A 72,089-nucleotide genomic window follows, 5' to 3' on the forward strand; every position below is an offset into this window, starting at 1 on the left:
AGAGATCTTGATGACATTCTGCTTTCCTATTACAAGTTCTCCTTTTAGCTTGACATTCTCGCTTTCACATGCTTTGAGCTTGAGAGTGAGTCTGTCATTGATTTTGGACAAATTCAGAGATTTCTTGTAAAGCTTTTTGTAAGCTTGTTGTAGATCATCACCATTAATCTCATCATTGTCTTTTTATGTTTCATCATCTTCTTTTTGCTCCTCATTCTCCTTGACCTCATTTGGTCGAGCAACTAAGGCAGGAAAGGTGATAGATTGTAGTGAATATGATTGTCCACTTTCATGAAATTGGCTTAGAATGTCCCATGCATCTGTAACAACCCTCACCTTATCTTAGTCATGCTTGCATGCATTGCATGAACCTTGTCTTGATTAAGCTTGCCTATTTACAGACTTTGATTTGTTTTATCTAAGTGTTGTTTACATGCTTTGTTCTTTGCTTGTGTGTGTCAAGCTGAGGTCATCTTAAACCTAGGTCGCACCTTTGAACCTCTTACACCTAGGACCATCTTGGAACCACTTTGGTTGATCTCCACCTTCGCCCTAACATAATGGCCGAGATGTCATCATCTAGGCATCCGACATCCTGGAACCTTGCACCTAGTGACCTTGTGCCGGGACTGGTATGACCTAGACCGAGGTGGGGCACATCTAGGCCGAGGTGTGGCACAGCTAGGCCAAGTGTTAACCTTCCTAGCCGAGATCATTGAGACCTTACTTGCCGAAGCCTTGTCCTAATCCGAGGTCCTTACCTGTCGGAGTGCCCATGTCACCTTACTTGTTGAACACCCTTTGTCATGCTCTTGTCATTCAGTCACCTTTTTGAGGAAACCCAATCCGTTAGTGCCACGTGCCCCAACAGAAGGTTAAGTCAGCCGTTAGTGGGAGAAAACATGTCATTGTGTGTCACATTTTGCATGGTAGAGAGAGAAGCTCTAGGAAGAAGAGGAAGAAGTTCTTAGAGTGAGAATAGATTTCCAAGCTTGATCCTTAGAGTTTGAACCGTTGGATTCATGTTTTGAGGTTAGATTCTTGTTTTTCTCTTGCTGTTCTTTATGTTCATCTAACTACATTGTATGATCTAGCATGATTCATGAGCCATGCATTGCTTTGAAATTCGGTTTTAGAAAGAGAAAATGATGTTCTTGTGTTCTTGAAAGAAAACCATGTTTTGATCCGAAAGTTTGTATCAAGATCCATGTTTTTGTGTTTTGTTCTCATAGATCTTCAAGTATGGGTGCCCAGGTCCATGTTTTTGAACTCGTCTCATGAAATCTCAGATTTTGAATAAAGAAGTTATGATTTTAGCATTTATGTTCTTCATGTTCTTGTCTTTCATGTTCTTGAAAGGGAAACCCAGGTTTTCCCGACTTCATTTCCTCGAATGTTACCCAGCATGTTTTCCCCGAGATAAAAAAAAAAAAAAAAAAAAAAAACAATGTTTTGACCTCCAGCATGTTTTGCTTTGACTTAACCTAGTTTTGAATGAAATGCCGAGATCCTTTCCTGTCATGTAAAGCTTGTTCTAAGGGTGCATTTCACATTCATCTTTGAGCATCTCTTCTTGTCTTCTTGAAATGCATTCAATGGAATTTATTATGTGCTTGTAGGCCTTGGATCCTTGCCTTAATCCCTACACCCGAAGAGCTATGTGAGTGGTATTTTTAATAAAGTTATGTTATAAAGTTTTGATAAAGCTTTATTTGGTTTTAGAAAAGTATTTGATCCAACATGAATGATTGTCCCTAGTTTTGTATCTAGTATTATATTGTTTTGATGACATTTTGGGAAGTCCTTAGTGCCAGGGGACTATAATGCAACTGCACCCTTGTTTTGGAAGTCCTTAGTGCCAGGGGACTATAATACAACTGCACCCTTGTTTTGAAAGTCCTTAGTGCCAGGGGACTATAATGCAACTACACCCTTGTTTTGAAAGTCCTTAGTGCCAGGGGACTATAATGCGACTGCACCCTTGTTTGCCACTGACGATTTTCAGCGTGGGTTTGTTTGTCCGGAATGTTATCCCTTGTAATATATTGATGCTAGTAAGCATCCCTTGAAGCTTTGAAAGATTTGATAGATGAACTTGGTTCATCCCTTGACTTTGTACAAGTTATGATATGTATTGTTTTGATAAAATCTCGGATATCATTCATTGTAAACCTTTATTTCTAATATCATTCACTGAGTATCCAAGCTCACCCTCTCCTTATATATATGTAGGTGACGAGCAAGAAGGTGGTGACGCCTAGATGTGTTTTGCATGATGTTTTGGATTCATACTTTTGCTAGCATCTTGAAGATTATGCTTCTTGGCTTTGTATTTCACCTCTCTTGTATATGTCAGCTTGAGAAGCCTTTTGATCAAGATGTAATATGTACCTTATCTTATTTGTATTCAAGTTGTAAACCATGTTAAAGTGTATGGCATTTCATTTGATCTATGTACCGTTCTTACGGACTATTTAGATTTAAATTTATTGCTTCTGCACATATAAGCCCCATATGTATACTCTGATTGTGTGTGAATTTGGTAAGTTGGCCTTTGGTAATCTCGGATTACTGGCCATCATGGCACCATTCTACTAAGGGCGGAATGGGGTCATGACAGCATCTTTAGCCTTTGTGCAGTGAGTAACCCGTTACTGTTCTTCATCAGAAATTGCTCCACGAACAGTAATCAAGACTCTCTGATTGTTCGGATTGTCAGCACTTTCAACATCCTCTTCAATGGCTTGCCAGCCTTCTGGGTCAAAAGCTCTCAGAAACGCCCTCATTCTGATCTTCCAATACAAGTAATTACCCCCATCAAAGGTGGGAGCATGATGCAGATTCTGACCACGAGCAAATTCCACTAGCTTCAGAAGAGGTTGTGTGAAAGTGGACCAATATGCCATGAAAGCACTATCCTCGTCTTCACCAGACTCAGTTTCTTCAAGTTCTTGCTCCGACCCGCTTTCATCATCCCAAGTTATTGTGTAGACTTTCTTCCGATTTTTTTTGGAAGGACATTCAAGGGCAATATGACCAAACCATTGACATTCATAACACTTGACCCCTTGCCCCTTTACAATCTTCTTTTTAGTTTTTGGAGCAAGTTTTGGTGGAAAAGTTTTGGGTTTATCATTACTCTTGTCTTTTGAGTTAGGGTCTCTAAAATTAGGCTTCTTTTTCTTTCAAAATTTTTTGAACTGTTTAGTAAACATCGCCGTCATCTCAGACTCTAAATCAAACTCAGTCTCAAGAGTTTTTGTAGTCTCATGAGCACTAGTGAAAGCCACACTATCTTTTTGTTTTTTCTTAGAAATCTGGTGGGCTTCATAAGTTTGCAGGTTTCCAACCAACTGATCAAGCTTGAGGGTATCAACATTCTGAGCCTCCTCAATGGCTGTCACTTTTGATTGGAACCTCTCGGCTAATGACCTCAAAATTTTTCCAACAACTTTAGCTTCAGGGATTTTTTCACCGAGTGTGAAACAGAAACTCACGATGTCACTAAGTTTAGCATAGAAATCATCAAACGTCTCATCATCACGCATAAAAAGAGTTTCAAAGGCAGAGGTGAGACATTGAAGTTTTGACCTTTTAACAGAAGTAGTACCTTCGTGAATCGTTTCAAGAATATCCCAAGCCTCTTTTGCTACCTCACATGTGCAGATACGACGAAACTCTTTAGGTGTGACGGACCAAAAAAGGGAATTGAGAGTCTTACTATTACAACTCGAGTTTTGATAATTGGTTGTGTCCCATTTATCAAGGGGTTTGGAATCTCAATACCATCAATGGTGACAGTAGGTTCACTCCACCCATAGATCACATAGTGCCTAACTTTCTCATCGATGGATTTTAAAAACACTCTCATATGAGCTTTCCAATAAGAATAGTATGTACCATCAAGTAACAGAGGTCTATGGGTCGAGTTACCTTCACGAATTGAATCCATATCACCAATCACACAAAATCACACTCCTATGGTTTTGATAAAAAAACAAAGAGTGACCTGCTTTGATACCAATTGAAATTCCTAAGTGATTCGTGATTAGATAAAGATTTAATTCCACCAATTCCCAATTATTCAAAACACACAATCTAAATTAACAAGCACTTATAAAAGTGGTTTAGATTGTTGCTTATGAAAAACAATAAATCGACACAAATGATTTTTACGTGGAAAAACCACAATTGAAGCACCTTCAACTGTGATAAAAAAAATCACGGGCGAAACGCCACTAATCAATCCACTACTGAGGAAAGAAAGTTTACAAAGATAACCAACAAATTACCAAACGCATCAAATTTGTCTTCAAGCTTCTGTAAATCTTTCGCCAGAACCTTTGTCTCGGAATTGATCAACATGAAGTTGAATCCACAACTTCCAATGTCGAATCAACGACCACGCTCAGTATCAAACTCCTTTGATGCTCCACGCGTGAATCTCCGGATTCCACCGAAGTAGAACACTCTTGAATATGAAGTAACAAACTCCTTGATGTATGTATTTTAGATCATAAGTTTAGAACTCACTCAAATCATCAAGGAAAACTCAACAAGACTTTTAGAAGAAAACCTCAAACAAAACCCTAAGACTCTTAAACAAGATCTAGGAAACGTTAACCCTAAAATAAGGCTTAAACTGATATATACAAAAAATAGCAGTCGCGCTCTCTGCTCGAGCGCAGGACATCCCGCTCGAGCGGACTCAGTAAAAAACGCATGTGACCAAACAAGTTTCTGCTCGAGTGTTGGAACATATGCTTGAGCACGAAATCGCACTACTCAGTATGTTTACAGACACGACCAAATACTGAGATAGTACATATTACGCTCGAGCTCCAATTGTCCCCACTCGAGCGGGAAACTCAAAAAAGAAGGAAACAATACAACTCTTCAAAACAGAGTTTGTACGAGGATTTGACAATAAAGGGACCTAACATTATTGATAGTCCGTAGGGATATATTATTAGCAAGACCAATAAATAAATAAGTGAGGTGATTCACGAGTTAGACAGACAATTATTTCACAGTAATATTAGAAATATTAATTAATTTATCAATTAACATAGCAACTAGTTATAATATTAAATGAAACTATGTTAATTAGTTGAATCCACATCAAGTGTTATCTTTTCAAAATTAGTGTTTTGGATGAAAATAAAATAATTATGAAATGCTTTCTTTTTAATCATTATTAATTGTCAGCGAAAGACGTTGCACATTATTTTTAGATAGGAAAGAAAAAAACGTGTTGCTTTAATTGATTTTAGAAAAAAGATTAAGATTCATAATTTAAGTCTCACAATGAGTTGATAGATTATGTGTCAATTTTGATATGTTAAAAACTCAATCATATAAGGGGTCCAATTCTCTTATTATGCCTTTGTGAGTAAATTGAGAGACATAAATTATGACTTTATAACGTTTCTCTTCATTTTAATGGGAAATTCTATGAAAACACACCTCAAAAAAAGGAGTGTAAAAATGGCCCGTGGTCTATGGGCAACTTGAAGCCCCGTCCGTCACCCGAGGTGGGCTCGGCCTGTTTAGGCCGGGGCCCGAGCCTAGCTCGAGACCCTAGGTTTGGGCCTGGGCCATCATTTTGAAGCTTGGCCCACCTGGTCCGACCCGTGGGCCAACCCATCAATCTGCTTAAGGCCTACTCAAAGCCTGACCTATTCGGCCAACCTGAGGCTTAGTGCCTTTTTTAGTGAAAAATAATAAAATTATGGTAGAAAAATAAAATAAAAACAAACAAACAAAAAAAATGTTCAAGCCCGCCCAAGCATAGGCCGAGGCCCACCGGCCTGGCCCGCCCAAGGCTCGAATACCCCCTGGGCATATGCCTAATTTTTTGGCCCGACCTGAATTTTGGTGGGAGCCCGCGAGGCCCAACATGGGCTAAACCGGGCTCGGGCCAATTTTGCACCTCTGGAGTGTATCATATGCCTAGTTACAATTTTTGTAATGTTTGGTTATAATCAATTATAATATTGGTTTTGACTTAGTTACTACCTATTAGGGTATTGGTTAGGACTTTGTTATGATTTGTTATGGTTGTTATTTTTTTTATCTACAAAAGTTAGTGATTATTGTGTGTGTGTTTTTTTTTTTTAAAAAAAAAAATTGTGATTGTTATTTTGGTTGTAATTAAAAAAGTCTTTAGTTATGATGCAAGTAACGTTTGATTATGACTCATTTCGCTGTTGCCTATGATTCATTTTAATTATAATTTATTAGGGTATTTAGTTATGACCCATTTTGATTTCTTTAGTTTTGACTGAAAGTGATTTGGTTAAGACACTTCGTAGTACTATTGACATCATAAATTATTATAACTTGCATATGGTGCACAATAAAATAAAAAAAGGAGTTGTGTTGTAGAAATTTTTGGATATTCATTCTCAATTATAATGTGTTACCATGATGGAAAATGATATACATTCTCATTTTTAAGACACAATGATGTGTAAGTGAGGTGATTGGTTGATGATAGAGAAGATATAAGAGAAAATGTTACTTTAAATATTCTAATTAAGTGCCACATCATTAAATTTAAAAGTAAGTCTAATTTTTTAGGCTGGATAATAATGTTCAATTCATATTTATCCATCTATGTTTACTTATAGTAACTTAATTTTCTCTCCATGTGGATAAAAAAGAGAAGGGTGTGACGAATCTGATTCCAGTATCGTGGAATATACTATGGGATGTGTGGGATGTTCGGATGTTGGTTCTACTTAGTCTTACTTTACAAATCATTCTTTTCGTCTTTGGCAAACGTAGAAAGAATATGTCGTCACAATGGATTAATGTGATTGTCTAGTTGGCCTACATAATGGCCAATTGGGTGGCAACTACTCTCTTATGCCCAAAATAATATTCCTAATCCTAATAATGCATTATAGGCATTATGGGCACCCTTGCTTTTATTGCATCTTGGTGGCCCAGATACTATAACTGCTTATTCTTTGGAAGATAATCAATTGTGGATAAGGCATTTTTTAGGCATGGGTGTTCAAGCTACGATGACAATTTATGTCATTGTTATGTCTTGGAGGCATTTCTGGCTTTCATTTATGTTAATTCCGGCATTCGTGGCTGGAATTATTAAGTATGGGGAGAGAACATGGGCTCTTAAGTTAGCATGCCATGATAAATCAGGAAACATTGTACCCTTTTTTTATGATGTCATAGATAGTCTTGTTTGCCCTATCAAAGTGGAGAGAGATAAAAAAGTTGAGTATGGCTTGCATGCTGGTGAGGGAATTTAAAGATTATATAGACAATTATGACATTGGTAGATATGAATTCATGCTTGAGTATCCATATTTTTTTTTTTTTTTTTGAAAGCAATGAATCTGGATGATGGTACAAGTATGGGGGATATATTGGAGGTTGAAATGGGGTTCATGTACGATTTGTTATACACAAAAGCACCCATAACATTTACCAAGAGAGGGTGCAATTTTTGCTCTATCAGCTTCACGTGTACGGCGTCTGTGTTGGTAGGGCTCTTCCGACTTATCGCCATAAAAGCTAAGTGGCACGAGCAGCACTACTCCACAGTTGATATTGTCATCACAGGGATACTATTGGTCGGAGCTCTATCTTTGGAGATTTATCCGGTCCTTTTGTTATTATTCTCTGATTAGGTGATGCTTTGGCTAATTAAGTGCCGCAGAGGCAAATGGGCAATCCGATTGTTGCAGAAATTTCCTTGGTTTTTTGAAAATAAGAAGTGGTCTAAAAAGATAAGGCAAATCGATCTATTCGAAGAGGAAGACAAGCATCCAAAATGGTGTAGAATACTTGGGAGCTTTGGGATTCAAGACGAGTTCAATAGGTACATGCATAGGATCCCACGGACGCTATATCCCATGATTTTACAATTTATTTATCATGCCGCAGCTACAGACAACTTAATTGACGTTGGGGGGCTTGAGGGGTTCCTTAGCTCTAAAGCTTTTCCTGGACAAATTATTATTATGCACATCATAACAGATATATGCTACCGTTATGATGATACATACACTTCCCAAAATAGTGCTAACTCATCTGGACATCATGATGACAAGGAAACATGCAAAACTCTATCACATTACATGATGTATCTACTCCTCACCTGCCGTTCGTTGTTGCCTGTTGCATATGCGTTGCCCATATTTGTTTCAGGTATATTATAGTTTTTGTTTTAGGTATATTATGGATGTTATCACTACAAGAAATTATGATTTGCGACCAAAAAAAAAAAAATTAGGAACAATATTACTTTTTGGGGACAAAATATTTTTATCACAAAAAGTGTTATTATTTTATTTTAGTGATAAAATTAGACATTTAGTGATGAATTAGTAGCCTTTTGAAACCAAAAGTTGTCTCAAAAAATAAATCTTTGAGAGTAAATTATTTTGTCTCTAAAAGTGCATTTATTAGCGATATTTTTAAAATTTTGTTCCTAAAAACTCATTTTTTTAAACTTTTCGGGATGACTTTTTGCAACTGTACTCGCGACAATTGAAATTAGTCTCTAAATATTTTTTATAACAAAATTTATATTTTTAGAGAAGAGAAAATTTAATTTTTAAAACTCCTATGTGTAGAGAAATAAAAAAAAACGAGAAGGTGAAAAAGGAAGCAAATTGTCTCCCTCAGATATGATAAAATTTTGCTTTCAGATGACAATAGTTCGTTATGTAAATGAAGAACATGTACGCATGGATTTTTTTCTTTAAAGATGTGATTATTGAACTGGACGATGGCAATAAGGAGGTGAAATGGAAAAAAATTGAAGATGGTGTGGTTGACGATGTTATGCTACACTGCAATTAGTTGTCCAAAAAATTACCATCTTCAACAACTTAAAGAAGGAGGCGAGCTCCTCAATTTGGTTTGGTTCCTTATACCGCAGTCTCGTTTATTTTATGGGCTCAACACCTCCACTCTAAACGGCTTCTTCAATAAGTATTTTCAATCAATGCCGAACGTCGAAAGTGCGTGATCACCATACAACGAAGGCTCTTAAAAAAAAAAAAAAGTTTATTTGCATTGGTAATATTTTATTTTGTATATTTTGGTTGTCTTAAAAAAAATAAAAGATCCCATTAAATGGAAAAAAAAAATGTTCAAGACAATAGGAATAATAATAATAATAATATGTTATTGGTTTCTTCATTCAATAATATCCTGTCATTTATCTTCTCATGTATATATGGTAATATAGTTATATTTTGAGTATGTTTACCCTCATGTAAGTTGTTGTTTATTTTTTATTTTTTATTTTGTTTTTTGGAACTCAAAAACACCACAAGGCTTACAACAGGGGGGATTGGCAACAAAATCTAAAGAAAGCAAGCCCTTTAGGTTTATGAAAACAACCCAATGAGTTACACGGTTTGATTCTCTAGGAGACTAGCAAAAAGTAATGTTACACACTCAAGCATGGACAATGCCATAGATTATGGCTTGACTGTCCCAAGGAGAATCCAACTCGGATACACTCAGCTCGATAACAGTCTTGTTATCGCTCTCCACATGGACTTGAATGAGATTGAGGGTATCATTGTAACACTGAGGTGAACAAATTTCAAAATTAATTTTTGAGTTTTTTGTTTTTGAGGTTACTCGTCTTTGGTGATTTTTTAAAACATTTTAAGCATATTTTTTTCTTTCTTTTTAGATTCTCTTAATCTAGATACATTTAAAAAGTAAAATATTTGTGATTTTTTTAATATAAAAATTTGAATAAATACAAAAAATTAAAAAATTCAGTACACTTTTCACAAAAAAATTTATTTTTAGGTGCATCTAAAAAAATTACTAAAATATATATATAAAAATTCACTAACGACAAAAAAAAAAAAAAAAAAAAAAGAAGACACAAAAACTACTTTTAAAAATTTAGAACAAAACACAATAAATGTTATTTAGTTTAAAAGTTGTTTTTGTTGCACAAATTGCATGATTAAACAAACAAATAAATTCATATTTGATAAATTAAATTATAGAACATCAAATAAATCCATATTTGATAAATTACACTATAGAACAAGAAAACAGAAATACATATCACATAATATATTGAAAGATAAGGAATCAAACTGAAGCCTGTGTGGCACCAAAGTTTCCTTAAAACAGATTAGCCGCCTCATCGTGGGTGTTGGAGGTACGTCGACTTCTGTCTCCAAGGATACGACGGTTTAGACTGGCTAACGTAGAAGCACCTTTTGTTAGCTTTGGCGAACTGACAATGGAAACGCTCTCTTACATAGAAAGAAAATTATAGGAGTAAGCAAACTGATTGTATAATTCTGGAAGCCAAAAATTCTGTGTTGACAACCAAAGAAGTTGGTCTCTATTTATAGACCATGGGGGAGAGAGGAGAGCCTTTAGCCATCAAGACTAGCACCAAATGCAAGCCATTACTCCTGCAAAACTGCTGGCGTAATGCACCAAAACTGATGGGTCAATTAGTATATGATTCTGGACATTGTAGTTATTTAAGTTGATGTCAATGGCGTCCTTCTGGACATTTTGGTTATTTAAGTTGATGTCAATACTTCCAAATGGACAATAGAGTGTTAGACTATTGAATGCATGTACTTATTGCACATTGTTTTGTTGTCATGGGGAACATCAGATTACGACATATGTTGAATGCTAACTGTTGACTTGTAGACTCTAACTGAAGAAAATCCAACTTAATTTTTGTTTAATTCTTCAGATTACATAGTTCAAGGTCAACAATAGAATGTTAGATGGGATTTTTTTCTTTTGTTTTTCTTCCCCTTCTTCCCTTTCTTGTCCCATGGTCAGTCCTATATCATTCCTCCCCCTCCTCTCATATGACACCTACACAGCTCCTCTTGCCATGAGGGATTAATTTATTTACAATGATTTTTTTTCTCAGTACTAATTTAAGTAGTCTATTGTTAATTGTTAGTAATTGTTTTTGTTCCTAACATAAAGTTTGGCTATAGTGATGGATCAATACACATCATTGGTTTAATGATTTCATTAATAACATCTTAATTGTTCTCAGCTTAGCTGCCTTAAAAAATGACAATTTCTCTTCTCAATCTCGTACTCAGCTATATAGCATTTTCCTTAAATTTTCTACCCCATTTTCATTTTCATTGTTTTTTAGTTTTGAAGTTTTCACAGTTTAGAGCTTAAAGGTGATTCATTGCCTTTAGAACTTTCTGTTTTTAGATTGTTAGAGGGAGATGAGTTTTAAATTTTACTTCCCTGCGTGAGAGAGAAAGATGAGAGGGATGAAAGGTGCTTGTCCACTAGGTTTTGGGGTTGAGTTTGGCCATGCATGGTGGTGTCCTGGTGGACTGTGCCTATGAGGTTGCTAAGTCACCCAACCTGGGTATCTGGGGAAGTGGCTACTGGGTTTTGTTTTAGAGGTGATTGATAGCCATGGTGGTCCATGAGGCTATTGGTTGGTGGTGGCATGTGAGGTGTAGGAGGAAATGAGAAGAAGGGAAATGGAGCGTGGGTCTACTATTGTAAAAAGGAGGAGGAGGGAGAGGGACGAAGAAACGAATAGAAAAATGCAAATTAAAAAAGGGTTGAAAGTGTCATTATATATATTTCTTAGATTCACACATGCTCAATTTAGTGTGTGTTGTACACACACGGTTAACTTAACCATAATTTGCAACATTTGCACTTCACTCCAAAATTTAAGAGGGTTATGTGTATATCTTTAAACATGAAGGAGGTAAAGTGTTTTTGGACAAAACCATATAAAATGTAATTAACCCAAATTGTTTGGAGGTCTAATTGTGTTTTTATTTCAATATCTATTCATGTGTATTTGTTTTTGTTTTTATGTTTACTCGCACGTGTGTGCTTTGACCTTTTTACCTCGTTGAGGTTAAAAATAAAACAAGAACATATTTGGATTTAAATGAAAATGTTAACCCCTGTAAAAACCATGGGTTGATTAGTTTGTGTCAAAATGTCATGTGATTCTCTCTAGTTCTTGTTTATAGCGATCCCGGTTTTTTTTCCTTCCTTTGTATACTGTATTCTAGACTTGGTTTCGTGGATTTGTTTTGTATCTTTATCACTTCTAGCCTTTACTCTTTGTATTTGAGTCTTGGGTTGTGATGGGCAAGTTTAAAACAGGTTGGTTGCACTTTGAAACCAAAAGGTGATGCCCAGGTTTTTGCCTTCACGCTCGAGCGGAAGTTCTAACGCTCGAGCGGGCTTTTCATTGTTGCTTCTCCGCTCGAGCGGGAGTTTTTACGCTCGAGCGTGGTTTTCCATCTCCCAGTACTTTACTCTGCAGTCCGTCCGCTCGAGCGACATTTTTTTTACGCTCGAGCGTGATCTCTTGATTTTGTCCCTACGCTCGAGCAGAGAGTTTTACGCTCGAGCGGATACCATCGCCTGCAAAACTTCTGGAAGGGTGCAATCGACGCTCGAGCGGCTCTTTTCACGCTCGAGCGTGAGTCTGTGTCTTACGCTCGAGCGGGGTTTTCACGCTCGAGCGTAGAGTCGACTACATCAGTCCGTGATTTCACTTTTTGGATCACTTTTTGACCTACTTTTTCTTTCTTAACTTTTAAAAACCGCCATTTGAGAGTTTCTCTCTCTACTCTCACCTTCTCTCTAAGATTTGATCTATTCCTTGGGGTCTTCTACCCTAGTTCCTTTGAAAGAAAGGTAGAGCTTCGCGAGAGCTTTCTTTTAATCTGAAAAAGAGAGGATTTGGAGCACTTTGGAATTTGAGTCTTCATCTCCGTCTTCTCCATTCAGGTTATTTTCTTCAAGGTAGGGATTTCCTACTCTATTTTATAAGTTTTGTTCTAAGTTTTGGTATTTTGATAAATTGGGGTTACTTTGATAATTTTGGGAAAAACCCTAGTTGTTTAAATTAATTAATTTGTATAATTAATTTAAGGGAAATTGGGGAATTTGGTTAAATTCATGAACTTGGGAAATTTATTGATTAAATGGTGTAGTTGGATAATGTAAATCACTCGCCCATTGAATTGTTGATATATTTATTTCCAGTCTGGAAATAACTGTTTTGGGCTATCGGTGGAGGATAGTCGTGATTGTTGTAGACATTGCATGTGTATTAGGAATAACTGAAACTAATCACATTGGTTAAGTCATTAATTTTGATTATTGCATTGATACAGAAAATACGTGTATTGATTGAGCATTGCATTTGCATACATTGTTTTGTGTGGGAGGAGATAGGGGATGTACTCCACGGTTTAGGGGAAGATAGGGGATGGACCTCTAAACCGGATTTTGTTTGGGAGGAGATAGGGGATGGACTCCATTAGCATCACTTTTATGTGTGCGTATTTATATAGAAGTGTTTTATTGATACAGCACTAAAATGTGTATCAATCTGGAAGTATGAAGTGTTTTGATTTGAGCTTGAGTCTCTTTTGTTTGTTGATATTGGAAGGATGTGAATATGATATATATAATTTACTGTTGTAAGTTTGGCCAGGTTCTGAGCCATGTTGATAAAGTTGGAAAGTAAAACGTGTCTTAGACAATAGTGTCATGAGACTGTAAAATGAAGTAATTGATTATCTTGGTTAACCATTTGTTGAATGCTATTGCTTTATTCATTGCTTATATGTGGTTTAGTATATTTCTACTGGGCTGTGGCTCACCCTTTATGGGAACATCATTTTCAGGTTCAGGTGATAAGCTACCTCCAAGGACTTAGCTTGGAAGGACTTGGACTTTGAAGACTATTTCTAGTTATTTGTTTTTTTTTTTTTCATTGTTAGTACATGTAAACACTCAAGCCTAGGGCTTTATTTATGTTTGAGTTAGAACTCATACTTTTGGTGTCCAAGTGTTGGCTTGGAAAGATGTAAGCCGTTAGGGCATTTAATTTGATGTTACATGTAATGTTTTTGTTTAGTAAGACTCTGATGGATATTATAATGAATTATTGAAGTGTTTTCTTTAAATAATGCATGTCATTGATATATATAATGGGTTAATTTTTTTGAGGGCGTTACATTGTTGGCATTAGTGCTAGTGATACATAGTATTCCTGCAATCTTTTGTCATCTTCTGTTATCCTTGTTGCTTATCATCAAGGATCACCTCAACTCTTTAAAGTTTTGGATTGTTATATGCATTTCTACTAAATTAGTTTATAAAATAAAATTATTTAAATATGAGTTTAGATGTAATTGATAATATATTAATGTTTTCCTTGTTTATTTTCTTTGCAGATTCGTTTTTGATGACGTTTGGAAGCATACTTGCAAATCAAGATCAAGTATTGAATTTATTTATTTATTTTTTCTGAACTGATACTTAGTTCTAGCTGCAAATCAAGATCAAGTGTGGATTTTTTTTTTTTTTTGTGGACTCCACATTAGTTCATTTTGGGATTTGCTATGATGGTTTTTTTGTTATACTTAATGGATTATTATTAAATTTTTTAGATGGATATATTTTGATTTATAATATAAATTGTTTAGTGAATTTTTTTGTGTGGAGCGGTGTATAATAACTAGTGGATGTCATAGTACATTTAAAAGGTTATTGGGATATGAGCAGGGATATTTGTGAAATATTAATTTAAATTGAACAACAGGTTTAGTGACAAATTTTTCGTCATTTGTACTTGTCATCATGACAAAGTGATTATTCGTCGTTAATAAATATTTTTTGTGTCAAAATTTGTTGCAGCTTATATATGAAAGTTTTCATTGATTTTTTTGTTTGGTGACTAAAATTTTCGTCACGTGTACATATTTTTGCTATGAAATAATTTTCGTCACCTATGTCTAATTTTTGGAGACGAAAAATTTTGTCAACTTTACATCTTACTGTGACAAAATTATTTCCTTATTAATGATCAACATGTGTGACAAATTTATTCAACTAAAGTTATAAATATGGTACTGAATAACTATTTGGTGACAAAAATGAGTATTTTTTGCAACAAAATGTTATTTTATTGGCGACAAAAAAATTTCGTCACTAAAGTAATTTCATTGGTGACGAAATTATTTTTCTTTATGGCGATTTTTAGTGACAAACATTTAATGACGAAACCGGTGAGGAAAATATTGCCTCGCAAATATCTATAATGACAAAATTAGCTCTTTAGAAACAAAAAAATTTGTCATTCAAGACCCAACTTGTTATAGTCATGAGTTATATACTCTATATACACACGTGTATATCTGCGGCAGACTTGGCCCAAAAAGATTAGGCTGGTGGACCACCAATTTGGCCCAACCCAAACCTAACCCATTCCAACAAGCCTTGAGCCTCAAGCCTCAAGCCCAAGTCCAAGATCCACGGATCATGGACTCGGACCTAGCCCAATCCGATATGAGCAGGTGGGCGGCGCACGCCCGTGCGTGTGGCAAATTTTCCATAACCAACTTGTACCATAGTTTTGAACCAAGCCCATCCTTCAAGCATCCATAACTCCCTTCCTTCGGAAAATTTGGATGCCCCAAAGGGCTCATGCCCTTGTCAAAATCTTGAGGTACAAATACCCATCAAAGTTTTCCTCTACAATTAATATGGGATTGGTAGTTCTACACAATTCCCAATACCTCATTCATGAGGCCAACTTTTTGATACAATTCTCATTCAATTCTTAATGGTTTTTGGTCATTCTTTTTGTGGTGTAAAGATTTTGTTACAAAGAATGTAAGCCTATTTAATCTCACCTCAACTAATGGTTGGGACCTATTTTAATATCTCATTAAAGTCACCATAAAATCATTTTTTCCAACAATCCCCCACATGAATAAAAATTGACCGAATAAAGAAAATGGATAACGTTTACAACAAAGACTCGAAGAGAGAGCACATAGACTAACCCTGCATCAGAAAAGGTAGTTGCTGGTCTTGAACCTTTCGTAGTGAAAGCCTATTGGATTTACTAGCTGACCAGTGAACATGATGTCTTGAACTATTCTGCTATTTGTGTAAACCGAGACAATAGACCTCACACAGAAGTTAGTCCAACCATTGTTCTTGTTCTCACTGGTGTGTCCAGTATGGCCCTGGAACACTAGCCTGGTTCAATGAGTATTTTTAAAGAATTCGCCCTTACCAACTCTTAAAAAAGCAGCCTCACTTCGCACTCACATAGGTGACCTATATAAGGTATCTCATTATACCACGATTGATTATTCATATCTTTTAGGTCATTAAAATCCTTAGCTTAACCTTCCATCCCCATGGGGTATCATTGTACAAAGGAATAGACAAGAGGATTTACCTCTTCAGTTACTCACCTGTTACACGAAATTAGGTTGTCCCTTTGAACCTAGATCTTGGGATCTCTAATCAACTAGGTTGGGTTTTCCATTCCAGTAACATTACTAAAGGCCTTAACCACATTCCTGTTAACGACACTTCTACTAACTCTCGAGTTAACCCTTTGGTTAGCAGATCCGCAATATTGTCTTTAGACTTTACATAGTCTAGAGAGACAACTCCATTAGAGAGTAGTTGTCGTATGGAATTATGTCTATAATGGATATGTCTAGACTTTCCATTATACATATTACTATGTGCCTGTCCAATTGCTGATTGGCTATCACAATGAATATAGATAGCAGGCACAGGTTTCAGCCAATGTGGAATATCTTCAACAAACTGGCGAAGCCATTCAGCTTCTTCAGTTGCTTTATCCAAAGCAATAAACTCAAATTCCATCATTGATCTTGATATACACGTTTGCTTGGAAGATTTCCAAGACACGACTGCCCCTTCGAGGATAAACACATAAGCACTAGTAGATTTGGAGTCCTTTATATTAGATATCCAATTAATGTCACTATACCCTTCTAGTACCGCTGGGTATCCGCTATAATGCAGCCCATATCCCTGGTGTAGCGTAGATAACCTAACATCCGCATAATGCCCCTCTAATGAGTGGCATTCAGATTACTCGTGTATCTACTAAGATTGCTAATAGAGTAGGCTATATCCGGCCTTGTACAACTAATCAGATACATCAAACTTCCAATGACCTGAGAATATTCTAGCTGAGAGACACTCTCACCATTCTTCTTGGTCAAATGTAGACTCACATCTATTGGTGTCCTAGACACACTCGTATTTGATTCATCAAATTTTTCAAGTATCTTCTCAACATAGTGAAACTGAGAAAGTACAATACCACTAGATGTTTTGGTAATCTTAATACCCAGAATGTTATCTGCAAGGCCCATATCTTTCATGTCAAATTTAGAGTTTAACAATCTCTTGGTAGTTCTAATCATTTCATCATTACTACCAACAATGAGTATGTCATCTACGTATGGACACAAAATGACATAACCTCTGTCAATGTCTTTAACATATATGCACTTGTCACACTTATTGATTCTAAACCCATTTGACAACATAGCGTTGTCAAACTTCTCATGCCATTGCTTAGGAGCTTGTTTCAAACCATATAATGACTTAACAAGCTTACAAACTTTCTTATTTTGCTCTAGAGCTAAAAACCCCTCGGGTTGCTCCATGTAGATTTCTTCATATAAATCTCCATTTAAGAAAGTTGCATTTATATCCACTTGATGTATCTCTAGACCACATAAAGTGGCTATCGCAATTACCATGCGAATGGATGTAATCTTTGTCACATATGAATATGTATCAAAGTAATACAGGCCTCATCGTTTCCTGTATCCTTTGATAACTAGCCTAGCTTTATATATATCAATTAACCCATCTGCTTTCATCTTTCTTCTAAAGATCCACTTACTTCCTAAGGCCTTACTGCCTAGGGGTAGATCAACTAACTCCTAAGTATGGTTTTGTAAGATGGAGTCAATTTCATTCTTAATTGCTTCTTTTCATAAGGGACTTTCTGGCGAAGTCATGGCTTCATGAAAAGTTCGAGGTTCTCCCTCTAACATATAAGTCAAGAAGTCCAGACCAAAGAACTTGGTAGTCTTAGCCCTCTTACTCCTTCTTGGCTCATCTACTTCCTCATCTTGATCATCTACTTGATCATCTTCAAGTTCCTTTTCAAAATTTTGATCTTCTCCTCGGGTTTAGCAAGGAAATATGTCCTCAAAGAAGGACGTATTCCTTGACTCCATTATGGTATTCTTATGTATATCTGAAATATCAGACTTGTGCACAAGAAATGTATATGCACTACTATTCTGTGCATAACCAATGAATATACAATCCACGGTTTTCGAACCTATTCTAACTCGCTTGGGTGTAGGTTCCGCCACTTTTGCAAGACACCCCCATATTCGTAGGAAATTATAAGAAGGCTTGCGGCCTTTCCATAATTCATATGGAGTCTTGTCTACTTTCTTCTAAGGTATTCTTTTTAGAATGTAATTTGCGGAGTGCTTCCTCCCACAAGTTTTGTGGCAACCCAGAACTTATTAACATTGCATTCATCATTTCTTTTAGCGTTCTATTCTTCCGCTCAGCAACACTGTTTGACTGAGAGGAGTAAGGCACTGTGGTTTGATGAATAATTCCAAATTGAGCACAAATCTCAACAAACAGGGATTCATACTCACCACCACGATCACTTCTTAAAGCCTTAATCCTTCGGCTTAATTGATTCTCAACTTTATTCTTGAAAAAAATAAATTTATCAATTGCATCATCTCTACTTTTAAGCAAATACACATAACAGTATTTAGTGCAATCATCAACAAAAGTGATGAAATAATTGTTGCCACTATGTGATTGTACGACTTTCAAGTAACACACATCACTATGCACTAAATCTAAAGGCTCAGTACTTCTTTTAATAGAATGAAACGAAGTCCTAGTCAATTTTGCTTCTACACAAGTTTCACATTTGTGATTTGGATTAATCTTGAAAGATGGTATATGATCTAACTTGATTAATCTACGCAAAGAGTCAAAATTTACATGATCCAGTTTACCATGCCATAAATTAGGGGACTCAAGTATATAGGTAGAAGAAGAAGAAGAAGCTTTCTCATTAATTTTAGGGACAAGAGTCATTACATTGAGCTTAAACATACCGCTCGACATATATCCCTTCCCCACATAGACCCCGCTCTTGGTCAACATGACCTTATCCAACTCAAACACCATGTGGAAGCCATGCTTACTTAAAAGCGACCCTGAGATAAGGTTCTTACGAATGTCTGGCACATATACGACATCGTTCAGAGTCCGCTCTTTTCCTGAAGTCATCTTCATGACCACCTTGCCTTTACCCTCAACAATTGAGGTCGCAGAACTCCCCATGAACAACTTCTCACCGTTTGAAATCGGGTCGAAAGTTGTGAACATCTTTTTCTCTATACCGATGTGGCGAGTGGCCCCAGTGTTCACCCACCATTCCTTTGGGTTAGGACCCACCATGTTCACTTCGAAGACGACAACTGCCAGATACATGTCATCCACATCTTGTGATAGATCCTCCATATCAACCATATGAGCCCGGCTTTTGTTCTGTGGAGGGTACTTGTTGTAAGGCTTCTTCTTCTTGCTATAGTCCACCGCCCGATGCCCATCACTTCCACAGACGAAGCACTTTCCATTGAACCTAAAAGTAGGTTCATGTGGCTTGTAGACCGGGCTTTTGGAGATATCACCTCTTGCCCTCAACTTTGAGCTTTTTCCTGTCGATGGCTTCTTCTTTACCCCCGAGGATTGGCCATGCTCAAACACGTTTGCTTTCATAGTGGAGGTTGTGACGACCCCACCACGTATAATGATTAGCACTTAATTAATTAAGGAGATTTGAATGTTAATTGCCAATTATTCTAATTTAATCTGGGATTTATGAAAATTATGGAGATTGATTCTTATATGACTCTACTGAGGATTTATTTTGGAATTAGAAATTGAAAGCCTAAATAGCTCAAGAGAGTACAAATGGTAAATTGAATTATTTTAATCTCGAGTATCGGACCATATGAGAGTTTAATTAAATATTCGATTCGGATTTGTGAAATTGAGACTTGATTAATTGAGCTCGAATTGGAGTTAATTAAATTATGAGAATTGGGAATTAAGGTTATTATGAATTAAATTTATTTTTGAGGTATTCAATTAAGTATGTAATTTATTGGCAAAGATTTTGAAGTTTAATTTGAAATTGAAGACCTTAATGATTTAAGAAATCAAAATTGAGGATGGAAATAAGTTAAATTTAATATTTGGAGCCTTTTGGGAGTTTAATTAAAAATCTGATTCAGACTGATAAATTTAAATATAATTAATTGGGTCTTAATGGAAGTCAAACTAGACTAATTAAATTATATGGGATTTGTAATTAATTACGATTGATTAAATTATGTGCTAATTGAGATTTATTAAGATTAAGTGTTAATTATAATTAGTTAAGACTAAGTGAGGTTAATTAAGTTAACACATAAATTAGTAAAAGAAAAGCTAATTCTAGAGCCTTCTAATTATGTGCACGTGTATATGGAATAAAAGAAAAGAATGTAGTGTTCATCTTGGCTGAAGGAATTCAAAACATAGAGTTGAAGAGAGGGAGAGAGAACCGTACGGAAGAAAGAGAAAATAAAGAGAGAAAATCGTGAGAGAGAGAGAGAGAGAAAGAGATGAAGCTTATTCCATTTTTGCTGGGAGGAGTTTGATGCAAAGCTCAAGGAAAAAGCTAAGGAAAGAAAAAGAAGAAGAAAAGGGAAAGTGGAGAACTCAACCAAATTCTATCTTGAAGACTAATAGGTAACAAATTTCATCCTCTTTCTAATATTGTTTAAATAATCTAGACATAAATTGATTTAGAATGGATTTTGAGTGGATTAAAAATGAAGATTTGAAAATCAATCATATTAATTGATAGAAATTGGGTTTTGCATGTAAAATCAAGTTAGGCTGAAGAATATGAGTTATGATTCCTTAAATTTGTTAAGCTTGAGCTTAATTTTGAAAATTATTCTTGAATTGTGTTATAAAACTTACATGTAACAATGATGTATTGAGGATTTGATCCATGCAATGGAGTTAGGTTCAAATTTATGGAAATTAACTTAGAAATTAGTCACTTTGGGTTTGAATTTAGTTGTCTTAACATGAAATTAAGTTTCAATTGTACATGCATTATGAATTTTTCAAGAGTTTTGAAAATTTAATTCATGTTTTAAAATTTGTGGGTTTGAAATTGGGTTTGATATGGAGAAAATAAATTAAATCTAAATTTGGACAAATGTGGAAATAAATTATAATTTATATTTGAGAATCAAAAATTAGTATGATTTTGATTTAAATTTCTTAGATGTAAATATTTTGAAAGGGCTTTATAGCTTTAATTTATGTTTTATAAAACAAGGAAAAAGAATGTTGAAATTATTATATTCATGAAATTATTGGTTTTAATCTTAATGATCAAAGAGATTTTTGTGTTAGAAATTGGAAAATTAGTCATGGGTTCATCTTTATTAATAAAATTACATGTTTAAATTGGTTCATGCAAGAGTGTAAGTTTTGAAAATGTGTTCGGAAATTATTTTGTTGATTTTGAAAGCACAGAAAATTTGCTCGCCGCTCGAGTCGTAAAGTCACTGCTCGAGTGAAGATTAAGGCCAACCAACATTTTTTTTTACAGAGCTTTGAAGACCGCTCGAGCGAAGACCTTATTTTCAGTATTTTGAAAAATTGCATTTGGTTCACATTTTTATTCTTATCTCTTTCCAATGCATTCTAGACATGATTTATGGCTCAATAAAGATTAATAAGCTAACAATCAAGATTAATTAGTTGATTAAAGAATAAGTCATTACCTTAGTAGTACTTGATTAAGAAGCCAAGTAAGAAATTGGTTTATTTATAAAAGAATAATTTAGTAATAAAAGAATACGTGAAATGAGAACCCGATTCATGTGATTAAAGAAAGAATAAGCATAGTAGATCTTCAGATTATTTAGACAGAAGACAAGAAAAGTCAAGTTGATCAAGGAAGTAATATTATGTTTTAATGTGTATATGTTATGTGTTTGTGTAGGTCACGCGCTATTGTCTGCTTGATCTGCTTCTGCAGCTATCTGTGAGTAATAATTTAGTAAAGCTATATTCGATGTGAAATACTTTCTGAACATTATGATATGATATGATATGAACTATTTTTGAATGATACAAAAGGTTATTTTGTGATTACATGAATGATGATCCAATTCTTTGAAATGTCTCTGTGGTATCCTTAGCGGAGGCCCTCGCCCAGGGGAAATAATATTGTAACTTATGGTCATGAGGCCCTCGCCCGGGGGAGACAATATCATGGCCTAGGCCTTCGCCTGGGGGAAATAATACCATGGCATATGCCCTCGCCCGAGGGAAACAATACCGTGGCCCACGTATGAGATTTGTTACCCAGTGCCAAAGGTTCCATTATGAAACTTGATATGCTTGACCAACATGATATGTTACGCTAAAGGAAGTACCACACATGATTTGAATGTGAATATGAATATGACTCTATTTCTGATACGAATACGAACATGACTATGTTTCTGATTTGATAAGAGATTTGAAATCTGATTTCTGAATTTGATATAGATATCATTTATTGAAATCTTTACTCTATTATTATTCACTAGGCTCCAGCTCACTATATTATTTATGTATGTAGGTGATCGGGCCCATGACCAAGCCTAGAGCTTCTGCCTAGATTCTGTTTTGTCAGCCAACCTATGTGCCTCGTGTGGAGGTTCCGAACATGTCTAGTGGTTATGGCTAAGTGCATAAAGTTCAAGTTTTGTTTTCTTGTTTGGTTAAACAAGCCTTTGCTTATTTTGTAAATAGGGTTAAGTCCATTTTCGTCTAATCTGTATATATATGATGACGTAAGAGTGATGTGTAAATATGTATATAAAAAATTTAAAATTTTTCCATCTCATATAAGTCTGCACAGCTCAATGGATGTTGTATATTTGTTATTTGCTTTCGCTAGCCCCTAATATTAAGCTAATCTATCTCAGAGGCCTTCGGTAATTCCAGGATTACTGGCCGGTTACGATGCTAAATCTACGGGGGCGGGTTTGGGTCGTGACAGAGGTATTCCCCATTTTCTTCCTATTGTTTTCCTCAACCCGGAGCCTGACAACGAGCTCTTCGACTGTTATCTCCTTTCGTCTATGCTTCAAGTAGTTCTTGAAGTCTTTCCAGCCGTTAGGCAGCTTCTCATTCAATGCAGCTGCTTGGAATGAATCATTCAAGAATATTCCCTCTGCATGAATCTAGTGCAAAATTATTTGGAACTCTTGGACTTGACTAATCACGGTATTTGAGACCACCATTTTGAAGCCTAGAAACCATCCAATGACAAATTTCTTTGCTCCAACATCCACGGTCTTGTACTTCTTGTCCAAAGCATCCCACAGCTCCTTTGCCAACTTCTTGGCACAAAACACGTTGAAAAATGAATTTGCCCAGCCATTTAGAACATAGTTCCGGCAAAGGAAGTCTGTTGTTTCCAAGTATCTAGAGCCATGAGCTTCTGTTTGTCTTGCTCATTCTCTTCCACGGTTGGATAGAGCCATGAGCTTCTGTTTGTCTTGCTCAAAAACCTCGCAAGGTTTAGAGTAGTCAGGCAGAATAGCATCTTCTGCTACCTTCTCTTGAAATTCACTCCCGTGAACTTCTCCGAGCACTCATGATGGTTGAGCGAGCCTCCCGAAACAGTAGGAGTAGCAACAGGGTTGACCACAAAGGTCACAACAGCAGGGGTTGGCAAGCTAGATGCCCTGGAGTTCTGATCCCTACCAATATTAGCAGCAGTAGCAGCAGCATCGGTAACAGTTGCCGTTTCTAAAAAATACAACAGAATTTCACTTTCTATGTTTCTAGAAATTAAACTTAACACTAGAAAATCCCACAGTTGGAAATTTAATTCAAAAATAGTCTCCCCACTTAACTTAGAATTGAACATGGTCAGAAATGTTTCCATGAAGACTGGAGGGGTCACATCGGTCCTAGTTAAAACTTAGTTAACCTTTTTGACAAAACTTTTAAGAGCATATTGACTCATAGTCCATGGGAAACAATTTTTAGAATTATGTTTTCTAGGGGATAAACTAGGTTATACCAAACCAAGTTCCAAACTTACATGCAATTTACAAAAAAAATCCTAACAAATTACAAGTAATGTAAAAAATTTCTACAACACTTATAAGCAAATAAAACTTGTTTCTACAAATTGGTAAATGAACCAAATTAAAACTCAAGCAAAACATTGCTTCAAATAAAAAAAAAATGAAACCAATCCAAATAAGGATTCGTATTTGTCTAAAACTCCTTTCCTCGCTTAGGTATTTCTATTCAATCAAAAAGGTTAGTAGTCCAAATTTGTGGTTTTACTGTCCTAAATACTATTCATTAGGATTTGTATTTTTTTTCCCCTCATTCCCTTGCGCATAGGTATTTCCGTAAAGTAAGTTAGCAGAAAATCACAATAAAATACAAAGCAAATAATTGAATGAAATTGTAAAAGCAATAAATTAAATTAATAGCAAAATTAAGTAAAATTAAAATACTAGACAAGTTATACAATTAAACTTATAACTCCCAAATAAATTGCAAACATTATAACTCTAAAAATTAAATTAAAAAATAATTGACAAGAATTATAAGAAATTATAACACAATAATCATGTAAATAAACATAGTCAAGTTACACAAATTTTATAACTCCAAAGATAAATTAAAATTAATTTTCAAGAGTTATAAATTAATTTAATTCAAATTAAACATGTAAATAATTCTAGCAATTAAAATCATACAAACATACTAGGAAATTATAAGCATGTATCAAATTAAAATCTAGAAAACAAAAAACATGCACATTTCCTACAAATCGAGAATCTAGGAAACATGTGAATTAATCAAGTATGTAGGAAAAAAGAACATATATATGATACTAGAAAAGTAGAAACTAATTAGCATGTCATGAAAATAAATTTAAACACTCGCTACAACCAAATGCACCTTTGGCGACTAAATTAGCGACTAAAAAAAATTTAGTCGCCAAAAGTTATGGAATTGGCTACTAAAATGGTTTTTAGTCGGCAAAAGTACAATATTTAGCTACTAATTTTTTTAGTAGGGGTATATTGGTTATTGGCGATTAAAAAAAAATTTAGTCGCTAAAAATTGCTAGAATTGGTGACAAAAAAGAATTTTAATCGCCGTATACTGAGTTTTGGCTATTAAAACCATTTAGTCGTCGAATGAAAAATAAAAAATTATTTTTTACCTTTGGCGACTAAAATTTTGGTTGCCAAAAGTTTGTTTTTAGCGACAAAAAAAATTTTAGTCGCCGCATGTTGAGGTTTGGCTACTAAAATATTTAGTCGTTGAATAGAAAATAGAAAATTATTTTTTTACCTTTGGCGACTAAAATTTTGGTCGCCAAAAGTTTATTTTTAGCGACAAAAAAGAATTTCCGTCGCTGTATATTGAGTTTTGGCGGCTAACATTTTAGTCACCGTTTGAATTGATTTGGCTACTAAATAATTTAGTCATTATTACTGACATTTTTGCCGACAAAGTTTGAAATTAGCCGCCAAAGGTGCCAAAATTTTAGTGGAAAAATAAAAACCTATTGCCGCCCTCCGAGGTATTCTCCTCCGTTTAGGATTACAAAACACTATGGGCTTGTTTGATTTGATTTTGGAAGAGTTGTTTTTGAAAAAAAATTTGGAGAGTGAGTTTAGAAATTTTCTTGGTTTGTTTGGTTGTATATTTTGAAAGTAGTTTTGGAGTTTAGAAGTTTGGGATGATTTGATATTTTCTTATAATTGAATAGATGTGTTTGAGAGAAAAAAATGATTGAGAAAGAGAGAAGAGAGAAAAAAAGTAATTAATTGATATGTAAGAGAGAGAAAGTGATTTTGAAATTTTTTCAAGAAAAACACAAACCAAACAAAATTTTCAAAAATTTTTTCAAAAACAACTCACCCAAAATCAAACCAAACAATCCTTATCTCTCTCTCTCAATTAGTCACCACCAAATCGCACCTCACCTCACCTCACCATAGGCACTTACCACAGGGAAGCATTCGACGTCGCACATTGCCACCGCCACCATCACAAATCGCCACCGTTGCAAATCGCCACCGTCACTGCCGCAATACTAGGTTATATCTCGCTCTTTGTCTCAGTCTCGCGCTCTCTCTCGTTCTCTCTCTCAAGCTTGTCATATCCCCAAATCGTATAAAACTTGCCCTATCCCCTTTCACTCTTATTTCCCAAATCTACCTCGATTTTGCTCTCTCTCTCTCTCTCTCTCTCTCTCTCTGTCGATTTTGCTCTCGATATTCCTCTCTGGATTTCGCTCTGTTTCTCGCTCTATAAATCGCCATGGTCGTCTGAATAAGAGACCTCCAACAGTACGAACTCCCTCAATTTCTTTATCTGGTAATCTTTTCGTTCTCTTCGGATCTCCTCTCTCTTTGTTTCTTCTTATTTTATGACCTGAATCTACTTCTAGGGTTTGGATCGAAACATTAATCTATTTCATTTTTTTTGTTGCATTTTATAGGTCTTTGGATTCATGAAATGGGATGCTCACTGTTGGTGAGCATGGCTTCCCTCATTTGCTTGATAATTTTGCCTATAATATTTTAGTAAGTTGTTTAGCTATACACTGACGTATTTTCTGGGCTTCAGCAATTCAGCAATTGTTTTTGCTGAATTCATTATTGTTTTCTATTGAAGATACCTGTCTCCATATACTAATTTTAACTTTTCTGGTTTGTTTCAGTACAAGGAAAACCATCAAAGGCAGTTGTGGATATCCAGTATTCAATGTTGCAACAAAATTTGTCCATAGCTAATCCAAAATAGGTTGGATGACTTCCACACTTTGATTGTTAGTTTTTAATTTCATCTGTTTAAAATTTGTAGTAATTAGTCTTGTTTCTATTACTATTAATATTATTTGTTTATTTTATTGGAGAGAATCACTGGATAAGATATTCAATGTTTTCACAAGCTAAGTTTTTTGATTTGTGCAGTATGGTGTATAGATCAGTGATGCAATATATAGAGGTGTCGCCATGTACTTGAGATGATTGTTTTGTTACTGTACCTGACTATTTATGAAGTGGACCCTGCTTATATTGGCACATATTTGGAAAATATACATTAGAATTGGCTGATACTTGGATAAAGATGCAGGGTAGATGGTTGTCCTGACTGCAACTGAAACGTAAGTTGATGTTTTACTCCATTTTGCTTTCCTTTTCATTCCAAACTTCTATCAAAAATCATAATCCAAACATAACATTAATAATTGTAGTCTTATTGATCCAACAAACCTAACGCCTGCACCAGACATTTATGCACTTCAATTAAATTCTACACAGCTCTTGAAACCTTTTTTATTTATATTTTTTTCATTTACAAATCAATATCATTTTATTGGGTAATGTTACTTATAGGTGCTCCAAAAGATAAGTGTGCAGTGTTCTTGTGTTCACTAATGGTAGGGAACAAGTGCTCATGCAAGTTGAATTTGGAGTTAAATAGTAATGGTGAAGTAGCCTTCTCAGTTGTGGGCGCTCAAAGCATTCATCTCTCTGGTTTCCTCACCAGTGATGTTGATTCAAGATTCAAAATCCAGTAAAATATAGATGTTTGAGCCCCCAATCATATACATTATGGTGTACAGAAAAAAGAGTAGTGTATTGCATGAATTTAAATAATAGTATCAGTTGATATATTCACGAGTAACTATAACCAAAATTTAAAATACTGATATGTAAATTGAATCTTAATGATGGATGTAAATAAGAAACAATTATAGTAAATTATATGGCTATATACATTGAAAGTATTTTAAGCATTTTAGAGAGTGAAGGTAAGGTGACAACACCAAGGATGTCACTAGAGAGGCTAAGAGAGTTTCAATGTGATGTAGGTCAAGAATGAGAGTTGAGGGAAGTGATAAATCTATGTGAATCTAACAACTATAGCGACGGTTGGAATGGAGGTAAGAATATATAAAGAATAGTGGTATAAAAACTGCAGCTATAGAACCTTATTAAATCTCACTTGTTTGGTGCCTAAACGATATACATGGGGAATGGGAACATGGTTTTGGTCATCTGGTATAGATTGAATTCCTGAGTTTACAATACTATTAATTTGTTGCTTGAAGCCATGTTGAAAAATGTAGCAATGTGGTAGGAGGCTAGGGTTTTTGGGCCAGTTCAATATTTTTCTTATCTCTCTCTCTCTCTCTCTCTCTCTCTCTCTCTCTCCCTCTTATTTAGCATCTCGCTTATGATACATTGGTTGCTATATCCTGTAGCATCTCTCTCTTTCAACCGTCTTTATTATTATTATTATGTTCATTTGAGCAGGAAAACTCAATGGCTTTGGCATTGTGGAGTAGCTTAAAGGGCAGCATGGTATATTGAGAGACTGTATTGAACAACTAATGGCAGTTGAATCATCAAGAACAAATCTTGTGTCTTATCTAAGAGAGGCTCTTCGGGAGCAGGTTGGCTATCATATTTTCCTTTGTATTTTAAAAATTATGATTGAACCTTTACGATTCATGATTTGGGAAAAAATAATCTCTATTTACGGTTCGTATCTCAGTTTCACAATGAGCTTGTTATTATTTTTATTTTTAAATCTCGTAGAAATTTACAGTTAAGGTTGAGTTGTATCCAACTTATATCTCAGGTTGTGTCTGTGTCTTGAATCTGTTAACTGAATGGACTATCATTGTTTATCAGTTAACCAATTTTCAGATAAACTTATTTGGCCTGTAGAAAACTAAATGGTTTTCTGAGTAGTGTAACAAGGCCAGAGAGATCATAACAGGCATTCCTTTGGATCAAAAAACTTCAAGTGCAGTTGTGAAGGGTGTGTACAGGTTCCTAAGGAACAAAGGATGCTTTAAAGGCTAACCAATCTGAAGGAACTTTTCATGGAATCTCAATCTGCTGATTGATTTTGCATTGTGGAGCTAACATATTAGCCTGTTGATTTATTTCTTTGTTACATAATGTTGTACTTGTTGGTATAATTGTAACTCGTTTCTGTTATCTATATTACATTCTTCTGATTAATTTAGATCTTGTGTGATTGTTCTTCTGATTTCTTTATTGAACTATTTTGGGCACATGTTCTAGGAAGAGTTCTTGGTTTTGAGTTGGGTTTATTTGAGGACTTTGAATGCACTCCCTCTTGGACTCTTGAGTGGAATATTTGACTTACAAGAAAGGATCAAGTAAGATCTTATGAATTTTGACTTGAGCAATTAAGTGGTATTCTGAATTTTTTCTTAACCTTGTGCACAGTTTGTTTGTTACTTTCGTTTCTCCGTAAGATAGGAATTGGCAATTAAAATATTTGGATGCTTTGATATTGTGTATATATTATTCATTTTGACACGAGTCTCCATCTTTCAATATCTGTTTTTTTCCCCCCTTTAATTTTTTAGGGATCTCAGGTAGTATCATGAGGTATATATTGTTCTATTATTTTTTTATTGTAACGATGTTCTTTGTGATCAATCTCTTATATAACAGATATAATTTTTGTTGTTGGAAGTATGAATAATTTTGTGCAAGAAAACATTTATGAGTGACTGACATAATAAAATATTTACAGTATTGTGTCAGTGTCCCTAATCTTGACTCCATTCTTGATGTGGATATCAATCTTCTTAGTCAAGGTCCTTTTGAGGAGTATTGTCTATCTTGTGTGCCTTTTTGCTTTTCATACATTAGTGGTGTAAGTTTAACCTGTTCTACTGATGCTTTTCAGGTTCAAGATCTACACTTAATAACTCCTGACTACTTTGTGGAAGTAAGTGGTGCTGTGATACACCCTCTTTCGTATAAGGTCAATGTGATGTAAGTCAAGAAAATTGTTGTAAATTTTAAGAAACATATGAACCTTAGATAAATATTAGGTCAAAAGAATCGGTGCGCGCGTGCATGTGTTCATTTTTACTCAAACTTATCTATTTACTTTGGCAACTTTCTTTAGCGTTTTCAGGTCAGTTTTGGTTATTTTTATCATTCCTTTAAGATTCTTATTTGAACTAAAATCACTTTTTACTTTATGTTAGCCAACTTTGTGATAAGAAATCATTTAGCTATCTGTTTATGTGGTGCTCTTCCTCTATAGCTTTCACTACCAACTAGGAGCTCCCTTGGAGAATGAAAATTTTCTTTCATAAATTCTGAATCAGATTTCACATGCAGTAACTTCTCATTTAGCACTCAATCAGCCCCCTAGGAATATTTATGGCTTTATCATAGTTAAAACCTAATACGGCTTAAACTTAGTCGAAGTAGGACTTTCGGGAGAGAAAAATCAAAACAGCCCCTGAACTACCGTGTAGCTCTCATGGACAGCTTCCCCGTGACAAATAGGACTTGTGACAACTGACGGAATGTAATTCGGACCTGTAGGTTGGGAGTCAGAGTTAAATACGCCCTAAACTTAGTCGAAAAAGGGCTTTCCAGGGGCAAAAACTCAAAACAGCCCCCGAACTACCATGTGGCTCTCACGGGTAGCTTCTCCATGACAAATAGGACTTGTGACAACTGAAGGAATGTAATTCGGACCCGTAGGTTGGGAGTTGATGTAGAATTAAGTAAATTTATGGGAGTGTGATAGTCTTAGGTCAATGATGAGGGTAGTAAAGAGATGGGTAGTTAGCGTCCTTAAAAAAAAAAATACACACACACACAAAAGACCGGTGGCAAAACACTTTAATTAGAATGCCTTAAGCTTTCTCGAAAAAGGGCAATAAGGGGGCGAAAATGGGAAACTGCCCTCGAACCACCGTACGGATGTCACAGCCACCTTCCCCATCACAAATAGGTCCTGTCACAATAAACGGAATGTCATTAGCACACGTAGTTTGGGAGTTAGAGCTGAAAACGCATTAAACTTAACCAAAAAAGGGTGATAAGGGGGCGAAAATGCGAAACAGCCCCCAACCCACCGTACAGATGTCATGGCCACCTTCCCCGTGGCAAATAGGACCTATGACAATAGATGGAATGTAATTAGCACATTTAGGTTGGGAGTTGAAGCCGAAAACGCCTTAAACTTAATCGAAAAAGGATGTTAAGAGGGCGAAAATGCAAAATAGCTCCCGAACCACCGTAAGAATGTCACGGCCACCTTACCTGTCACAAATAGAACATGTAACAATAGACGGAATGTAATTAGCACACGTAGTTTGGGATTTAGAGCCAAAAACGTATTAAACTTAATCGAAAAGGGCGTTAAGCGGGCGAAAATGGGAATCAGCCCCGATCCACCGTACGGATGTCACAACCACCTTTTCTATGACAAATAGGACCTATGACAACAGAAGGAATGTAATTAGCACAAGTTGGTTGGGAGTTAGAGCCGAAAACGCCTTAAACTTAACCGAAAAATGGCGTTAAGGGGGCTAAAATGAGAAACAGCTTCCGAACCAGCGTAAAAATGTCACAACCACCTTTCCTGTGGCAAATAGGACCTGTGACAGCAGACGGAATGTAATTAGCATGTTTAGGTTGGGAGTTAGAGCTGAAAACCCCTTAAACTTAACTGAAAACGGGCGTTGAGAGGGCGAAAATGCGAATCAGCCCCCAAACCACCGTACGGATGTCATAGCCACCTTTGCCATGAAAAATAGGATTTGTGATAATAGACGGAACGTAATTAACACGTGTAGGTTGGGAGTTAGAGCCAAAAACACCTTAAACTTAACCGAAAAAGGACGCTAAGGGGGCGAAAATGCGGAACAGCTTCCGAACCAGCATACAGATGTCACGGCCACCTTCCCCATGGAAAATAAGACTTGTGACAATAGACAGAATGTAATTAGTACATTTAGGTTGGGAGTTAGAGCCAAAAACGCCTTAAACTTAACCGAAAGAGGGCATTAAGGGGGCGAAAATGCGAATCAGCCCCCGAACCACTGTACGGATGAGACGGCTACCTTTGCCGTGACAAATAAGACCTGTGACAATAGACGAAATGTAATTAGCATGTGTAGGTTGGGAGTTAGAGCCAAAAACACCATGAACTTAATCGAAAAAGCGCATTAAGGGGGCGAAAATGCGAAACAACTTCCAAACCAGCATACAGATGTCACGGCCACCTTTCTCATGGCAAATAGGACCTGTGACAACAGACGGAATGTAATTAGTACGTTTAGGTTGGAAGTTAGAGCCAAAAATGCCTTAAACTTAATCGAAAGAGGGCGTTAAGGGGGCGAAAATGCGAATGAACCCCCGAACCATAGATGAAATGTAATTAGCACGTGTAGCACGTGTAGGTTGGGAGTTAGAGGAAAAAACACCTTAAACTTAATCGAAAAAAGGTGTTAAGGGGGTGAAAATGCGAAACAGCTGGCAAACTAGCATACAGATGTCACGGCCACCTACCCCGTGGCAAATAGGACCTGTGACAATAGACGGAATGTAATTAGCAAATTTAGGTTGGGAGTTAGAGCTAAAAACACCCTAAACTTAACTGAAAAAGGGCTTTAAGGGGGCGAAAATGCGAAACCGCTTCCGAACCAGCATACAGATGTCACAGCCACCTTTCTCGTGGCAAATAGAACCTGTGACAGCAGACGACATCTAATTAGCACGTTTAGGTTGGGAGTTAGAGCCAAAAATTCCTTAAAGTTAACCGAAAAGGGGCGTTAAGGGGCGAAAATGCGAATCCGCTCCCGAACCACCATATGGATGTTACGGCCACCTTCCTTTTGACAAATAGGACCTATGACAACATACAGAATGTAATTATCATGTGTAGGTTGGGAGTTAGAGCCAAAAACGCCTTAAGCTTAACCGAAAGAGTGCGTTAAGGGGGGCGAAAATGCAAAATAGCTTTCGAACCATCGTAGGGTTGTCACGGCCACCTTTCTCATGGAAAATAGAACCTATGACAACAGACGGAATGTAATTAGCACATTTAGGTTGGAAGTTAAAGCCGAAAACGCCTTAAACTTAATCGAAAGAGGGCATTAAGGGGGCGAAAATGCGAATCAACCGCCGAACTGCCGCACCGATATCACGGCCACCATTGTTGTGACAAATAGGACCTGTGACAACAGACAGAATGTAATTACCACGTGTAGGGCAAATAGGACCTGTGACAGTAGACGGAATGTAATTACCACGTTTAGGTTGGGAGTTAGAGCCGAAAACGCCTTAAACTTGACAAAAAAATTGCGTTAAGAGGGAATGCGAATCAAGCCCCAAACCACTGTACGGATGTCACAGCCACCTTCACTGTGACAAATAGGACCTGTAACAACAGACGGAATGTAATTAGCACGTGTAGGTTGGGATTTAGAGCCAAAAACGCCTTAAGCTTAACCAAAAAAGGGCGTTAAGGGAGCGAAAAATCGAAACAACCCCGGAACCATAGTAGGGATGCCACGGCCAGCTTTCCCTTGACATATATGACTTGTGACAATAGACGGAATGTCATTAGCACACGTAGTTTGGGAGTTAGAATTGGAAACGACTTAAACTTATTCCAGAAAGGGAGAGTTTGACATCCAATAAATGTTCAACTTTTTCATTGTGAATGATGCCATTGTTTCATCATACACGGTGGTCATTTGGGTGGTAAACGTATTAAGAAAGCATGATATGGTTATGGAGATAACCCCGTAGATTATTCACTCATTTTACTTTGATTAAGAAAATGAGAATGAAGAATAGTTAAAATAAATTTACCACCAAAACATTCTACTCATAAAAATTTATTTTATGAAGAGGTATGCTCCTAAAAATTATTTGTAAATTGAAATCAAGTTCGAAATAAATCTTTTATGATACATACATATGATTATATTTCGAAAAAAATATTTTTATAGATTGTTCTACCTTAAATGCATGTTATTATAACATTTTTCCTATGTTTTTCTGAATTGATATTTCGTAATGGATGCAATTGTTTTTTTATTTTTTGTAGATGGCTTTTGGCGTGGACTTGTGGATAGTCTACATTTTTGTTTATGGAGGACACTTGACACTTTTGTATAATCCTGCTACCTTTGTCTTCCTCTACTTTTGTGAAAGTATTTTTTGTATACGGAGGGCTTTGATGTTTGTGTGATTCTATATTTTGTATGGAATTATTATTTTAGTTTGGACAATAGTTGGTTTGTATGGACTTTGACATTTAAAGTTATTCATTTTTTGTATACGGATGCAGATTGTGAAATGATTGATAGTATACGTATTATTTTATTTATATACGTATTACAGGTTGCATGGAATATAGATAGGTTGTGGAGAAATTATAATTTTGTAATAAAACATAAGATCATGTTTTTGGCGACTAAATAATTTGTACCTAAAAAGAAATTGGAAAAATAGTTTGGCTGACTAAAAGTTTTGTAGCAAAAAAAAAAATTAAACATTTGGCGACTTAAAGCTTTGTAGCCAAAGGAAAAATCAAACAATTGGCTACCAAAAGTTTTGTAGCAAAAAAAAAATCAAACATTTGGCAACTTAAAGTTCTATAGCAAAAAAAAAATTAAAAATTTGGCGACTAAAATATTTTGTAGCTAAAAACAAAAGCTGAAGAATAAAAGAACTTTTGCTTACTAAAAATTTAGTAGCCAAAAACATAACACTTTAGGCGACTAAACCTTTAGTAGCCAAAAACAGAACACTTTTGCCCACTAAAATATTAGTAGCCAAAACAAAAATTATTTGCCAACTAAAATTTTAGTAGCCAAGAACATAACACTTTAGGCGGCTAAACCTTTAGTAGCCAAAAATGTGCTATTTAATTTTATTTCCAACCTTTTGGTGACTACAAATTTAGTCAGCAATTGAATACATTTAGTTACTAAAATAATTTTAGTCGCCAATTATCTTCCCCGACAATTTTTCAGCGACTAATGTTGCGACCAAATAATTTAGTCGCTAAAAGCCATAGGTGACTAAAAATTGACTTTTGGCGACTAAAAATTTAGTCTCCAAAAGTGAAAATTCTTGTAGTGACTTATGAACATGCACATTATATTATAAAATTATAACACAATAAAACAGGCAAAGCATGGTAAGAAATTGTGAATCATGCTCATAAAATAAAATCATACTAAACTTAATAAACATTGAAAAATTAAACACGAATTTGTAGCCAATAATTCATACATGTAACAGTAGCCTTCTATGTAAAGTCAATGGATTATCTAATCAAGACTAGCATGTACATAAAACAAACAACTAACCAACAATTATTTATTTATTTAAATAAATCTAATCATGCATAGCAAAGTTGAATTCAATTATTTATTTATTTATGTTTTTTTCGAAACCCAACGTCAAGGAAGTGTACAATGGTCCTAAGAAAACAGTATAATGTACAGAACCTGTTGTATATGACAATACTGGCAGAAGGTAATCTAATATGAAACTTATTCGTCCAATCTTATGAGAAAAATATATTTAATATGTTTTACGATGGTTGCACAAATTGCATGATTAAATAAAATAAATAAATTCATATTTGATAAATTAAATTATAGAATATCAAATAAATTCATATTTGATAAATTACATTATAGAACATGGAACAGAAATACAAATCACATAATATATTGAAAGACGAGAAATCAAATCGAAGCTTGTGTGGTACCACAGTCTCCTTAAAATAGATTAGCCGCCTAAACCATGGGTGCTAGAGGTACGTCTACTTCTGCCTCCCAGGATACGATGGTTTAGACCGGCTAATGTAGAAGCACCTTCTGTTAGCTTTGGCAAACCGACAATGGCAGCACTCTCTCACACAGGAAGAAAATTATAGGAGCAAGCAAACTGACTGTATAATTCTGGAAGCCAAAAATTTTGTGTTGACAACCAAAGAAGTTGATCTCTATTTATACACAATGGAGGAGAGAGGAGGAGCCTCCAGCCATCAAGGCTGGCACCAAATACAAGCTATTACTCTTGCAAAACTGCTGGAGTAATGCACCAAAACTAATGGGTCAATTAGTATATGAGTTATACACTTTATATACACACGTGTATATGAGGCCATTACTCCTGCAAAACTGTTAGAGTAATGCAACAAAACTGATGGGTCAATTAGTATATGAGTTATATACTCTATATACACACGTGTATATATGCAACAGACGTGACCCAAAAAGATTAGGTTGGTGGACCACCAATCCGGCCCAGTCTAAACTGAACCCATTCCTCAAGCCCCTAAGCCCAAGATCTACGATACATGGGCCAGGACCGGTCCAGGTGGGCAGCGCGCGCACGTGACAATTTTTCCATAACCAACTTGGACTATAGTTTTGGCCCAAATCCATCCTTGAAGCATCTATAACTCCCTTCCTTCAAAAAAATTTGGATGCCCCAAAGGGCTCATACCTTTATCAAAATCTTGAGGTTTAAATTCCCATCAAAGTTTTTCTTTACAATCAATGTGGGATTAGTAGTTATACACAATTCTTAATACCTCATTCATGAGACCAACTTTATGAGACAATTTCTCATTCAATTCTTAATGGTTTTTGGTAATTCTTTTTGTGGTGTAAAGATCTTATTACAAAGAATGTAAACCCATTTAATCCCACATCAACCAATGGTTGGGACCTACTTTAATTTCTCAATAAAGTCACCATAAAATCATTTTTTCCAACAATTTTTTGTTTTTAAAATTTGTAAAACTTTAATTTATAAAGTGATCCCATTCATCAAAATTGCTGAAGTTGCCACTCTTATCTAATCCCTTGCATTAGTAATTTGTAGAGGTAGTAAATGAGCGGGTTAAAACAAGTTACATAATAAAATAATTCAACCCAATCCGTTTATTTACTGGTTGGGTTTAAATGGGTCAGGATTAAATGGAGTGCAAATTGGACAAATCAACTCGACTAACCCGTTTACTTTAATAAACTTACTTCGTAATATATTCAAGTTTTAAAAATAATAAAAAATGGTGCCAAACAAAAAATGTCATAAATAGTTTTTAGAAAATTACATACACATGTATATAGTCCTATATTTAAAAAAGAAAAAAAAATTGAAAATAACACATATATAACAATATATATATATATATATATATATATATATATATATATATATATATATATATATATATATTGTGTTTCCATATCTGTAGACTAGCAGGTGGCACACGCATTTACGTATACAATTCGAATAAGTAAGAATAAAAATAAATAATTTAGAAATTAATATTCTAATATGTATATGTTGACCAAGTGATGCGAGACTTCTTAATGAAATGGAAGGTCTTGGGTTCAAACCTCTTTCAACACTTTATGTAATTTTTGTTTTTAGGACAAAAAAAATATGCCATGTGGCATGAGGAGAAGGCTTGGACACCAAATCTAGCCTTCACTTAATAATAGTATAAATAAATATGCCACGTGGTATTAGGAGAAGATTTGGACACCAAATCTAACCTTCACTTAATAATAGTATAGATAAATAGATAGATAGATGTGTATATCTTCTATACATCTATTTATACTATTATTAAAAGTGAACAACTCACTTGATTTTATGAACCTCTTTCTCTCCTTTTGCCAAGTATCAATTTCTCTATTCAAAAGGAAAAGAAATTATAGTTACACATAGGGATGTGCGTGGTGCGGTTTGGGCGGTTTGAGGGTAAAATTACAAACCAAATGGCGGGTTAGCAGATTGACAAATTGCGGTTTGGGTGGTTTTTGGCGGATTGAAGAATATTTTAACTAATTATCATACATTTACATAATATGTAATATTAATTTGTATAATATTTTTTAGATGTATAACACAGTAATTTTACATAATATGTTTCATAGATATAACCAGTAATTTGTAATAAATTTCATATCTTAAATCTCTCTCACACTTATTTTTACATTGATATTTCATTAGAAGTTAAAAAATATATATGTATTAACTATAGCGGAGCGGAGCGGTTCGATTGGCGGATTATAAATTTTAAAGTTTAAACCACGGCTAGCGATTAGAGCGGTATGGATTGATGTGGATCGGTACGGTTTTAACGGATTAGGCAGTATCTTGCATAGCCCTAGTTACACAAGGGGGCACAAGACCTTAACCAATGATCATTGATTGACATAATAAAAAATACTTTTCACTACTTAAGCAACATAGAAAATATGTTTTGAATTTAATATTAAAATTCATATTTTAAATACACCTATCAAGTGGGCTCACATTCCTAGTAGATATAGATGCATGCAAATAGAGCTAGAACTAGTTGAAAAAAACAATTTAAAAATTGAAGTTAGAGGGAGAGATAAATATTGTTCAAAGAATTTTGTTGCCAAATAATTAGCAGTCCAAATCCTCTCTAGTCAGTGTCTCTAGCCATTCCTCCGGTCAACGACCAAGATTTGGCCACGTCACTTTAGGCAAAAGCTATGGCTCAAATCAGATGCTTTCTAATAAAAATAAAAATAAAAATTTCATTTCATTTCATTCAACACAGCAACAGAGTTCCTCCCATTCACTTTTTTTCTCCCTCTTCGAAGCTCTGGTGAACGACAATTGGCGGTGAATCCAAGTCGGCGACGAACATCAACAGTCTCTCCCTCTGTCTTATTAACAAAGTAAATCTGCATCAGATCAACAAACCCAACTGAGTGCTGAAGCAGCATGGGCTCAAATGTTCAAATCTCTAAACAAGAAAAAGAAAACACAGACAAAGTAGAAAATTGCAAGCAATGGGAGTCTTTTTAACTAGGTCCTAAATTTGGAAATGGGTTTGTTCTATAGAGTTGAAGAACTGAAGATTCAAGTGAAAAATTAGAAAAATCCCACAAAAACAACAAAAATCTAGGCCTATGCCTAATAGCCTAAACTCTAACAATGACTTCAAATTTTTCACTAGCCAATAAGCCAAAAATAGATTCACTCTGTTTTCATTTTCAAAAAAAAAAAAAATACTAAGATTAATTCAGTGAAAAATAGAACCCAAATTGTATAAACTGAAAAGGAGCAACTGGGTCTACTCCAAATCTAAAAATGGAGTCAAAAAACAAAGCCAAAGGCAGTAAGAAAAGCAAAAAAAGATCACATTTTTAGAGGATTTACATCTTCAAGCTCTTCAAAACCCAAAAATAGAATTGAAAAGAAGATAAGAGCTAATGTAGATTAGCAGAAAATGAAAGAGATTTAGCGGGGCACTTACTCGTCCAATCTCATCATCATTGATGACAATGAACTCATTCCTGTTGACGACGAACTCAGTCTTTTGGTATCTTTTGTTTTTTTTTTTATTATTTTTATTAGCAAGCATTTGATCTAAGCCGTAGCTTTTGCCCAAAGTGACGTGGCCAAATCCTGGCCGTTGACAGGAGGAATAGTTGGAGACACTGGATGGAGAGGATCTAAACTCAATAATCAGAAGCAAACCAAATAAAAAAATAAAGTTAGAGAGAGATGCCATGGGTTATAGATAATTTGTTTTGTTTGACTGTTGTTTCATACCATCTAAAAACCTTGTACTCATTCATTATTCATACTATTCAATACAAAGTTTCTCTTCTCTCTCTCTAATATCATATTAGGGTCTAAACCCATAAAATTATAGGCAGATTGGCGGGTTCGGGTCAATCTTACCAACTCTAGAAAATTTGTAAAGGGGATTAGAATTTGTTTAACTTTCGTTTCCATATAAAACTTGATATATTTCATTTTTCTTACCTTTCATGATTTGCAGATATTTTTAAAATCCTAAAAATTTATAAATGGACAATTATTGTCGTTGTTCTACCCATCTTTCGACATTTTCCTTCCTCTCTAATAAGTGCAATTTGTCATGTGTATTTTCATTCTTTATGCTCACCCACTTGTGAGTCGACTGAAAATAAATCGAAAGTTCCAATGAATGTTTTGTGATAAAATAGCTCTTGCCCAACTCAACTCATTAATCTACAAAGTTCACACACAAAACAGTTTACAATTAAGGTGTCCTTTGGCAAAATTTATAGTTTACTATTTTTTTTATACAAGAAACAATAAATATGTTTATGTTTATTTTCAATAAAAACGAATACAAAAAACATGTTTGGTATATAAGCATTTTAAAATTTTATTTTAAAAACAAGTGAAAATGAAAGTTATAGGAAGTGATTGTCAATGATTAGAGATAATGGCCAGAGGTGGTTGTTGGCAACGAGAGGTAATGGCTAGAGGTGATTATTGACCACAAGAAGTAGTTAGAGATAATGACTGGTCAACCGCCTAAAGTTGTAATTGAAAATGATTTTCAATAAAAAATGGTGATCAAAGATCGTTATCGCCAGTAAGAGGTAGTTTGTGGTAATTAGTGGTTGAGGGATGTGGTGGCCGCACTACTACAAAATTATAAATAAATCACAAATTTTAAATATGATGCAAGTTATTTAATCATGGATTTTTTATTTTGTCGAAGTGTGATATTTGAGTATGATTGTTAAGGGTCATTTTTTATCACACTTTTTGATGGTCATTAAAAAATAATTCCATCACGTGTTTTGACTGTGAAAATAAACATTTAGATCACAAATTTTAAGTGTGATTAATAATCAATAAAGCCAAAGATCACACTTAAATAATCCATGATTAATAATGAGATAATATCACAATTATATATATTTCTCATCACGGTTACTGTGTGTGATAAAAAAAGATTCAACCACAAAATGTTACTATGAATTATAGCGTATAAATCGTGATTAAAATCTAAACAGAACTAATATCTAAAATACAATCAATATTATTTGTAGAAAAATTTCCTTTGAATCACAACATTGACCACGCATGAATAGTTAATAACCTCGTATATTTCATAAACAAAACTCGAATTTTGAAAAAATATATACAATGAAAATTAAGGAATAAAAGGTTTTTTTACTGTGATTACATAATAAAAATCGCAATTAAAAAAAAAAACTAACGGAAAACTCAAAGTTCTTGAATATTCGGTCTTCTTTGACCATATTTTCCATCTCTCCAAGCAATTTCTGACCTGAATAATGAAAATACAAATTAGTTCAGAAATCGCTAAAAGCATAGAAATAAACTGATTAATTTGTTTAAAATTAAAGAAAACAAAAATTAGAAGAAAAAAAAATCTAAAAAGTTTATAGGATTTATTAGAGTTTGAATTAATCAGCTAAGACTTAAAATTAAATGCAGGGGTAACATCATCCAGATACATCAACTGGATAGGTAAGGAAAAATATAAAATTCTTGATAAGTGGTCTAAGAACAAAGAAGAACAGATTAAAATGGAGAGAGAGCTGGGCAATACACTACATAAAAGAGGGATAGTGTTTTGTTGACATGTCAAGCATTTTCCCGGAAAAAGAATATCACATAATCACATTACTCTCTTAATCAAGATGTAACACGATTTAGAGTCTCTCTAGAGAACAGCCCTTGGAGTTGGGGCCAACGAAATAATTCAAACTCCATACTGTGAAAAACGGAGAAAGGGTAATTCATATAAAAAATGAATTAGGGTTCAAGCTAGGGATGAAAGAGCACTAACGTAGTGCTTGGCCAATCCCAAAACAATACAAAAGCCTCAACTTGAATATACTAAAATTCCATTGCTTCAGCTGGCAAGAACAGATGATTTTGTTCCTAGTTAGTGCTTAAGTTGATGATAAAACTTAACCATTTCCATTAAATAAATAATAAATAGAACAAAAACTAAGGTTATTAAAAATCAATACCAATTGAAGTAACTGAACAGCTAAAAATAAAGACCTTATGCTTGACAATGGGAAAGGGTCATTAACTTTAGAAGACGAAGGAATGAATCATAGAGGAAGGAATGAATCACAGTGGGTATAAGATTTCAACTCCGAAGTTACTTGCAACTTTGACATAAGACCCAGCTATGTTTGCCGTTTTCAGAGTGTTGTGTTATAATTATTACCGCCTCTCTGAAAATATATATATATATATATATAAATACTATGATTAGTGTAAATAATCTCTAAAACATTATGATTAAGCAAGAAGGTGAACAGAGGCACTACGTTTAAATCAAAAATGAAAAGGAATCAACAAGAAGAAAGAGCACATGAGATCACCATATACATAGGAAAATTTATGTGTATATATATACACATAGCTATATATATACATACTATGATTAGTGTAAACAATATGTAAAACATTATGATTAAGCAAGGAGCTGAACAGAGGCATTACATTTAAATCAAAAATGAAAAGGAATCAACATGAAGAAAGAGCACATGAGATCACCATATACATAGGAAAATTTATGTGTATATATACACACAGCTACACAAAGTCACAAACATCCAGCTGTAGGCAAGCACTCTGTAAAGGTCTTCTAATAAACTATATTTGCATTCAAAAAGCCCTCTAATAGAATTGGAGACCTAAAAGAAGTGACAACATAGCAAAATGGATCAAAGGTCAACAAGATTTGAGTCAACTTGCTTGGCTAATAATGCAAAGATATATTATAATTATAGGAAGCTTCCATGTATGCAGCTAATTGTTGGTTAGTGTGTTTAAGCCATGGGATACCTGGTTTGTTAGGTATGCTAGTGAATGCTCTTGGCGAACTGACGCTTGTAAAAAAAAGACTTCAACTCAAGCTATTCAATTTCCTTCTTGGAATTTTGTTTCTCCTGTAGAAAAAAGAATGATGTCATTAATGAGCACTTGAACAAGTTAGTGGATGACAATAAAGCAAATGACCATAAGAACTTCGCTTGTCTACAGCCCTATAACATGAGCACTAGTCAAGCAAATGAATGAAGCATTCACAATCTAACAAAATATTCATCAACAACATCAAGTTTCAAAGCTTGAATAAGAATTGGCCAGAACATCTAACGAATGAGAAACAGATAAAACTATCATACAGAGTATCTAAAGTCAGTTACAAAAGAAGTGGCAATTCCTATCATTGGTAGAGAGATACAGACTGGAATTGCATACCTAGATCTTCTAGAGCTACTGCTTCAACTGATTATTCAGCTCTCCCTACTGAGCCGCACATGCTCTAAAGTTGTAGAAACACCAAAGATTAAGTGCACGTTTGTGTATCCAACCCAAATTGCCACATAATAGAAGGCAGCGCACAACCCAACAATCTGCAGAAGTTAGTTGCAAAAACCAGAACACATGACAAACACAAATTATTGCAATCAAAAAGGAAGAGAAAAATGAGAACCACAAATAAGCTTTGGGTAAAAAATCTATAAGTTCAAAGCATCCCCATGAACTATGAAGGGTCGTATCGCTGCCCAAAATTAAAAAGGCAATGACACTAACCTACATGCATATAAATATATATAGACACCTAGATTATACACTCGCATAATGAGATTAAATTATTAGAAAGTTAAAGCACCTAGAACTAATGTAGCATGAATGCTCGACTTTCAGAAAATTAAAAGCGCAAGTCACATATGACACATTTGAAATATATGTAAACACTCAATTTATGGTGTACATCAGCCTACCTTGATACATGTTTATTCACTTACAGGAACTTTACCTTCTTATATGAACTAAACATTTCAGAAAATAAAAAAACTCAAATAAAATACCGTACATTGAAACATATGTAAACACTCTAGTCAAACAAATCATACACCTACTGAATTTAGCATTGTCATGAGTTATGGCGCACATCAACCTACCTTGATACATGTTTATTCACTTGTTGTAAGAGCTTTACCTTCTTATGAGAACTAAATATATGCACATGTCTCTTGACCTTATTTCTGGCACTAGCACCTGGTTCAGGAGAATAATACCTAAATGGGAGCATAAGCCAAAGCACCTGGTTCAGGATAACTTTGCTTGCCTAGTGCTCATGTTGTTGATGAAATTTGGTAATGCTTCACTCAATATAGAGAATATTCCAAATGCTTCACTCAATGAGATGAAAAAAGTGTTTTTTTCTTGATTTGATAAGCATTTTATGAAAAGGTTGGAGATGGATTTTGGACAATTTTTCATCAAATTTAAATTTGATAGAATAAAAGAAAGGGTTTGAGGATTGAAAAAGAACTTTTTTAGTTGCAGCAGAGCAGACTGCTAATTTTTACCCAATAATCGTCAACCAAAAAGGTTAATTCAAATATGATTCTTCATGTAAGAAAGGGAACATGGAATTTGACTAAACTTTGGAAAGAAAAGTTGTCTTCCCTAATTAACTGTGGATAACAGATGCAAATACAATGAAAACTTAAGAGCCATGACAAAGTGACGATTGCATTTATAAGGTAAAATGTCTATCTTACGGCAGCCTTGGCCCCATCCATCAATCTCAAAACTCCAGGTCTGGGCTCCACTTGCCCATTAACAAGACAAATCGATTTTCTTGGAAATCATTCATCCAGAATAATCACCCATGTAGATGAACTAACAAGTAATCATAAATGAAGAATAAATAAATTCCTACTTACAGTTACAGATTTGATAATTTCCTTGTATCTTTCAGTCTTCCAACCCTACAGATAAATAACCCTAAAACAGTCCATAAATATAGCCAACTAATTGATGATCTAGACTAAAAAAAGTCTCTTCAATTTGGAGGAATTTACAAGATATTAGCATAAATATAGCCAATTCATCTCTGTTAAAGACCATGATCTCTTCCCCATTTTCCCCCCAATTCTTCTCTCCAATAGGAGAGCTTTAAGAATAATTATGACAAAATTGCTATTGGTAACTTTGAGGAACCCTCTCTTTGCTCACAAGAGAAAGAAACCCTCACTCAACCAATCAGCCTGGCATGTTTGGTTACCGAAATGTCTAGATAAAGCTGAATCACCCGAAATAGAAAGAAAGGAAATTTTGCTAACAAATGCAAATCCGACTAATTGACTTAAATTAATTTTTTTTTTTTTAATTTCCTAGAAACCAAAAAACCAAAATCAAAATCCAAACTCAACTACTATCAACTAAAACCTCACAATCAAACAATGATAACATCAAAATTAAAAACACAACTACAATCAGAATTTATATAAAAAAATAAAAAAAAATCAATATTTAATTATTTCGATGTCGAGCAAGGATTTTAATGAATTGAATTGCAAGTACTTGGAATTTGAATTCTGAAAAAGTTAGGAATAAGAAATGCAAGAATCAAATATTCATGCGTTCAAGTGAATCCCACTTGGGGGATAATAGTAATATGTTAGGTGAAAAAAAAAGGTGTTAGAAAGATTTATTGAAGAGTTGCTGTTAATAATAAGTTTAAGAATACAAAAACTAATTCATAGAATCAGATGTAGAATTTGTATAGACGGAAATTTTTTTACAGAAGTAGAGTTGTGGAGGTCCTCGGGAGCGCCAGAGATAGAATTTGTAATGATAACTACTTCGCCGCCTCCTCCCTCCATCGCCGCCGCTGACCGTTGCCGGAAACTGATGATCAGATACTCCGCAGCGGCAGATTTGGAGGAAGAAGAAGAAGCGGTGGTGGCAGTGGAGGTAGATTTGGTGTTGTCATGGTCGATCAATCGATCGAGAGAGAGCAGAGTTGAAGGAGTCCATGGGGTTTATAAGGAAGAGTGATGCATATAATCACATTCATTTAGGAATTGTGATTAAAAAGTATATATATAATTACCCATATTGGGAAGGTGGAATTAAAAATGAGTACAATTCTTCATAGCAAAATGATTGGTAGCTCGAAAAAAAGCTGCTCAAATGGTCCGAATGGGTGTTGGCCGGCCATCCACCCGGAAGAGCGAATGAAAACTTGTCTACCGCGGTTATCACCTTTGTTGACCGCGGCTGTTAGCCTTCTCACGCAGACGACCGGCAAGGTGAAATTCGAGCCATTCGAGCCAACCTCCTTTTCGGGCCACCTAGCATTGCTCTTCTACTTAATTAAATTGGAAAATTACCCATAAATCCTATATGGAGAAAAGTTAAATTATTTAGTCTTAAAAGTTTTCTAGTAGACCAATTAGTCCCATATATATATATATATATATATATATATATTTAAGGTGATTTTGGTTCTATTTGATTTTACATGAATATTCTTGGTGTGATTGTGTTTTCCTAAATGAGTGATTCTGTTTTGGATAGGGCAGAGCAATGTTATCATGGGGACTCTATTTTGATTGTTTAACATTGATCTCATTGTTGTGGAGGGAGAGTGTGGCGTTATTTCCTGTCGTGTTGGGCATTTTTTCCAGTGGCGACCATAATCCATTTTTGCACTCATTTTCTGTGGTGTTTATTGGGTGTCATCAGGTGTTGATTACGCCCATCATATTGTAACAGGTGAGTAGTTCGACTATTTGATGTGTTAAACATTGTATGTTTATTTTATTTGTGGTGTTGGTGGTGTGTGATGGCATACCAAAATTACACACACAAACTACTCCCATCATCTAATTATACAAATCTCATTTCCAATACACATCATCATAAGCTAATACACACCAAAACAAAAACAGAGGAACCATCTCCTTGTCCACTGCACCCAATATGACAAAACACTAGGCACACAATCATAATCACAAAATACCAACATCATTACAGTTAATGTAAACCACCCCCCCTCCCAAAAAAATAAAAATAAAAATAAAAAAGCCCCTAATGAACCATTACCATAACAAGCTAACATGCACTAACAACAAAACAGAGGAACCCAAAATATCATTACCATCACAGTTGACGTAAACACACCAAAGCAAACACAATGGGTCAAAAACCATCCGTAACGCAACCCACAAATTGCCAATAACATTAACAAATTCACAACTGGAATGTTTTGATTTTTTCTTGATGTTAGGTGGGTTTGTTATGATATGTTGTTCTGTTTCTTTTTTTTTTTTTTTGGATTGTGTGGAGTGATTTGTAGGGTTGATGATGTTACCCAATTAGTGTGGTGTTTCTAATGTGGAATCATTGGTTTTGTTGAAGGAGTTGTGGTTGATTTTTTTTTTTTCCATTGTTTCCCATGTTCTCATGCGGTAGTTGCTTTCTGGAATACCACGAGTCCATTGATCCATTTTACCACGTTAAGGAGTTTAGGGCAGCGTATTCTAGGTCTACTCGATTCCTACGGTGGTCAAACTCAAGTTCACAACAAATAATTTCCTATGTCATTCCCATTCACGCTTTCCTACAGGCAACCCCATCTGCCCAAATTTATCTTAGTAGAAGTCTATGACATTTTACCTATTTAATGTGTATACCCAATTCGTGGAATACACATTACTACATAAATAATATTTTTGGTGAATTTGCAATTTTTTACGAATTATCTACTTGTTTAGTAGATCACTAAGTCATTGGTTTCGGTGTTTATGCGAAAACGGGAAGAGAAAAAAAAAAAAAAAAAATGAGACCATAGGTGCCACATGTAAGTGGTTTGATGACATTGTTTGTGTTACAATATGGGTATATTACAACATGCACTTGGGGAATGTAGAGGTGTACCATTCAATTTTTTTTGCTGTGTTGTTGGGTTATGTCACCAAACATTTTGGCCAAAGGGCGTCACATCCAAAGCGTATTGAACTGTTTATTACGTCATTCTTATTCAAGTTCATATTATGGTAAGGCGGGTGCCGCACAATGACGTACCATTCGTTATCAAGTTTTGGAATGCTTATTACTTTATTTTGTTCAAATCCATTGACATGTTGTTTTTTAAGTATTCAACTATTTAGTAACTCAATTTGTTCGAACCCAGGTACGAGGGGGTGGGGTGAGATCTATGTGTTAAAGTTCAATTTCACTATGACTGTTTGTGATGTAATTTACGAGCCACACATGAAGGGGGGCCACATACACTATTTTCAGTAATGTAATTCTCCATATCGAATGCATAGATCCACCAACTACCATGTACAAACTTGCTTTGTTTCAACAAGTCATTGAGCAACCACAAATAAATTCACAATGGGTCCTATCAAATTCCCGTGACATTAGCATAATTCGATTACAATATGATGTTTAAAATAACCAGGACAACAACATTTTCCATTAAACAAAATTTGATGCACCTAATGCATAACTGACACCTAGGTGTAAAACACTTACAATCATACCAACCGGGTTCACAATTCTCATTTACCATACAAACATAACATCACCATTCGTTGTGGACCCAAAATACATAAATTCATACACTGACACATACCGAAAATAATATTTTTATTAACTACAATATAATGTAATTGTTTACTAAGGTATAACGGCACATGGTGAAAACAAAATCAAAATTCACCTAATTAAATGGCCAACAAAAATTGGCATGAAACACTGGCTTCCACAATGTTCATCAATGTCAAAAAATGAACCAAAAAAAAAAAAAAAAATGCAAAACCCAAGTCAAACTTGCAGGGGGTGGGGGGATTGGGGGGCTGACAAACATAGCATGCTATCCTACCACGTAGTCGTCCTCTTGTTGGGTTGATCATGAACATTTTCACCATCATCGCGCGTAGAACGGATTGTGTTAGTCCATCTATTGTGTTGTCAATTTCAACCCTGTGAACGTATTGTCAGATGATGAAACAAATGAAGATCGCATAGTCCGACCTGCACGGAAACACATGAAGCACCACGTCACACTCATTACGATACAACAGAATTAAACCCGAAAGATGACATCAATAACACTTACGTGTTCGGTCCTTCTTGTGGGAAGTCTACAACCAACACAAGCGTGCCATCAAAATCTTGGATCAGTGCATTGTTGGTTACCATCCTTGGTTTCACGAAGCTTGTATGGTGGTCGACCATCCAATGTTTCTGATGAATCAATGTTAATTTTTCAGTGTAGTAAATCGCATGACATATTCACAAACAACAACAATATTGGTCAAACAACCATAAAAAGGTTGTCGGAGTGTCTACCAATTGTCAATTTAATAATCACAAACATTACATTCCTAAAAACTATATCATGCTGCTTCAAGTACATTAGCATGCTTACCACTTTCAGTGCCTCATTGTAATGCTCATCTTGCATCCTTTGTCTTTACCTCATGGAATTGTGATGCTTCCACGTCCCAGTTTCCAAATCGTGCACCATCACAGTCCAACCGGGTGGACGTTTGAACGGACAACTTTGAATGAGGTGTTCTCTCATCAGCCTTACGTTTAGAGACTTGCCTTCCTGCACTACCTGCCACATCAAAAACTACCAAAAAAATTAATCCAATTGTATACAGGAAAAAATACCAAAAAGATGAACAACACAACTTAGATATCAGCATGAACATCACAACAAACCACTCATGTGATTCAATTCTTAGTGACAAAGACACAGCGAGCAAAAACATCTTCTAACTGACAAGCAAATACATTCCCACATGAATATACGGAGACATAACTTCTAACACCATAGCAACGCTAGTCGTAATGTTACTCTTAATCAAATGCACAAATCAACACTAATGTAAACAAGCTCAACCGGAAGTCAACCCAACCATTTAACAATAGAACGTCAAAAATTTGGACACTCGATGTACCACCACGTGGAATATTTAACAACATGGGTGTGAATGCAAACACACATTACCTAACATTGATATAATTTACATCGCAAATCAACACAAAAGCAAATAAACTCAAACAATAGCGGACTAAACCATTTACCAACAGTACAACAAAACCCACTCAAAAAATGCAATTGACATTGCACTTCATTACCATGTACATCACCAACATTACTCTTAAGCTAACATGGATGTCGCAGACATTCCTCATCACTAACAACATATATACAATTGAAAAACAGCAGACCCATTGGGCCATTACAACATAACAATACAACCAATGGCACCACCATTAAATTGATGCCAAAAAACACCACCACAAACACATAGCGCCCCAAACATCAAACGAATGTCATAGACAAAATAACACTACCAGAACTACAACCTCAAAAAGGATGAGCCATTACACAACTATACCCCCAATGCAAATCAAAACCCACCCAAACAATAACATCTAACAACATCACGGACGAGAAACAAACATCATTGTCTAACATCATAGACAAACATATACTCTAACATTAACCACAAAACTCGAATCAACCATAAAAACTAGGAAATCAAACATTGGGGGCTACATACCTGACGCCATTGTTCACCAGCACAATCATAGATGTCGATGATGGGTGGATGTAAACTCGGAGCTTGCCAGAGTAACATCGGTAACGTCAACTACAACCACAGAATTACTCAATTTCACTCGCTACCGATGACGCAATTTTATTTACAGAATATGGTTTTCGTATTTCTAGGGTTTGGAAGGAAAACCAAATGTTAATTCGGGCAGGTCCGAATGATGATTTAACATTACCATAAATGTGCTTCGAACAAATTGAGGATTATTCATCTAAGGGCATCTTCAAGTTAAAGTTGTGTGTTAAAGTGTATTATATGAAAAAAATTGTTACAAGTGAGATTCAAAAGTATGCGTTAATAATTTGTTAATTTAGTGAGTGAATAATGGATTAATGGTGATGTAATGGATGTGTTAAAGAGTGTGTTAAGGTGTGTGTTAAAAATATATATATGTGTATATAATAGATAAATAATTTAGTTTAATTAAAAATTTCAAGTCCAAAATTAAATTTCAAGTAAAAAAAAATCCCAACAAGTAATACATATATATATATATATATATATTGTCATTGACTGGTCAATCGGTAAGACCAAATTTTTTTTTTCTTTGCTTGAAGGATTCGGAGTCGGAGGTTCGGGGGACGTCCCCCAAGCACATTCACTCTCTCTTTCGCTGACTAAAACGCTCGCTGTAGTTAACATACATATTAGCATTTGACACTAACACACATGTTAACAGCTCCATTACTATCCCAAACAACACCCTTAACTAGCTAAAACGTAACACCTAACACTAACACAGCTTAACGTGTCTATTGTGGATGCTCTAACATTGCAACGCCAAAACTTTCCATTTTCTCTTTTGTTTTGATCAAGTGGGTGGAAAAACTAAAAAACTCTACAGTACGCTTTTAGACACATTTGTAATTCAAACATCACCAAAACGCCCCCTTTTACCCCTCCCTATTGGGGAAAAACGTGATGCAATGCTGTACAAAAGTGTCATTAACATTGAAATGGATTTATTAGTCTACACCAAAAAAAAAAAAAAAGCAAGACTAAATAGTTCATTAAACCTAAATTTGGAATTTATTAGTGCTTTATCCTAATTAAATTAAATGTGATTAAAATTTTTTAATCACACTTATAATAAAAGTGAGATTTTTTTTTTAATTTTTCTTGTGTGATCTTTAAATATTATTGTATTAGTATCGAAGATGGAGGTAATAATTTAGAAAATAATTATTGTGTTATAGATAATAATTTATAATTAATGAGTTAAAATATGTAATATGATAAATAAATGAGTAAAAATGAACCTTAAGTATAATATTTTAATATTTTAATTTTATTATATGAAAAACAATTGAGATGAGGATGGGGTAGACCTGGATGGAAAAGTAATGGATGGTAGTCGAAAACAATGGGAGAAAGAAGAAGAAATGTCAAAAAAAAAAAAAAAAAAAAAATTAAACAGAAAACAAAACCAACTTTTCTGTGTTTACAAAATTTAAAACTTTTGAAAACGAAAACAAAAGCCAAATGAATTTTGTTTATAGTTTTCAAAAATTATGTAAATATATATATATATATATATAGAGAGAGAGAGAGAGAGAGAGTGAGTATGTGTGTGTGTGTAAATATAAGAGACACTTGTGAGCTGAGCCTATTAACTAGACTTATTTACTTATAAGTCTTGACTGATATATTTATCACTATAAATTTATTCATAAAAACAAGAGAGACTGATAAATTTATAAAAAATTAATAGGACTTAATGATATTTAAGTCTCCTTAATGAGACTAATTCATAATTACCTTTAAATATAAACATTACCAAACATACCTTAAGGGTCTAGTTTCTCTTGTAATCAAGATCTGGAAGGGTGCCTACTCAGGCTTGTAAGTCCATCATAGGTCCTGTTTTGATTATCTCAATCATTTATTTTGTATGCCTATTTGTCTATATTATCAAAATAAATAAATAATCAAATAATCTTAACGTATTCAATTAATCAGATTTGTGTTCGAAAATGGATGACAAGGATGTGTAGTATTACATTAGTTTAAGGGAAAACGTTATGGTTGGTGCATACCATATGCATCCTATCATAAAATGTGTAATTTTATCATAAAATTTTGTAACATCAACTACAAAATGTGTACTCTAGCCACAAAAATGTCCACAATTTTGTAGTTAAATGTTGTAAAAGTTTGTAGTTTAATTATGACATTTTTTGTTACATCAATTTGTGATGAATTACGTATTTTATGATTGATATTTTAAAGTTTTGTAATAAAATTACATATTTTGTGGTAACATGCCCCCCTAGGAGAACCCTAATTTAATTGAGGCAATTATCCTACCTAACATCAGGAAATAAAAATTCAAAAAAAAAAAAGAAAGTAAAATAGGAGAGAGAATGTCTCTCAATGAGTGAACGTAAATTGTATAAAACATTGTCTCTTACTGAGTGAACGCAAATTGTATAAAACATATAAAACAGTCATTTTTTTTTTTTTTTGATCTCTCTTAATTATAAAATAGAACAGTAATAGAGAAAATTTATTGTTTGCTCATGTCCCAAAAACATTCCTAGACAACTACAAAACACAAGCATAGGGTTTAGTTTCTACATGACTTAATGAGTGGCATATTACTATTTTAATTAACCTAATTGATATTAAATTATGTTTATAGCAGATTACGTGCCAATAAATTGTGTTGAATTATATTTAAATTTTGAGTTTTGTTGATGTACTAAATTTTGTTTAGTGGTTATGTTATAAGTTCGTTTTTTGGAAAAATGGGGAAAAAAAAAAAATCAATGAAAGAAATTTGTGTATAATATTTTTTTTTGAATGAACAAAAGTGGTCAGTTTGGTTTGAATTTTAAAATTAATTTTGAAAGATAACTTTTTGAAAAAAGTTACAAAATTTGAAAATCTGTTCGGTTTTTTTTTTTTTTTTTTTTTTTGAAATTCCAGTTTGAAATCTTAAATTTTTTTTGCCCAAAATAACACTTTTGAAGCAAATAATGAAGTGCCATCCTTGCATTTCTAACTTCAATCCTATGAAATACATTTAGTCATAGAACTTAAAATTCAGTCATGACTTACAATATTACAGATAAATTTATAGATTTTTGAAAAAAATAAAAATAAAAATAAATAAAACAATGATTTTCACAACTTCAGAATTTTGGAGGAAATTGCAACCTCGGTGTAGTGAATTTTGTCCCAACTCTCATATTAATTACTACAGTCATTGCAACCTTTGGTTGTGACTGAGTGTCATTTGGGGAACATGGTAAAAAGCCACGTTTTTGGATAAAATGTCCAAAAACGTGGCTGCCAAAAACGCCAAAAAAGCCATTTGGCAAGTGCTAAAAACGCAGCCCTAAAATTACAAATTAGGGCCTATGAAAAATAAATAAAAAAATAACTCTCTTATGTTGGGTAAGGGTATTTTGATCATTTTAATTTGATTTGACACCATAAATAAATATTAAACTAAAAAGCAAAAAGCCAGCTTTTTACCAACTTCCCAAATCACTTCAAAAAAAGCCAAAAAACTTGGTAAAAAGCTAAAAGCCAACTTTTTACCAACTTCCCAATGGTGGACCTCCATAGCCAAAAGCCAACTTTCAATGGTGGACCTCCATAGCCACAAAATGCCATTAACGATTGTTCAAATCCTACAAATAATATTATTCATAACAAAATAAATAAATAAAATTTTAAAAATGACAACATAAACCAGCTCTACATTCAGTTATGTGATATGATATTATTTGAGAATTTTGCTATGCGTCAAATGCCATTAAATAGTTAAGTTTTGAGTTTGAGATGCTTCAAAAAAAAATTCTTATTACACACCCAATTATATAACTCTCAAAATGGAGCCAATAAGACACTGGTGTGCAACAAGCCCGCCATCCCATCCCCCTTTAATCAAAATTATATATGCATATTTTATGCCAAAAAAAATTAGAAATTCTTAAAATAGTGCCCCCTAACCTTTTAGTTTTTCAAAAATGTAAAGACCCACAACATTTTTTTGTCTCATTTTACAAACCAATAATGTTATATTGACCGCATTATCTTATCGCATTTTGCATGCTATCTTATATGTTATTACATCATTAATTTAATGGGTTCATCCTATCACTTATCTGTTATCAATATAGTAGTGATACCTCATATGGTATATAAATATAGGGTACAATTGTGATGTCTTGGGTCTTGGACCCAACTTAAATTAGTTTATTCGGATTATTTACCTCATGTTTAGAGTCCCTAGAACCACGTAATGTTGTTATACTTCATTTCCCACTTGATTTAACCTTCTTAATATTTGTGGGTTTGAAATAGTTTTCAGCATAAGGACAAAATCGAGAAGTGTGGGACTACCTTAGACAAATTTCTGACCTTCAGCCATTCCTACACGTGCGGCAAGAGAGGCCTACATGTGCAGTTTGATATAGCAGAAATCAAGTTGGCCTGGAGCGGTGGGCAAGGCCTTCACGTTGTTGGATTAATTCGTCTTGAATTCTTCAGTTCGTAGTCTTCTAGTCTTCAAAACTTGGTGAAGATCTTGTCTATGTAAAACAGAAAATTAATGCTTCAAGTCACGTTACCTAGTCGCGTTCCAAAAAATAATATTTGCATCCACCAAAAAATGTACAAGGGGCTACAACAAATTCACCTCTAAGATACAATAAAGCCTGATCTATGTATCAAATCTATCGACATCTGCACTTATGACAATAGATCAGAATACTCTGGATATAATCAAGAAAACTAAGACACTAATAATCAAATTTGCAGAATTTGATTACCAGTAAGAAAAGAAGAAACTCTTCATCGAAAACTCTAAATCAAGAGGGAGAGAGAAAGGGAATTTGCTTTCAGAATTTTGAATAGATTAAAATGGCTAATTTTGCAGCCTATTTGTAAGCCTTGATGCATCTAATCGAATAGTTATGTCCTTTGATCGCATTTGATCAGATTTGACCATTGAATCGATGACCTATGTTGCAAATCAATCTCACACCAAATAAATGCCTTAGCTGATCACACCTGATCACGATCGGTGTCACGACCCAAACCTGTCCCCATAGGTTTAGCGTCATAACCAGCCAGTAACCCTAAGATTACCGAAGGCCTCTGAAATAGAATCACAATACAAGGGGCTGGTGAAAACAAATATCAAAGATATAACATCCATAGAGTTGTGCAGACTTATATGGGACACAAATTTTGAACTTCATATTTATATATCATACGTCAGCCTTACATCATCACATGTACAAATAAAACAAAAGGGACTTGGCCCTAATTATAGAGTAAACAAAAAGTCATGTAAACAAAAGAAAATAAAACTTAGAACTTGGTTACAAAAGACTTGTCGACATCACTGTTTTGGAACCTCCTTAGGAGGCATATTAGTTTGCTGACACAAGAAGAGCCAGACTAGAAGTCTCAAGCTCGGTCATGCACTTGATCACCTACATACATAATATAAATAATGAGTTGAAGCCCAGTGAATAACAACAGAGTAAGGTTTTGATGAATGACGTCCATAACAGATTCAGAAATCATAATTTAAATCAAAAACAAATTCTTATACAAATTTAGATTTGTAAACAGTTATACGGTGGTACATCAATTACCAAACAAATCAAATTAGTCATAAAGACTCACGTGTAAAGTAGTTGGTCATAAAGACCCATATGAGTTAATCATTAAATCCCATATGCAGAGTAATTGGTTATAAAGACCCCTATTTACATGACATGACCATTTAGACCCATGTGCAGATTAGATGGATGCTTATGCATAATCAATTCCATGAATGAAACCCACGTGAAACCCTGGTACCAGGTAACAGATAACATATGACAGATTCATATGAAGCTAAGGATGCCACAAATATATTTCAGAAAATTAGACATTCATTTATAATCCACAAAATAGCATTTCAAAAAATAGATTATATCATGTTAGTTAGAAAATACTTATAGTCAAACATAGCTTTACAGAGCTGTTACTCGCCGATAGCTCCAGAAGCAGATCAGACGAATCAGACAGATCAAGCGGACAATGGCACATGATCTACACAAACACATGATAGATACATACTGAAACACATATTTCGTATTTAGCTAAACATAATTTAATTCCTCTTAGTGTGTTTCTAATTCATTTTCTCATTATTATGGCTTAAACCATGGCTTAAGAATGCCTAGGATGCAATTATGCTCTTTGAAAACACTTTGCAAATATCAAAAATAGGACAGTTCGCTCGAGCGATGCTTTGGTCGCTCGAGCGGATCCTTTGGTCTGCAAAACTTCTGGATGCTGAAAATCTAGGCTCAAGCCAACTTTTGGTCATTCGAGCCATGTGCCTTAAAAATGTGAGTTCGCTCGAGCAAAACTTTTGTCACTCGAGCCAACTACCTCAACTGAAAAAGTATTGAGAGCTTGCAAAGTGCACTCGAGCGAAGACTTCACCGCTTGAACGGACTATGCAAATTTTGAAATTTCCAGATTTGCTCTCCAAATTCAAAACTCAAATTCAAAGCATCAAAACTCATTCTTTTGGTCCAAAACTCAAGAAAACTCTTAGAAACTCATATAGCATCATGATTTGAAGATCATTTCGCAAAATCAAGGCTTAAAAGCATGCCAATTATTCAAAATTATTCAAAATTACACATGAAACTCCATATGTATTACATGCATGTAATGGTATGGATTCTTTCTCTCAAATCATGAACAATTAAGATGAAATGGTATGAAACATGATAAATTTTCAAAACAAAGCTATAATAAGTACATGCATGTGAGAATTCTTTGGAAATAACTTCAAAGTTTGGTGAATTATGCATGCATGCATGACTTGATGCTCAATTCTACATTCTTAGTGCATTTCAAGTGTATAATCTCTAATTTCTCTTGAATTCACATGTAAACGAGCCTAATGCCATAAAATAGGGGTTGAACTCTTACCTAGAAACCTTAATTCTCTTGAGTTCTAGCAATTCTTGTCTAATTCCACCAATTCCTTTAATTGCCTAGCAATTCTTCTCATCTAAGCTTGGATTCAACCTCCTCTCACTCTGTCTCCCTCTCTCACACATTTTTGTTCAAGGAAAGTGAAGAATGAATTGATTTCTAGAATGTAGCCTAGCCTTATGTAAGCTTGATTAGTAGGGTTTAATTAATCTTATTAATCTTTGCTTAGGCTAATCACTTGTAATTATTTTCTTCTAAGTATTTGAGTCCGAATAAAATTTTGATTAAAGTTGTCATAAAATTCTAAAAATCCTAATTAACACATAAACCTATTCAATTTCATATTCGGATACCGATAAGGCCTTCCATTTTCATATCAAAGCAGAAATTCAGATAGATATTCCTACCATAGACAGATATAAACACAAATGACTCATAAGATGCACAATTAACTCAATTTATTCTTAAAAACATATTAGGCGTTCGTAATTAAGGGTTAGTAGCTAATCATAGAGTAGGGTTGTTACAATCGAGTTTATAGCTATTTCAGTTTGACCCGTCACTTATTGTATTCCGGACTCGGGATTGTATGGTTTTGAATGACGATTCACCTCTTGTTTCCCTTGTCTCCCCTTTATTTTTGGTTATTGGATTGTAGTTGTGCGTTTGGAATAGTTTGGTCGCTGGTTTTTCCAAACCTTTGTTTCCTTGAGTTTTGCTCCTCCGCTCAAGCAGCCATTCTCGTGCTCGAGCGGGCATTGCAATTTTTGCTTCTCCGCTTGAGCGGTCATTCTTGCATTCAAGCGGGCTTTACAAACTCTCAGTACTTTGCAGGTCTACAAAACTACTAGGAGAGTGATTTCTATGCTCAAGCGGCATTTTCTACGCTCAAGCGGGTGGGTGCTCAAGCGGCCTTTCCTGCGCTTGAGTGTTGCTTTGTTGTCTGCAAAACTTCTGGATGTGTGTTTTCTACACTCAAGCGGTGAATTCTTGTGCTCGAGCGGTGAGCGTTCGTTGTGTCTTGGCGCTTGAGCAGCCTTTATTGCACTCGAGCGAAACTACTTTTTTTTGTGTCTGACGCTCGAGCGTCAACTCTTTCGCTCGAGCAAACTGTGCGTATATCAGATCGCAAAAGTGATATTTTATATCAATTTTCATTCTTTTTTCTCTCTACAACTTTTCAAAAACCTAGATCTTGACGCCCTCTCTCTAAAATACTCTCTCTCTCTACATTTTGGCTTAGATCCTTTGGGTTCTCTATCCTAGTGTCTTTGAGAAAAAGTTATAGTATTTCAAGAGCTTCATTTTGATCCGATTGAAACGTGGCCTTGGCGTTGTTGAGGATTTTACTTTGCTTTGCTTGTTCTTTTCTTCTTGAGGTAGGGATTTTCTACATTTTAATATGTTTTTTTAACTTAGTTATTTGTCGTTGTGTAACAATGGTGTGATTTGGGGGTAATATGAACAAACCTAGGGTTTTTGTGTAAAATGGAAAGAAGGGTTTTTGGTGAATAAGAAGAAAATGATTATGGGGTTTGAAAATGATGTTGTATAATGTCAAAATTGTTGATTTGGGGACTTGGTTGAGACTTGGGAAGAGAGAGGGTTTGCCCTAAAATGATTGTGATATTTATTTTTTATAAATAAATGAAATTGGTGTTGTAAACATAAAATTTGGCGAGTGTTGAAATGTATGGTAGAATTGAGTAGATGATATATCTCATCTTTAGAAATTTTGAATAATTTATTTGTCTTGAGATTGAATATCTATTTAAAAATAATTGTTTTGGGCTATCAGTGGAGGATAGCTTTGATTGTTATAGAAATTGCATGAGGATTAAATGAATTAAAACTAATCCATGGTTGGTGATCATTGAATATAATCATGTTATAAATACATTGTATATGTATGATTGTTTGGGAGGAGAAAGGGGATGTTATAGACACCCCATTTTTGATGGCGCTTACGACTTGGACATCCTCCTATGCACACCCGATCATGAGTCTGTTTGCTCGCCAAGTGCTCGAAATCCTCAGCAGAATGCCACAACTTTGAGCCTCGCAAACCCTGATAGCCTTTTAAACCCAATTTTGGACCAAGCCTGTCTTTTTTCAGTCTGCAACCTCTAGTGACCTGTCGGCCACTACTAGTGACTTGCTAGCCATTACCTTTTGCTTGACGACCTGGTGCCGACCACTGATGTGGCTTGCCGGCCACCAGTGTATTTTGCAAATTTTTTATGCCAATTGTGCCAGTTGTTTGCATAGATGTGTGCATCTATCCCCACGTGTAGGGCTGGATATTCGTGAGGGAATTTTATGTTTTCTATATATAGGGACCCCCTCTCTCTTGTAGCAAGGTTAGAAAATTTTGAACTCAAAAATTTTCCTCTCGCTCTACAAATTATCTACACTTTTAACTATAATTCCTTAACCTTTGCCTATACATCCTTAACCAAATCTCATCATCTTTGAGCTAAGATATTTTTGAGCTTGGTTTGAGCTTTAGAGGGTATTGTTTGCTTGGTTTTGTTGCTTGGAGTTGCTCTTATCTTCAAAGGTATAAGACTTTGCTTATAACTTTGTTTTATTTACTTCTATTCCTACTATTTTTCCATTGTTTTGGGCTGTCAAAACTTTGTGTTTTTTGGGTTGAAGCTTGGGTTTAAGGCCATTAAAGGTTGAGGGGTTGATAGCATTTCTTTGTACTTTGTTTTGGAGGCCTTTGCCCTTGTGTTTCCGACCCTTTTACTATCTTTTTCCAAGCCTTTAAACAATGATTTTTAGAGCTATTTCAGTGGCCAAAATCATGTTTTGAAGTCCATATTTGGAGGGGTTAGCCGCTCCTCATTGTGTCTTGCTTACAAGCTTAGGTTGTGCCCATGTTTTAGCATTTTAATCTAGCTTGTTTTAGCTCAATTTCAGCATGTTTTAGGACATATTTTAGCCTGTTTTAACTCTGTTTTTGGCTGGTTGTTGCATTTGAGTCTTGTTTTGCATGCTTCTAGTATAAGTGTCCTCACAAGCTTGGTGCTCCAGGCCTTTAGACACCACTTGTTTGGGTTGATTGCATTGTTTTAGTGATTTTCTCACTTAATTCCAGCAAGCATAATCTCTTCAACCTCCCTCATTTCTTCACTCTTTGTTTGCTTTGAGGGTTGTTTCAACCTTGGGATTGTTTAAGCTTGAGAGTGAGATCCATGGTTAATGGTATAATCCTCTTTTGGGGGTTCATTATCAACGGCATGACACATCTCTCTTGCCTTAAACTACTCATTGTTTGACACTTCCTTATCTTTTATAGGACTTTAATTTACCTTTTGGACTTAATTGAATTAAAGAATGGCTGGTAAGTTAAAATGAGTAACTAAAACTGGGGACTAAAAGTGAGCAAGATAATATTTGGTTGTGTTCAATCGGATGTTAATTGAACGCATGGAAGCTTGAACCATTTCATACTTGCTAGTGATGAAATGATCCAAGGCTTCAAGGTCAACTTCTTCCCTTGATCTTTCATGAAAGGAATGAGGCTTGTGTCTTGTTTTGCATTTATTTAACTTGCACACTTGGTTTCACAAGCCATCATGCAATAACATTGCATCCATTGATGGTTTGTGAGCCAAAGCTTGCGACTCCTTTGATTTTCCCATGAAAATGAGGGGTGAGTTGTGCAAACAATCCTTGAAAATACCCTGTATATGCTCTGTTTGTCCTCTATTGCAGCAAAATGAACATAGGCATCAATGGCTGGTAGGTGGCCGGTAGACCACCTCCATGGACAGCTGGTGGCCAACAACCTTCATCTTTGGCCGGCTGGCCACTGATGCAAATTTCAGCAGAGTGTTGGTAAGATGGAGCAAACTTGTTCTAGAAATGTTCAACTATGCAAACAAAGGCATTCGGGAGCAAAACAGTAGTCTTTTTGGGTGGAATCCGAGCATGTGCATGTACATCCCTCATTTCCTGAGGCGGAGTAGTTAGTTGCTTAGTTTAATTACTTAGTTTAATTACACTTGTGATGTAATTATTTAATTAGTTAGCTAACCAGTTAGTTAACTCAAGTGTTGTAATAATTAGCTAAGTAGTATAGCTTAATTATTGATTTTTGTATGTAATAGTTAGTTTAATTAGCTTAGCTTAATTAGTGGCTAGTTAACTTAGTTTATTCACTCGAACTCTCCTTCGCGAGGGCATCAATGTTGTAATAATGTGTATGTCTTCCAACCCTACGTCTTTCTCCTTTTTATTTATCCGCTTTTGATGGTTAGATTAGGGGCATCACATTTCAATTAGCATATCGCATGTTTGCATCCATTCATTTGTCTTGCATGCACTGAGGCTCAGCTCATCATTCAAACTTGCATTGTCATTTATTACCTCGTTGAATACGTGTTTAAACGTATGCTATGAAATTGTTGCCTCATATGCCATATTAGTAGCCGAGCCTATTTAGTTGCATTATCGCATGTGTTGCATTAGCCATCTTGTATAGTTAGGTATCATGCATATTTTCCTAACTTTTTTGTTTTATCTTAGCTTGGAGTACTATGTGAGTTTTTAGTGCTTTAGTATACTTGCATGAATGTGATTGTTGTCATGTTTAGCATGCTTGCCATGAGCCTAAGTGCTTAATTGCTATAACTACTTGAATGCTTGTGGATGAAGGCTTGTTGCTTGAATTGGAATAATTTGAGCAATGTTCATATGCGATCACTTTTTCAAGTGGTACAAAATCAAACCTTTTTCAAAAAACAAACATGAATCGAAGTGTTCCAATTCAGGAAAACTAGTCTATATCTTGTGTGCGCGCATCACATAGTAAATGTTAGCCTAATAAACTAGAACAAGAACGTATAATGTTGATAAAAATCATATCATGATTAGTAGAGGCCGATCTTTGATCGAACAAGCGGGGGTGTTCAAATGTATTCATGACCTTCCCCTCTCGTACCCAAGTTCCCGAACTAAGACAATCTTGGTGATGATGGACATGTCGCATTCGGCACGAGTCATGGGTTTCCTAGATTTCTCAAAAATATTTAGGTGGCGACTCTGTATCTGGCAAAGCAATCCATTTTTGGCAATTTGATTAAAAAATGATTTTCCAAAAGATTTGCCGGATTTGGACTCTTTGGTGTTTATCAATTTCACATTGCACTTGTGAGATTAGATTCAGAACCGCGGGAGTCCGAATTGTAGGGCTTCTTTCAAACTTCCGAAAGGGGGCACGAAAAAGCCGAGTTACAGTTTTTGGCGACTCTGCTGGGGAAATTAGAGAACTTGACTCGAAGTCATAATATGAAATTTTATCTACACTTATATGTTTCTTTGCGTTACATTTGCATTGGTGCGTTTAAGTCACTATGTTGGCCATCTGCTATTCCTGGACGGCTTGTCGGAGGCTTGCCTGAAAAGCTTGCCGAAAGGCCGACCGGTCATGGGCTTTGCCACGATAGGAACACGACCCTTGGATTTGGTCTATCGCTGTACCGTTTGATGCTCCTTTCACTTCTCGGTAGTAGGTGTAAGAGGTATATTAGGTAGTCTTGCTGAGGTACACTTTTTAACCATTTGGCTTGGTTGCATATTGAAAGCCATAGAGACTGTTCCAAACTAGGACAGGATGCTCACCCGCATACAGGATTGTGTGAAACCAATTTGCTTGAATAGCCATAGTTCCTGACGAAATTAGGATAGGATAACCCTTCCCCTCACAGGGGTGTTTTGGCTCTCACTTAATTGATATGTGCTTTTAGAGTGAAACTCTACAGGAATGTGCATATCAGTTGCAAGTTTGGGTATCAGATTTGAGGAAAGAAATCAGTGTTGAGTGCAGTTCTGCAGCTTTTGATTACAACTGTGTGTTGTTAACATTTGAGCTAAGGTGTTGTGCGGTTTCTGATTATTACTTTCCTTTTTGCTTTATTTCTTTTTGCAAAGTAGTTTATCACAATTGCTTAAGATAGTTCGAATACCCCCTAAGCACTCTGGACCCGTGTAAAGAGACTTTACAGATATGGAGATCTTTTTAGGGGACAACCTGTGTTTGCTTCGCTCCCATCGATTACTAGATGGAGGAGAGTTAGGCACAATTCACCGGTTCAGTAATCACCTGCATCTAGTTAGGCTCAGTCTTCTACATCTAGGCCAGCAAGAGGTCACTTGCCTATTTAGATGACTCAGTACCCTATAATTAGTATGGAGGACTTGATTCGTCATTTCCAACAAATAGTGGAAACCATGCAACAAGATACGGCTCACCAGGCTGAAATTATAGCCCATCAAGCTGAAGTAATAAACAAGTTGCAGTAACAGCAACCACAGCTAGCAGCGGCTTCTGCTTCCCATGCACCTCCTACTGGTATCCCAGCACCCAGAATCACTGTCAATGTTCAAGAAAATCTAGGCAATCCGGTAGACCCCATCCCACCGTAAGCCTCCAAGGCACCAGTGTACCAAACCGAGCCTCTATTCGAATTTGAAGTTGACCTGACTGTACTTAAGGTCAACAGGCTGAAAAACTTTTCAAGCAGGCATAGGGCGTGAACTATACCCTCGATATCGAAGATGGATATCCTGACTCTGCAGTAACCTTGCCAGACCGATTTAAAATGCCATACATAGATTGGTTTGATGGTTTTGGAGATCCTATGGTTCATGTGCGGTTGTTCTCTGATATCCTGCAGCCAATGGGCCTCACCAGACTTCAAAAGCTGTCACTTTTTGATTGGGCCTTGTTAGGAATAGCGGCTATCTGGTATTAGCTGGAGGATTCAGTAAAGCGGAGTTGAGAGGAAATGACCGAGGCCTTCATCGCATAATACTCATATAACACGCAAATCAAGGTCACAACCAGTGATCTTGAGGCAACCCGTCAAGAGCCAAAAGAGGACTTCTCAGACTTTCTAACAAGGTGAAGGGCCAAGGCTTCGATGATGACTACTACGCCGTCAGAGAAGGATCAAATCAAGATGGTGGTCCGCAACTTGCAAAGGAAATTATTGCAGAAAATGATCGTCTTATCGTTGTTCACATTCACTGAGCTCCATGAGATAAGGGTTCAGATCGAAGATGCAATGAAACAGGGTTCGATAACCGATGAGAAAGAGCAGGCCAAGAGGCCTTTTGCGCCCAGTTCCAATGCAACCACTAGTGGAAGCACAACTGCGCGACCATCTGATGTAAATGTCGTCACTACCATAGCCAAGACCGCCAACCCTTTTGCCAACGCGACTCCACAACCTCAAACAACAAAGCCCGATCCCAAAGGGTCTTTACCTCACTCTGCATACCTTTATCCCAAGCTATGAAGGTGCTGATCAAAAAGGGGCATCTTAAGTCATTAGAGCCTCGCCTATTCCCTGATCCTTTCCCGCCTAAACATAACTCAACCAAATACTATGCTTTTCACCAGCAACACGATCATGACACCAACCAATGTTTTAGGTTGCGTTATGAGATTCAAGATCTCATCGACAACAAGGTGATAGCACCACCTCAAAAGCCAAATGTAACCACCAATCCTCTCTCGGCCCACAATCAAGTTCCTCCACCCCGGAACCTAAACCTGATATATACACTAGCCATCCCCTATGACCCCAGCATATATATTACCCCTTCTCACCTACCTATACCAACGTTGTTCATTCCCGAAAGCATGGACTTGTGCATGATGGACACGTCCACACTTCAACCTGAACCCCATGATAGTGACAATGGCAGAAGGAAGGAGGTTGGCCTTGGAAGAGAATGTCAGCCCATTGCCTGAGAGCCCTGCGAACTTATCTGCCGGGGTGTATGATCCATGCCACTACATTGTGCCAGTGGATCAAGTCAAGCCCGAAGTGGTATTGCCAACAACAGCGGAGGTCAATGTGGTTGGAGAGGATGGCCCAAGTTAGGGATTAGATGATTTGGCAGAGCTGAAAAAAGACTTAGACAATCTACAGTTTTATGACGAACAAGATCAAGGAGACGTACAGATTGACTGGTTTGATCTGAATGGGTCGACAGACAACTCTAGGTGGCTTAGAGACGAGCCCGACAAAGAGGAAGAAACTGAAACACAGCCAGAGGAACAAGGAGCAAGAATTGTTGCAATGGCTGGAGATAAGGGAAAACTATTGGAGGATACTGGTGTGGAACAATCAGCTTAGGAACTAGGCATTGTCAGTACTATGGATACAGAGTGCACTGAAGCAGTTTGAACAAGAAAGGGGTGAAAACAACTGGAAAGCTGGAACAGCTCAACTCCTTATGGGGAATACTTATGATGAGAGAGTGATCAGAATGGAGCCAGACAACTATTTGTCGGCTGTCGGAAGTGCATGGTGGGAGGATGATGATCTACTTCTGGCTCACATCGATAAAGATAGGGATAAAAACCTACCAAACGATACCTGGTACACTGAAGGGATTGACCACATGACAAGAAGCGGACGGTACTTCAAGCCGCCGCACTTGGATCAAGCTGACGCCTCTGGGAAAGATAGAGAAGTTGAAAAGCGGAAGGAAAAATAGATGGAAGAAGTGGCGGTATTGAAACAACTAAAGAAAATTCAAGCCGATATTTCAATCTGGGGTCTACTCATGGCTTTTCGGGTATATCGATAGTCTGTACTATCAGCTATGGACAAAACAAAATTGTCCATTGACACGACTCCAGAATAGCTTGTGGGATTAGTCTTCCCAGGAGGAGTCGTGCCAACTCTAACCTTCTTAGACAAGGAATTGTCGCCGGAAGGCTCAGCACACAACAAACCTCTGTACATATCAGTGGAGTGCAGAGAAAAATGGGTACCAGTGGTATTGGTCGACACCGAGTCAGTAATCAACATATGTCCATCTTGTACAACTTATGCCATCAGTTTGAAACCAGCAGATTTCGTGCCTACAGTCCAGCTGATTCGGGTGTATGACAATATGAGCAAAGAGTTTATGGGCACGGTATAGAACAGAGTTCAAGTGGGCCCAACTCAACAGGATATTGAGTTTCATGTCCTGGATGTGTCAGGTACTTTCAATCTACTGCTAGGGAGACCTTGGTTGCACTAGGTGAAAACTGTCTCCTCTACCCTCCACCAAAAGCTAAAATACCTTCACGAGAAGGGAGTGGCAATCGTCTTTGGGAATTCATCCATCCATCCTCGGCCAGAGGTAACTACACCTGTGCTGGAAATCGTTCATGGTGAGGAGGATGTATTCCTCTCAGGGTTTACCCTAGTTGTGGCCCGGGCAGTACAGAACATCTTGGCAGCTAATAAGGGCTTGTATGTCAGCGCCCAATCAATCTATTTCACGAACAAGCTCCAACATGTGCCAGGAATTGGGTTAGGAAGAAGTGGCCGAAAAGGCGTTACAGAATTGGCCGATGTGCCGCATAATCTACATGCTTTTGGTCTTGGTTGTACGCCCACGAAAGAGGATTGGGCCAGAAAAAGAGAAGAAATGACAGGTAGAGCCAGAGCTAAGCAGACTAGGAAGCGCTATGAGCTTGTTCACAGACTGATCTAGGGAACCTTGAATGGTCACTTTGTTTAGAAGGGAGAAGACTTCCCATTTTGAGGCTTTCCCGAGCCCTAGTTGAATTCTGAGAAGTAGCGTGTTTCTGGCTTTGAAATTTTCTTTGACTTGTAGCTGCAAGACAATGATACAGAGGAAAAGGCTAAGCCAAGTACTGAGGTTGAGAAGAGCATGGAAAATGACTCAGACAACAGTGAACTTGAAGTAGGGACAGCACTGGCATGTCTCCTTTCAGATCCTCCGATCGACTCAGAGAGCTTGGGGGATAACCTGACTACCTCCATGATTGGGGACCGACCGAGTGTAAACCCATCTAGTAGTATTTTGGATGCATGTGAAGCACCATCTCTCATTTTGCAACTAAAGGAGGGCTATCTGTCTAGTAGTTCTGAGTTGGGTAATGAGCCAGAATCTAATTCCACAGAGTCTGTGGAGTGGGAATCAGATTTTGGTTCTTCTAAGTTCGAGTCTGGTATTCCTAGGGGTGATAACCCGGATGCCAAGGTCTTGTCCAGGTCTTCTTTTTCTTTTACTTTTGAGTCGGTTGTAACCGAAGAGCTGGATAAGTTAGACCTTATGAATGAGAATGTTGTTGTTGATTCTGAGTATTTCTCTGTGCCGCTTGTTTATTGCATTGACCAAGATTTTCAAACTTTTAATGAAAGCGAAAAGGAAGGAATTCCTCTAGTTTTGAAAATTTTGATTAATCGAGAGGAGGAAAGGTTTGCAAAATCCCATGCTGATGAAATCATTGCTTTTAATGTAGGTACTGAGAAGGATCCGCGTCTGGTCCAGATAGGGTCCATGTTGTCTTCGGAGGAGCACAAGCGCTTAGTCGCTTTATTAAAAGATTTCAAAGATGTTTTCGCTTTATTCTTTGAGTCGATCCTAAGATTGTACAGCATCGGATCCCTCTTGACACTGAAGCCCAACCCATCAAGCAGAAGTTGCGAACAATCCACCCGGATTGGGCACTAAAAATTAAGGAGGAGGTTGCCAAGTAGATTGAAAAAGGCTTCTTGTTAGTATCTGAATATCCCACTCGATTGGCCAACATCGTCCCAGTGCTGAAGAAGGATGGTAAAATCCAGGTATGTGTAGACTTCAGGGATTTGAACAGAGCTAGTCCGAATGACGACTTCCCTTTGCCGCACATTGATGAATTGGTGGATTTCATTGCGGGTCATGCATTGCTCTCTTTCATGGATGGATTTTTCAGGTATAACCAAATTCTGATGGCACCCGAAGACAGAGAGAAAATCGCATTTACTACGCCGTAGGGAACCTACTGCTATCAAATGATGCCGTTTGGGCTGAAAAATGCTGGGGCTACCTATCAAAGGGCTATAACCACTATTCTGCATGATATGATCCACAAAAAGGTCAAGATGTACATGGACGACATGATTGTCAAGTCCAAAGAAAGAGAGGGCCACTACATCGCCTTGAAGAAATTCTTTCAATGGATCAGAGAATATAGGCTGAGGTTGAACCTGCAGAAGTGTACTTTCGGCGTAATAGTAGGGAAAATGCTGGGTTTCTTGATCACACAGAGGGGCATCGAGGTAGATCCTTCCAAAATCAAGGCCATCCTAGAAATCCCACCACCAAGGACTGAAAATGAGGTGCGAGGCTTTCTGGGTAAAGTGCAATTCATAAGACGATTTATTTCAAAATTAACCTTGACTTGTGAACCACTTTTTGGTCTCCTGAAGAAAGGAAACAAATTTCGATGGGATGATCGATGTTAATTCACTTTTGAGTAGATTAAACAGTACCTTCAAAATCCTCCTGTGATGTCACCGCCAGGGCTGGGAAAGCCTTTGATTTTGTATCCGTCAGTAACGGACACAACGATGTGATGCATGCCTACTTAGGAATCTAAGGATAAGGTAGAGAAAGCCATCTATTATTTGAGCAAGAAAATGTTGGAATATGAAGCCCGCAACACTCCACTGGAGAAAGCTTGCTTGGCCGTGGTATGGGCTACCAGGAAGTTGAGGCACTACTTGTTAGCTCACTCTGTAATTCTGGTTTCAAGATTAGATCCCATCAAATATCTCTTTGAGAAACCAGCGCTTACGGGTAGGCTGGTTTTTTGTTCTCTCCGAATTTGATCTGAAGTATGTCACTCGCAAGTCGGTTAAGGGAAGAGTTGTGGCGGAGTTCTTGGCAGATCACCCAGTAGAAGGGGATGAAGCGGTAGAATACCTATTCCCAAATGAAGCCATTCTGCAAGTCGAGGAAGAAACTTGGAAAATATACTTTGACGAAGCATCCAATCAATATGGTTACGGATAGGTGTGTTGCTGATAACACCTGATGATTCTCATATACCTTTAGCCTTCAAACTCTGGTTCAAGGTCTCCAACAACGATGTAGAGTATGAAATATGTATCGCTAGTTTAGAAGCCGCCCTCGAACTAGGGGCAAAAAGGTTGGACATGATCGAAGACTCGAACCTAGTTGTGTCTCAAGCAAATGGAGACTGGAAGCTCAAAGAAGAAAAGATAAAGATTTACCACAAAACCCTGGACATTCTAATTCCTAGGTTTGAAAAGCTGACTTTCACGCATCTACTGAGAGAGAACAACAGGTTCACTGACACGTTATCAACTCTATCTTCTATGATAGACATCTCGCTTCGAGTCCGGATGCATCCGATCATCATTGAGCAGAAGTACACGCCAACCTATGAGACTATCGCCACAATAGATGAAGTGCAAGATCAAAACCCTTGGTACTACGATATCTGGAACTTCTTAGAAAAGGAGATTTATCCACCAAGGGCAAATGCTAAAGACAAAAGGGCAATATGGCAGATGGCCATCTAATTTATCATTTGTGGAGGTAAACTGTACAAGAGAGGTCATCTGGGAATGCACAAGTTGTGTGTCGAAGAACAAAAGTCAAAGTGCCTGATGGAGGCCATCCATGGGGGAGAGTGCGAAGCGCACATGAATGGAGTAATGTTAGCCCAGAAGATTCTCAAGCTGGGTTACTACTGGTCTACTACCATGGAGGAGGATTGTATTGTTTTTGTTCGGCGATACCACAAATGCCAAATGCACGCCAATCGCATGAACATCCCGCTGTCAAAACTGTACAACATGACTTCACCATGGCCTTTCTCAGTTTGGGGAATTGACGTCATTGAGTCAGTCACACCTAAAGGGTCAAATGGGCATAAATACATTCTGGTGGCAATTGACTACTTCACAAAGTGGGTGAAAGTTCAGTCCTACGCAGTGTTGAAAGCAGCGCATGTGGCTAAGTTCATCCAAAACAACATCATTTTTAGAAAATGGCTCCCACATTAAGAAAGAAGTGATCGACTTGTTGGAGAAATACAATGTGGCTTTTGACAAGTCATCTACATACCGGCCACAAACCAACGGAGCTATTGAAGCTACTAACAAGAACATCAAGCATATTTTGCAGAAAATGGTTAAGACCTACAGGGACTGGCCAGAGAAATTGTCATTCGCACTCTAGGGTTATAAAACTTCAATCCAGACGTCTACAGGGGCAACTCCTTATTCTCTTATCTATGGGATGGAAGTTGTTCTGCCAATTGAAACAAAAGTTTCGTCACTGCAAGTCATGGCTGAGTGGCAAATAGTAGAGGCAGACTAGCAACAGAACAAGTTCGAAGAATTAATGTTGTTTGATGAGAGACTGGTGAAAGCATTGTACCATGTTCAGGGTTATCAATGCAGGATTGCTAGGGCTTTTAGCAAGAAAGTTAAGTCCCAGAATCTGAAATAAGGGGATTTGGTGCTGAAAGACAACTGAGCTCCCATCCATGACCCTAGGGGCAAGTTCACACGCAGTTGGACTGGTCCTTATATCATTAAAACTATCTGGTCAGGTGGAGCTATTATTCTTATGGACCTGGATGGCCTAGAATTTTCCCAACTGATCAACATGGGCAAGTTGAAGAAATACTATTCCTGAGAAGCTCACTTGGCCGAAAACTTGGAAGGGCGACCTAGGCAAAAGTTAGAGCATAAAAAATAAAAAATAAATAAAAAACTGAGCTCGCAAGGTTGAAAACCCTAAAGGGCGGCCTTGGCAAAAGTTAGAGCATAAAAGGAGAGTGTTAATGCTCGAGTGAACCCGAATCGAACTACGTAAGGCCTGATTCCCATCTTTGGGATACGTAAGCAACTTCATCTTGAAGTCCGGCCGTAAACACCTCAAACTCAACTGTCTTACGTGTCTGATCAGGTCATCTTTCTTTGTTCTTTGCCTAAGGGTTCAGTTGTGATCTTTACTTTGAGAGAGTAGCTGGTTACAGTGCTGAGCAGTGTTATTCAGTCAATGGGCAATTTATGATCTCTGGATTCGGAGTTGTACGTCTTGAGGATTGATTCCGTGCGTGTAGTGGTGGTCCTTTTCGAAAATGGTTTTGGAAAGTTTTAATAAAAGTTGATTTTGTTCAAATTTTACCTTTTACAACTTAGACCATTTTTGGACCGAAAGGAAAATTTTCAGTGCTCACAACTTTAATTTCATTGATTTCAATACAAAATTCTCAAACTCTCGATACAAATCAAAGTTGCTTTTATTACTTTCATAAAAACTTGAAAAGTAAGGTCAAAGCAATAAACTAGGGGCATAGATAAATCAGGTGCTGTTGCGTCCCTTACTTGTGCTTGTGGAAGCTTCTGATGCCAAAGTGGGCTCGGATTGTGCCTCATCCTCAAGCTAAGCTAGGCACTCGCCAGAAAGGACGTAACTGAAACTAGAGGCATGGGCCAGAAGCTTTCTCGTCCTCCAAGCAGTGAGGTACTATAGACACCCCATTTTTGACCGACCTTAAGACTCAAACGTCACCAGTTAAGTGCTCGGTGATATTGCATATCGTGCTCGTTCAGAAGTTTCAGAGTCTCGGCTGCGAGCCTTGCCTCCGGACTTTCGAACTCTTTTGTGCCTTGCCTCGGTTTGTGAACCAGGCTCTGTTTTCTCTATTTTCTCTTCCCGAAGGGAGAGAGAGGTCTCGTAGATCATCTCTCAGTGGCCGTAGGCTACGTTTTGTGGTCGTAGGCCATTTTTCCCATTTGGAGCCCGATTTTTGATTTTTCGGAGTCGACGGCCGTGTGCCTCAGTTCGGGACCGCCTAACCACCTCTGTTTGCTCCGGTTTTTGTCACACACCTTGTTTCCTCCCTTTTGAGGAACACTGTGGCCCGAGAGACCAACTTCGTGGTCGAACGCCACCTCCGGAGCCTAACAGCCTGTTTTCGGGGCCCCTAGGCCGCGCGTTTCGATCCCCGAACCTTCGTTTTGCATCCGTTTTGGTTCATTTTTGGTGGAGACCTTATTTTCATTGTTAGAAAGGTTGTAGGAGGGTGGGAGGCCAGCAATTGTTCTGAAAAGCTAGTTTTATTTCTTCATCGCTCTTCGTCACCCGTTTTCCTCACTTGAAAGCTAATGTTGACCACCCCGGGGCCACTTTCTTTAGCCCTAAATCCCATATTTGTGTTGTACACACCAGGGAGCCC

General features: G+C 36.2%; 2 long non-coding RNA genes across 17 annotated transcripts; one reads left to right on the forward strand and one right to left on the reverse strand.

Moving 5' to 3' along the window:
* The first annotated feature begins 25,902 nt into the window (after window positions 1-25,902).
* Window positions 25,903-34,147, forward strand: LOC145814482 (uncharacterized). Of its 14 annotated transcripts, none has more exons than XR_014357838.1 (6): window positions 25,903-26,093; window positions 26,498-26,582; window positions 26,720-26,802; window positions 28,323-28,462; window positions 29,740-29,828; window positions 33,916-34,147. It is a non-coding gene; the product is annotated as an uncharacterized LOC145814482 (long non-coding RNA). The 14 variants fall into 14 exon arrangements; XR_014357831.1 differs by having other exon boundaries at window positions 29,740-29,781; XR_014357834.1 differs by having other exon boundaries at window positions 25,908-26,373.
* A 6,609-nt stretch (window positions 34,148-40,756) lies between these two features.
* Window positions 40,757-50,387, reverse strand: LOC114269754 (uncharacterized). Of its 3 annotated transcripts, none has more exons than XR_014357844.1 (8): window positions 50,048-50,387; window positions 48,901-49,107; window positions 48,589-48,716; window positions 48,352-48,503; window positions 44,396-44,440; window positions 42,918-43,072; window positions 42,501-42,604; window positions 40,757-40,959 (listed from the first exon to the last, which is right to left on the reverse strand). It is a non-coding gene; the product is annotated as an uncharacterized LOC114269754 (long non-coding RNA). The 3 variants fall into 3 exon arrangements; XR_003631724.2 differs by having other exon boundaries at window positions 48,901-49,092; window positions 50,048-50,358; XR_014357843.1 differs by lacking the exon at window positions 44,396-44,440 and having other exon boundaries at window positions 48,901-49,092; window positions 50,048-50,373.
* Between the last annotated feature and the right edge of the window lie 21,702 nt (window positions 50,388-72,089).

Source organism: Camellia sinensis, unplaced genomic scaffold (assembly GCF_055761805.1).
Source record: "Camellia sinensis isolate YWXY unplaced genomic scaffold, ASM5576180v1 Unanchor10, whole genome shotgun sequence".
Lineage (NCBI taxonomy): Eukaryota > Viridiplantae > Streptophyta > Magnoliopsida > Ericales > Theaceae > Camellia > Camellia sinensis.